This window comes from Leptopilina heterotoma, unplaced genomic scaffold (genome assembly GCF_015476425.1).
Source record: "Leptopilina heterotoma isolate Lh14 unplaced genomic scaffold, ASM1547642v1 Lhet_228, whole genome shotgun sequence".
Lineage (NCBI taxonomy): Eukaryota > Metazoa > Arthropoda > Insecta > Hymenoptera > Figitidae > Leptopilina > Leptopilina heterotoma.
The window spans coordinates 4,079,201-4,151,289 of NW_025110946.1; the positions used below are offsets into that span (position 1 = coordinate 4,079,201).

A 72,089-nucleotide genomic window follows, 5' to 3' on the forward strand; every position below is an offset into this window, starting at 1 on the left:
TTACATTCTCCAAAAAATCTATTTCTGTCAGAAATAAAAAATAAATAAATTTTTTAAAGTTTTTGTCCGAACTACAGAATTTTAAACTAAATGAATTGTTTTCGGAGGGTTATAGAAAAATTCAAGAAAAGCGTTAAAGCCTAATACTTGAAGGACGTATACGTAATATATACAGTTTAGGGACATGAAAATTAAATTACCGGATAAGACCTTAAAGAATTATTTGTTTAGTAAATAATTTTTTCAATTTATGAACTATAATGCCCAAAACACCATTATGTCAATTAAGATCTTTCTTGCATCAAACATCAAAATTAATGATAAAATTAAAGCCAAAATCTAAAATTACCTTCTCCAAAAAATCCATTTCTGCCAGAAATAAAAATTATAAATTTTAAAAAGTTTTGGTCCGAACTGCAAAATTTTAAACTAAATAAATTGTTTTCAGCAGGGTTATATAAAAATTCAAGAAAAGCGTTAGAGCCTAACACTTATGCACTTGAAGGACGTATACGTGATATATAGTTTGGGGACATGAAACTTAAATTACCGGATTAGAGCTTAAAAAATTATTCGTTTAGTAAACAATTTTTTCAATTTATAAACTCTAATGCCCAAAACACCACTATGTCAATTAACCCATTAATGCCCATGGGCACAGAAACGCAGATATCGAAAAAACAACAAGTGGGATCCTGGCATGGGGTCTAACAATAAATTTTGACGTTAAAAATTTTGTTTAAAAAAATTTTTTTAAACAATTTGTTATAAACAAATTAAGAAAAATTGATTTTCATAAAAAACTGATAGCGCCATTCGATTCTACGCGAAAAACTACTACAAGAACATAAGTTGCAAAATTTTTTAAAAAAGACCTATTGTTATAAAAATGTTATAAACAATTAGCCTGCATATATACTCGTTCCAGCCCATGGGCACAGAAACGCAGATATCGAAAAAACAACAAGTGTGATCCTTGCATGGGGTCTAATAATAATTTCTGACGGTAAAAATTTTGTTTAAAAAAGTTTGTTAAAACAATTTGTTATAAACAAATTAAAAAAATGATTTTCTTAAAAAACTGATAGCGTCATTCGATTCTTCGCGAAAAACTACTACGAGAACATAGGTTGCAAAATTTTTTGAAAATGACCTATTGTTATAAAAATGTTATAAACAATTAGCCTGCATATAATTATACTCGTTCCAGCCCATGGGCACAGAAATGCAGATATAAAAAGAACAACAAATGGGATCCTGGCATGGGGTCTAGTAATAATTTTTGACGTTAAAAATTTTGTATAATAAAAAAATTTTTTTAAACAATTTGTTACAAAAAATTTATGAAAATTTTGATTTTCCTAAAAAACTGATAGCGTCATTCGATTCTACGCGAAAAACTACTACGAGAACATATGTTGCAAAATTTTTTGAAAATGACCTATTGTTATAAAAATGTTATAAACAACACAGGTTAACAAATTAAAAACTTTTTTTTGCCAATCGAACAAAACAATTTTTTTTCGAATAGTAGGTGTTTTTTGAGTAAGAAAATCATAGTTTTAATTTTTTTTCCTCGTGCTGTTTTTCTGTAGCTTCAAATTTTGCATTTTCGAGGCTAAATGCCACTTAAACTTACCTGTAGGAAAATTAGCTTGTAAAAATATAATAAATGAGGTATCATTGGAAAGGTTATTAAATTACCTTTCGATCCATAGGTCACAGAATAAAATTCAACAAAAATTGAGAGAGTTACAGTCGATTAAAGATGAAATTTCATGACAATTTTGATGATTTTTAGACATTTGAGTAACTTCTACTATTTTTTTCTACATCAAACAGGAAAGAATGTTTAGGTTTTAATTTTTTTATTGATAGACTATATCATTACACAAATTTTGAGCCCTTGTGGACCTCGATTGGATTAAAAATGACAATTCTACACTAAATTTAGTGAACGAAACTACATTCTTCATTTTTAGTATCCCTTAAACATTTGCAGCAAAAATTGAAGTAATAAAATTTAGTTAAGCTCTAAAGTTACTAAAATCACTAATAAAGGATTTCTGAAATCGTAGATTTCGAATCCAATGTTAGTTTTCTAAATTTCAAAATGGCGGATCCAATATGGCGGACAAGTTTTTAAAAATCGATTAAATTCGTCTTAAATTCGTTACTCGGGGGTTTTCGGGGTCGCTGATTACGAATCTGATGTTAGATTTCAAAAATTAAAAATGGCGGATTCATAATGGTGGAAGAGTTTTTTTAAATCCATCGAATTCGCACCTATTGGATCCGCCATTTTTAATTTTTGAAATCTAACATCAGATTCGTAATCAGCGACCCCGAAAACCCCCGAGTAACGAATTTAAGACGAATTTAATCGATTTTTAAAAACTTGTCCGCCATATAGGATCTGCCATTTTGAAATTTAGAAAACTAACATTGGATTCGAAATCTACGATTTCAGAAATCCTTTATTAGTGATTTTAGTAACTTAAGAGCTTAACTAAATTTTATAACTTCAATTTTGCTGCAAATGTTTAAGGGATACTAAAAATGAAGAATGTATTTTCGTTCACTAAATTTAGTGTAGAATTGTCATTTTTAATCCAATCGAGGTCCACAAGGGCTCAAAATTTGCGTAATGATATAGTCTATCAATAAAAAAATTAAAACCTAAACATTCTTTCCTGTTTGATGTAGAAAAAAATAGTAGAAGTTACTCAAATGTCTAAAAATCATCAAAATTGTCATGAAATTTCATCTTTAATCGACTGTAACTCTCTCAATTTTTGTTCAATTTTATTCTGTGACCTATGGATCGAAAGGTAATTTAATAACCTTTCTAATGATACCTCATTTATTATATTTTGACAAGCTAATTTTCCTACAGGTAAGTTTAAGTGGCGTCGCACCTCGAAAATGCAAAATTTGAAGCTACAGAAAAACTGCACGAGGGAAAAAAATTAAAACTATGATTTTCTTACTCAACAAACACCTACTATTCGAAAAAAAATTGTGTTGTTCGATTGACAATTTCACTGTAAACCAGTGAATTAGCCTGCATATATGGCTCATTTCATTTAAAATGTAAAATCTATGTCCCTTGGTCAAAAAAAAGTTTTTAGCTAGCAAATGAATATTGTTTGGTTTATTTGATTAATATCTACACGGAAAAAAAAAGTTCCCAGATATTTCAGGAATTATTTCCTAACTCTTGGATACGTGGTAACAGCTCTGAACTAGCGACGAACATTCAATGGTAATCAATGAATGTTTGAAAGAAATTCGGGAACTGTATTAGAAAAAGCTGTAAAATAGTCCAATAGACTTTTTTTCATTACTTTCTCATGTAAAGTTCATGGCACTAGCCGCAACTGTTTCTGAAATTTTCGGGAACTGGTCAAGGAATCTTGGTGCGCAGAAACTGTGCGCACCAGTCTCAACAAGTCTCACCGTCAGTAAGACTTGCGTGCCTTATATATTTATTTTATGCTGAGGTATTTAACGTTCCTGTTTAGCTCAGATGGATAAGACGCCGGACTTCTATTCCTCGGGTACACGAGTTCTGTTCCAGCCGCCGTCGATTTTTCTCTCATATGGTTTTTTCTATTTCAGAAACTTAATAAAAAATAAAAATTGTATGTGACCTTCAAGGATAAATGTGTGTGTGTGTGTGTGCGGACGTGTCAAGGAGGGGAAGTGGGAGGGGGGAAGCAGAATCCATTTTTTCTTGCATTCGCCTAACTTTTCGATTTTCTTGAACAGTTCCCGACTTTTTCAAGAACAGTTTGCCAAGAAGTGGTGAAATAGTTATAATTTGTAGAGAAATAGTAAATTACATATTTAAACGAGGCAACCTTTAGTTCTCTGTGAACTACCCGCCGTATCCAAGAGTTAAGAACGAAGTTCCCGAATAATCTTCGAACTTTTTTTTCCGTGTAACATACTCTAATTTTTTATTAACTAATAGAAGAACTTTGAGGTGCTTTAAAACGAAATGACAGACTAAAAAGCAGACTAAATGTCCCCTACTGTCCCTGTCCTCGAGGCACTTGCACTACATTGCCTGTAATGATTAATATATACATTCTTTTGTATTAGATTTAAACAAAAATTCTTTATAATCTCTAAATCTCATATTTTAAAATTCATTAATTTACTTCATATAAAATTCAAGAATATCATTTTAAGAAATGATTAAAAACATGTCACTTATTTTTATATTTTATATTCTGCCACAATGAATTCATTTTTACACACTCACTACGAATAGGTTACGCGCTTACACTCACTGTTTTACCGATGCTACAATAATAAATGAATAACCTTAAAACATCAAAGCAATTAGAATGTGCTGGTCTCTATCCTACAAATTATATAGTGGAGCAGAAAAATAATTGATTAACGGTTGTAACATAGTTGTCCACTACTGTCCCGTCTGTAAAATGGTAACTAAATACATTATATCTCTTATAAGTCAATTATTAGCAAAAAGTTTCCATTCTTTAAGAAATCTGACAACTTCCATTGCTTTCTAAATAACATACTTATGTTGTGAATCAAGAAAAGAGCAAAATGTCCCCTACTGTCCCCGTGTATTAAATGTCCCGTATAATAGCTTTATTCTTATTATGTGGGTAAGAGTTTTTAAATTCAATGTATAAAAAACAGGAACTTGGTTTTATATGATAAGAAGTTATTTATATGAATATAATATAGATATTCTTAATATAATATTTGTTCTTTTTTATATTCTGCTTCTTTTTTAAATGTCCCCTACTGTCCCGAAGTACCGTAACCAATCTTCTCTCATTTTTTGTATAAAAACAAAAAAAGTTTGTTGTCCACGCAATAGAATTAATATTTATTTATATAAACGCATCTTAACATTTACACAAAAAAAGAAAAAAGTTCATTTATTTAAAGAAATAAAGTTGAATGAAAACCAAACAATATATTCATATTCTGCTAAAAAGCTGTCTGCCATTAAAAAAAATTAAGTCTTATATTCAAACGCCAAATTTTATCTCTAATTTATAATGACAAAAAATTAAGAATTACAATAAAATTTTTCGTTATTTATTCATTTAGTTCATTATGAACGTATTAGTCACTGTGAAAAATTGAATAACTTTTCATCTGTTATTTTTTATTTTGACTTTCGTCAAAATTAAGATAATTTAACTAACAGAATTAAAACATAGATGCCAAAATGATGTTATTAATAAATTATTATATTAATCATAAATATATTTTAATATTAATTGTCTTACACAAATAAATAATTATAATGAGTAATAAACATGAATAATAAAATTATTCATGTTTTGCACATATTAATATAGAAAACAAATGAAGAAAGAAATACACATTTTTAATTGTATTTTCTGAAAAAACTCATATTTTCGCTTTTTCTTTTTATTTCGCATGGCATTAAATTAAAATGAATCACGAAAGAAGATAATAATTGTTCCAAAATAAATTTTGAAAAAAATGAACCGTAAATGAGAGGTGTGCTTTCAATTTAAGAATTTTCATTTTTATAAGTGAATGTCGACCAACTCTGTGGATTTGCTCATATTTTTTAAATATAGTGAACAATAGTGAACAACAATAGTGAATTTTCTAATTAATTAATCGACTTGTGTGTATTATTAGTTATTTTGACGATTGTTAATTTCTCGGAATTACATTTAATTATAAGTGTGAGTTATAATTAATCTAATATAATATTTATGCTATTTTAACAATTTTTATATTATTCCTCACAATTGTTTATTATGGTTTGTGAAAAAATATTTTGTAAAACAGTTTTGTAATAAAAAATATTATCTGGAATAAAAAGAATCTCTATGCAGTACAATTATTTTTTTAAATCTTGGAAAAATTTATTCTTAATTGTAAAATTTATAAAAAGGAAAAATTTTCAAATTATTAGGAAAATTTTCATTGGGACATACTTTCCCAAAAATTTCGGGGAAATTTCAACCAATGATTGAAAAAAAATTTTTCCTTAGAGTTTGGGGAATATTTAGGAAATTTTTGGAAAAAAGTTTTACTAAAAATATGGAGAATATTCACAAAAATTTTATGAAAAAATTCTTCCCAAAAAGTCTTAGGTAATTTTCACCAAAAAATCTTAGGAAATATTCAACAATTTATTAGGGAAATTTTTTCCCCAAAACTTGTGGGGAATATTCACAAAAAGTATAGTGTCGATTCCCTCAACAGACTTTTTGGGAATTTTCCCCAAAAAATTTTTTACAGTGGGTCTTCCGGTTTAACGCATACTTTGTGGACATGGCCTTTGTAATTTTGTAAAAGAAAAGTATTTTTCTGTACTCAAATTATGCACATTCTATATAAATATTGTGTTTTATATATCACTTTTTACGATTATATGAAGGATTTTTGTGCCCAACATATATTTGAGGTCTTATCCTTTGTAGTTATGTAATTAAAAATTTACTTGTTTCGTCTTCAAATTATGTACTTTGTTGCAGAACATAAAGTAACTTTGCGACTTGACTTTTGTAATTTTGAAAAAAGAAATTATTTTTCTCTATTCAAATTTTGCTCACCGTACATGAGAGAAAAAACCAATAGATGGCATACTTTGAGAACATGAGCTACATAGCATATTTTAGGGACGTCCCCAAACTATGCTATAGATCTATTAATTTTACGATTGTCTGGTCTTCAAACTATGCCTTCTATATATGAACAGCGTAAATGTCTAACGCATACACCGAAAAAAAACTCGATGGTATTATTAACTATGACTCTATAGTTAATCTTAATCTAGTAAAAGCAATAAGGATTCCTAATCATTATGGTTGGGATCGCTAGGTTGATTCAACAAATTCAAGCCTGGCAAAAACAACCCTGCAAATCCTTGTCAAATTGACTAGGATTTTAGTAATTTTGCCTATTTCCATAATGCGCACGCGTCTGCTTCTGTTCTGACAGTGTTTACCTCTATATCTTTCGCGTCATTTATCGTGATTTCGTAAAACGATTTTTTATCATTACTCGCGTCTATTCTTTGTACATAAAATGGAGTTCTTACATACATCAAAATTGATGGTTTCTCGGAACCTCGGGAAATATAGATAGTCCATGTTTTAGAAAGTAAACTATTTAATTATATTAGTCAATTCTTTCAGACTTTTTTGGTTAGGTTTCAATATAAATCGTCGAAATTTTTACGCGCGTGGTGACAACATTTTTACTATTTTAATCGCGCAGTGTGTTTGAAAATTTACCTTTGCAATAATTTGTGTATTTAAATTTATTTTGATTTGAATGTCATAAATAATTAAAAATAAACAGTTTTTGACAAGTGTATAAAATTGTGTACTCGTAATGTATAAAACATCATCTGATTAAGTATTGTATTTTGACTCGAAAATCTAGTGTCCATTAAAAAATTAAAATACCAAGTCGTGTTTAGTGTAGTGGTTATCGTTCCGGGTTTCAAAGTGCGTATTCGTTAGGTTCAGGTGTTCGGGTCCCCCCTGCGTCAAATATCTATTTCATAAGTTTAAATTAATTCTAAGGTATATAAATACAAAGTCAAATATAAATATGTTCAAATACAATAATTAATTTTTTTCTTTTTTCTTTTAATTAGTTTTTCTCTTTTATTTGATAATAAGAATTTGATTAGCAATTTCAAATAATTATGATACACAGTGTAAATCTAATATTATTCTCCTAATCAATTTGACTATTTTTTCCTGATTACATCGACTAATTTTCCTGGTCACTTTAACTATGCTTGAATCTTATTACTTTGACCAGGATTCTATAGTTGGCTCCTCTCGTAACTAGGAAACCTAGTCAATTCCTGGTATACGGGTCCTAGGCATTTTTTTCGGTGTAGTTTGAAGACCAGACCGTCGTAAACTTTTTACTAGATCTATAGCATAGTTTAGGGACGTCCTTAAAGTATGCTATGTGACTCATGTCCTCAAAGTATGTGGTCTTATGGTTTTTCCCTCTAAATTGTTTATTTATAAATATCTATCAAAAAAAACTTTATGGGGGTGCTACTGGAGACTCTACGAAGCCATAGACGCTAAAAAATTCGGGTGTCCCAAACTATGCGTTGTATCTTTAAAAAATTAATCATTAATTTTGTTCTTTTGTTTTCTTTTTTTTAATTTTAGATCGTCAAAATCTCAGGAGGAGTTGTAGTCAAGGCGAATCCTCGGTACGTGCGTCCAAATGAAAATGTTTTGGGCATCGAAATTTCAATTCAACCCCATACCACTCTTACAATTGTTGGGGATATGCCATCCGTTTCTCCTGTGTCGACTATAACTTATGAACCCGTGGAACTCCGAAATGCCGGTTTAAATGTAGGGAAAAATGTAAGTAAGATCTTAAATATTAATTAATTTTTTTTAATGTAATAAAATAGATAGCTAAAATATTTTTAATTTTGTTAAATAAAATTTATTTTTTATTGTAAAAATTTTTAAATATTTTTGGTTATAGTGTTCTTGATTTTTTAAAATTTTTATTCAATTTTTGTTATTCTTATAAATTTGAAATATCTTAAAACGTTTTTAAGATCATGTTATACAGTGGTCACGTGCCCTATAGTAAAGTATATGGGGCACGTGACCACTGAATAACATGACCTTAGGTAATAGAATAGCTAAAATGTTTTTCTTTTCTTTAAAACTTCATTTCTTTTTTTATTTAAAAATTAAAAAAAACTAAAATTTTTTATTTGCAAAAATTAAAAGAGAAATCTGTCTTTCTTTTCTTTTAAAATAAAAAAATGTCTTTTACTTTTTCATTCAGTAAAACTGTTTATTCTCAATTAGTTTTAAATTATTTAACTAATTAAATATAATTTAAATTATTACATTATTAAAATTAAAAAAAACAATTATAATTAAATAATAATAATAAAATTTTATTAAAAATAAATAAATTATGAATTAATAATAATAAAGTTAAATTAATTAATTATTATAATAAAAAATAATTAATAAATTAAAGTTAAATTTAATTAATTAAATTAAATTATTTAATTATTATTTTTTTTGTTTATTTTATTTTGAAATATGGATATTTTAAAAAATATTTTTTTAGGTGTAATTATTAAAATTGTGAATGGAAACTCTACGTACGGTAGTGGAGCGTTGACAGACCTCTGATACCGCCTTCCAGTGAACATCACAATTATGGAGAAAAACTGTAATTTAAAAAGAGGAGCTCATTTCGAAGCAAAAGGCCGACTTCGTGAAAACGACCATTCTACAATAATTCTTCAAATTCCTGATATGAGCCACTTGATCCAAATTGACGATCAAATTGTAACAAACAAAGAAATGAAAAAAGGATTTCTACCCCTTAAAAAAGGAGTTGCTGATGAACCAGAGCCAAACAGCCTTGAAAATTTAAGCCAGAAACGTAGATCAGTGGAAGAGGTTTTAATCGATGACAACCGAGAAGAAAGAAAGAGCAGTAGACGGTCCTTGGATTCACAGTTCGATAATTCTCCGCCGTCGAAGGTAATTTCTTTTTTTTATTAAAAATTCATTAAAGTAGTAGAGCTAGGAGACTTCTGGACCACTTACCTACAGTCGGTAAGGTAGATTTCTTAATTTCGCACTTTCAAGTGGCTTAGAGGGGGTGTTCTACCTTACCGACGGAGTTTTTAGTACCGGCTGCCACCGCTAGATGGCGCCACTGAATTTTTGCTCAACTTAAAAGCCGTTGGTGGGGTATTAAATTTTTTTTTCAAAGTTTCAAGTGGCTTAGAAGGGGTGCTCTACTTTACCGACCGAGTTTTTAGTACCGGCTGCCACCGCTCAATTGAAACTCCCTTGGTAGGGTATTTAAATTTTATTTTTCAAATTTTCAAGTGGCTTGGTGGGCGTGTTATTTTAAAAATTGGCGCCTAAAATTACCAACCGATTTTAGTTCAGGTTGACACTGAGAGATGGCGCCATTTTATTTGTAGTCCAATTCAAACCCCCTTGTTGGGGCATTTGAATTTTTATTTTCAAATTGAAAGTCTCTTGATTGTGGTGTTATTTTAAAATTTCGCGCTTAAAATTACCGACCGAGTTTTAGTACCGGCTGCCACCTCTATATGGAGCCATTTTATTTTTGAAGCATTGAAACCCCCTTGGTGGGGTATTTTTTATTTTTCAAGTGCGTTAGAAGGGGCAATTTTGAATTTAACACCTAAATCACAAAAAATATTTTAGGTAACCTCCTATAGATGGTGGCACTATTGAATTTTAATTTTTGTTTCTTTATTTATAATCTCTTGGTGTGTGAAATATTTTTTTTTAATCTTTATGCAAAGTTGTTTTTTTTAGTACTTTTAAATTGTACGTTAATATTGGTATATATTCCCTGTGGTATAAATGAAATTAATTTTTATACTAATTAAAAAGGAGAAACGTTTGATGAGGCTGCAACTATTTTTGTTTTTTCTTCCAATTTACCAACGGTTTTCAATATTGGCAACACATATGTTGTCACTAGGCAAACTTTAATGTCGCACTCACAGCTCTATGCAGGCAGCAATTAGAGTAAGAGAGAAAGTCAATTAGAGTGAAAGAGACAGTAAATTCAAATTTGTATGCTGCCTGCACAGAGCTGTGAGTGTGACATTAAAGTTTTCTATTAACGAACACTGATTGGTCAACCAAAGTGTTTCTACTAGCAACTGCCAATCAGACTGCACTGTTGATTTACCTAACCTTGTTGTTTCTCTACCTTGGCGTTGCTATACCTGCGCCTCTTATATACGAACTTTGGAGAAGGAGACGCCATCTTTCACAACGGTTGATCAGTAGAGAAACGACAGCTACTGTATTATTAGAACAATAACCGAACAACAAAAAAAGAAAAACAACAATGGATAAAGTGAGTGGAAACAGTGTGTACTGTAAATGCATTCATTGCAGGAAGGAATTTCTTAATCATCTGAGAATTCAACAAGTGAGTGAAATAGTGTGTTTATTATTGACAATGAGATACTTCACATAGGTAAGAAAAATATAAATGTATAATGTTTTTTTTCAGCAGCTGCAACCTCAGGTTGAGGAGTATGTACCAAAAAATGTTACATATCGCTGGACTCGATGGGACGTACCAAGGTTCATCGAAGTGTTAAACACACAAGCAGAAGTTTATCAGCCAACTCCTAGGGAACTTCTAAGACAGACTGCAAATCCAAATAGTTCTTCAAATAATTCTACATCGGAAGTAGTGAACCAACCAGTGGACGATTTCCGATATGAAGAACTTTTAGGACAGTCTGCAAATCCAAATAGTTCTTCAAATAATTCTACATCGGAAGTAGTGAACCAACCAGTGGACGATTTCCGATATGAAGAACTTTTAGGACAGTCTGCAAATCCAAATAGTTCTTCAAATAATTCTACATCGGAAGTAGTGAGCCAACCAGTGGACGATTTCCGATATGATGAACTGTTTGAAGAACTATTTGGACAAGAAGATTTAGAAACTGCAGGAGATTTGTTAGCTCTTGAAGAGGCAGTCACAATAGACGAAATTTTTAATATGTCTGAAGAAATTATCCAGGAGTATGAATTTCCCGTTGTGGCAAATTTAGCACAAGAAAATAAGGAAGATGTAATAGAAATGCCATCAAAACCACTCCCGTAAAAACAAAAATGTTACAAAGAAAAATATAGTTTTGGTTTTAAGTGTATTTTTAGTGTAAGCTATAGAGCTTTTTTGTTTAAAGGAACATTGTTTATACTACTCCCTAGCAAAAAAAAAAGAGTTTAGTTTTTCTTAATAATATTCATTTTAGGTAAATAGTACCAAAGAAAAGTTTTGTTTACGTTTTATATTTTTTAAAGGAACTTTGTTTATGCTAGAGAGAGTAGCAAAAAATGGAAAACTATATAATTGTTTAAGCAATACAGCAGTGAAAAAAAAAGGATTTTATTATGTGGGTTTTAAGTGTATTTTTAGTGTATTTTTAGTGTAAGCTATAGAGCTTTTTTTGTTTAAAGGAACATTGTTTATACTACTCCCTAGCAAAAAAAAGAGTTTAGTTTTTCTTAATAATATTCATTTTAGGTAAATAGTACCAAAGAAAAGTTTTGTTTACGTTTTATATTTTTTAAAGGAACTTTGTTTATGCTAGAGAGAGTAGCAAAAAAAAAAAAAGTTTATTTTTTCTTAATAATAATATTTTTTTATATGTAAAGAGTAACAAAAAAAAAAAGTTTAGTTAATGTTTCTTTTTTTTAAAAAGTAATTCGGTCCTAACTATGTATTAGCAAAATGAGTTCAGTTTTTTTTATTTTTGTATACAATTCAACAATATTATTTATGTTATTTTTAAATTTATTATTGAACACCCTTTTATTTACGCTTTTGTTTCTGCATGAAATAATTATAATAATAAATTTTGTTTGCTTGTTTGTTTGTGCATGTTTTCAAGAATGGTACATATGTGTTTTTATTTCTTCATAAAAAACACATTTCAGTAAATGTTTGCTAGCTAATGTTTAAAAATTAATGTTTAAAAACCATTCATTATGTAAATAATATTCTTTTTCATTTGCATAATAATAATAATATTTATATTTTTAATTTGTTTCTCTTCATTTGTAGTTTTGTTTGTACCACCTTTTTTCAACGTTTTTTGACTCATTTTTCTTTATAATATGTTTTTTGCTCAATTATAATTTTTTTTAATTTTTGTAATGCTTTTAAAGGTTTAGTTAAATATTTAGATTCTCTTATTTGATTATTTGTTTTCTAAAATCCGTCATTTAGTCACCTTTTTAATATTTTGCTTTCTCATAATTGTATTTAATATAAATGCATATAAAATCATTTTAGAGTGATTTCAATTATATTACATAGAGATTTAAATAAAGGGAGGATACAAGTGTGGAGAGAAAGAAAATAGGCGGGGTTCGAGCAAGTAGATGAAAGTGAGTTCTTGCGAAGAGGGAGAAAGTAGGCCGGACTCGAATTAGAAGTCAGCTCACACGGAGAAAGAGGAGAGAGAGAAGAGCTGTGATTCAGAAGTAAACTTGCACTCAAGCAGAGTGGAAACAGGATTAGCTCTGATATTTTCAACTTTTCTCACTTTTGTCTTCATTCAAAGTACAGTATTCACTTGAGTTTTTTTAATTATATTATATTTAATTCTTTTATTGTATTTGTAGTGAAGTTTAATTGATTAAAGTCTTTAATTTAATTTAATTTTTAAAAATTTGTTTAGAAAATGGATGACGAATCCGACCACGAAATGCCTGCAGAATTATTGCAAATAACAGTATACGATGAGGAATATTACGACAGCCAGGCGTCTACCGTTATCCTCAGTAGCGATTCTGAATCTGATGTGGAATCAGATTCAGATCATGACATCCTCATCATTGATATAAGCGACGAAGAGGTATTTTTTCCGTTTTCTACAATACCACTTAAATTTTTATTTATTAATTTAATTATTTATCATTATTTAATTTTTTTAGGTTACTGAATTAATGGAGATCATTCCTGATTTCCATGAAGAAGAAGTAAATCCATCTCCACTTCAACCAGAAACTCCACCACTAACATTATCATCAGAATCATCGCCTGAATCAGAATCAGAATCGGATGCAGATTTTTTCCCAAATATTGGGTGTAGTTTAAACAGAATTGACAGATTTAAAAGGTCAAAGAATATTCCACCTGAAGAGTAATTAAAACTTAAAAAACTAACCAAATTTAAAATCTCTTACTTTTTATTTATTTATTTATTTATTAGCTTACATTTTAACAAAGTAGATTTGAAAAAAAAATGAGAGTTATGAAAATTGTAGGTGGTGTCTAAGATAGGGGACTTGCGTGCGCATATGGTAAGTGGAGGAACGACACATGCTTGAAGCAGTGTGGAAGAACAGTTCATACCAGTCTTAGAGGTGTTAAAAAAGCAGTAAGTAATTCCTTTTTTCAGTATTTTACAGGTTGTTGTTTTTTTATGTTTGTATTTCAGATTGTTTCTGCGTTTAGATATCTTCAAAATTCCTTTTTTTCAGTATTATACAGGTTGTTGTTTTTTATGTTTGTATTTCAGATTGTTTCTGCGTTTAGATATCTTCAAAATTCCTTTTTTCAGTATTTTACAGGTTTTTGTTTTTTTATGTTTGTATTTCAGATTGTTTCTGCGTTTAGATATCTTCAAAATTCCTTTTTTTTCAGTATTTTACAGGTTGTTTTTTTATGTTTGTATTTTAGACTTGTTTCTGCGTTTAGATATTATCAGTATTTTACAGGTTGTTTTTTTATGTTTGTATTTTAGACTTGTTTCTGCGTTTAGATATTATCAGTATTTTACAGGTTTTTTTTTAATGTTTGTATTTTAGACTTGTTTCTGCGTTTAGATATTATCAGTATTTTACAGGTTATTTTTTTTTTATGTTTGTATTTTAGACTTGTTTCTTTGTTTAGATATTATCAGTATTTTACAGGTTGTTTTTTTTATGTTTGTATTTAAGACTTGTTTCTGCGTTTAGATATTATCAGTATTTTACAGGTTGTTTTTTTTTTATGTTTGTATTTTAGACTTGTTTCTTTGTTTAGATATTATCAGTATTTTACAGGTTGTTTTTTTTGTATGTTTGTATTTTAGACTTGTTTCTGCGTTTAGATATTATCAGTATTTTACAGGTTGTTTTTTTTTATGTTTGTATTTTAGACTTGTTTCTGCGTTTAGATATCTTCGAAATTCCTTTTGTCAGTATTTTACAGGTTGTTTTTTTTATGTTTGTATTTTAGACTTGTTTCTTTGTTTAGATATTATCAGTATTTTACAGGTTGTTTTTTTTATGTTTGTATTTTAGACTTGTTTCTTTGTTTAGATATTATCAGTATTTTACAGGTTGTTTTTTTTATGTTTGTATTTTAGACTTGTTTCTGTGTTTAGATATTATCAGTATTTTACAGGTTGTTTTTTTTGTATGTTTGTATTTTAGACTTGTTTCTGCGTTTAGATATTATCAGTATTTTATTTATTATTTTCAGAATTCGATTATTTTCAATAGTTTTTTTTTGTTATTATTACTGTATTACTTTTTTCTTCCAAAATTTCAGTTAATTAATTACAGGTTTTTGTCATATTATTAAACATTTTTTTTTGCCAAAGTTTATTTTACAGATATTTTATTTTCAACTAGTTGTTTGCAAACATTTTTATTATTATTATTATTTTCATATTTTTTAATATTGAATTTCAAGAATTTTTGTATTTTAAGTAATTTTTTAAAAATTATTTCAGTATTTATTTTCCAGGTTTTATAACTATTGTATTTCCAAACATCTTTTAGTTTATTTTTTTTCTTTTTATATTTTTCGAAATTTTCATATATTTTTCCATTTTATCTTCTCATGTGATCTATTATTGTCTATTTTATTTTAGAAAAATTTAATCAAAAAGTCATGTTTTTTCAGATAGAATAGAAAAATCTTATTCCTATTCATCTTATGACGATGACGATGACAATAATGATGGGGCAGAAAGAACATTTTTTTTTTATTTTGAAAGTGAAGATGAATTTGATGAGAACTCTGATAATCAAGAGTATGATAGTGAGGGCTCTGATGACGACGACAATGATGACTCAGATGATGACTCAGATGACTCAGATGATGACGAGGACAATGAAGTTAATCTTATTGTTAGTCTGATTATTGTTATTACACAGGTTAATAATTTTTTATAATAATATTAATAATTAATAATTAATAATCTTTTCAATCATTAATAATAATAATAATTTTATTTTTCAGGTGGTGATAATAACACCAAATGTATCTTCACTTAATGACAATGAGAAAAAATAAAGTCATACAAATAATTATTTTGCCTAAAATTATTTTTAATATTAGCGTTGAATAACAGGACCTAATAATATAAATTTTAAAAATGGTGTGTTTATATTAGCAAGATAGAAACTGTGTGCGCATTTTAGCGATAATGATAGAGAGAGAGAAGTTCGCATACTCATTGCAGTGGTGGGGTGAAAGTAGTGGGGGTTCTGTGGATATAAGGCAACTCATGGACTACGAGCGTCATTTCCTGTCGTTCAGATCCCCAGGTAACAGTAAGTATGAGCTTTTAGCATCACTTTTAGTTCCAGATTTTGTTTTTTTTATTTTCTAAGATTTTTTTCAGGTTTCCTTATAGATTATATTTTCATTTTTTTCAGGTTTCCTTATAGATAGTATTTTTAATTTTTTTTATTTCCAAGATTTATTTTCAGGTTTCCTTATAGATTATATTTTCAATTTTTTTTATTTTCCAACATTTATTTTCAGGTTTCCTTACAGATTTTATTTTCATTTTTTTTATTTTCCAACATTTATTTTCAGGTTTCCTTACAGATTTTATTTTTAATTTTTTTATTTCCAAGATTTATTTTAAGGTTTCCTTATAGATTTTATTTTCATTTTTTTTTATTTTCCAACATTTATTTTCAGGTTTCCTTACAGATTTTATTTTCATTTTTTTTATTTTCCAACATTTATTTTCAGGTTTCCTTACAGATTTTATTTTTAATTTTTTTATTTCCAAGATTTATTTTAAGGTCTCCTTATAGATTTTATTTGCATTTTTTTTTATTTTCCAACATTTATTTTCAGGTTTCCTTACAGATTTTATTTTCATTTTTTTTTTATTTTCCAACATTTATTTTCAGGTTTCCTTATAGATTTTATTTTCAATTTTTTTTATTTTCCAACATTTATTTTCAGGTTTCCTTACAGATTTTATTTTAGAATTAAATTATGTTATGAAGAATCTTTTTTTAATTTGTATTTTCTCTGTCATTTCTGTTTTAGATTTGTCTACTTAACCAAAAGAAAATAAAATGGATTTAGAAAAAGTTAATGCTGTTGGACGCATGGAAGCTACCCTTCCAACAAAGCCTCTTTCCGAATTGCTCCAAAGGGTCGCTACATGATCAACAAACTTACAAAAGTGCAGACACGATTTGGATCCAGGATTATGACAGAAGTGGATAACGAGTTTATCACTTTTTTACCTGCAAGATTCGTGAAACTGTTTGATGAAGAGCCAAATACCCTGGAGATGATGCAAGAAGCTGCCAGTTCAAACAAGTTGTACATGAAGTACTTGGGTGGAACGTACAACGCTTTGGAATTTAAATTTCATTAAATTATTGTGGATTTTTTTAAATATTGATATTTATAAAATATAAAATTTTCACATTAATAATAAAAATATATATTTATCTATAAATTGGTTTTAAAATTATTTTCTTCCTATTCATGTTAATTTTCAGGAATTAGTTTTAAGTTTTATTTTCAGAAATAGTAAAAATTTAAAAAAAAACTCAAGGAAAAGGTTTTTAAAATAATGCAAGAGACAGTTGTATTATTATTATTATTTTAAATTGTTCATGTTTATTTTTAAACTATTCTTGTTTTACAAAAAAGTTTCACAATTTTCATAGAATGATTGTAAAGTAGTAAATGTAGAATCAACTTCATCAATTCTTTTTACAGCAGCACTTATATAGCGGTTTGAAGGCTCTAGGAACCATTCTTGAAGAATTTTTACATTTTTCGCAGCACAATTGTCACAGTGAATTGTATGATGTTTACAAATGGTTGACAATTTAGTGTCAAGTTTTTTCAAAGATGGACAGTTAAAATCTTCTAAATTTTCTACATTCAACAAATATTTCTCCAACCAAGTCTTTTTTTCTAAACCTTTAACATAGATAGCACTAGCACCACGTAGTATTCCTTGTAGAAGTGAAGGAAGTTCATCATATGGAACATCTCCAGCTGGCCAATCAATTCCATGGTAATTATGCGTTAACCAACGATTTTCACTTTTGTAGCGTCCAGGCAATGTATTCCAGGCACAAGGAGGTTCAAACAGGAAGACGAGTGGTTGAGCATCTAACTGTAGAGGAAGTATCGCCAACTCTTTGAAGACAAATTCGTTATTGGGTTTTTTGAAACTTTGTACATCTACAATAAACTCCATTATGAAATAAAACTGAAATTCTGACTGAAAGCAGCTGTTTTTATACCCAATCACCCCCCCTTACATTATCCCCACTACAACAGTTTCTTGACAACACCGCTGATTGGTTTATATTGTATGACGCGGTCATGGATGATTAAGCAATAGGCAGTAGTTTTAGCCGGCATGTTGATTCCTGCTTCAAATTCTAAACGCACATCAACTGACGCTTGTTTTAGAAACTCATTTTGTTTAGAACAATCAATAACAATTAGAGGAAACAGACTTTTAAAAATATCTTTTGTTAAAATAGGTTTTGAATCTTTACCATAATAGGATGATTGAAAATTAGCGTACATTTCATAAAGTAGAGAGTACTGATTTTGATCAAAATTTAGATTTAAATTTCCATATGGATAATATTGTGAATTTAAAAAGAGTTTAACGTTTGTAATATTACAATGATCAAAATGACAAGCATATTTTTTACGTTTATCTTTTCTCGCTGTTTGAAATCCAACAATAACATAGCGTGGTTTCTCTAATTGTGTTGATGTTTTAATTTGCCACAAAACTTTTGAACTTGTAGGAATTAGAGGATATTCATACATTTCCCAAGATCTGAAGCTTATTGAAATTAATGGATCTTTTTCAATAAATTTTAATAGTTTTATTTTATTATTATCTGCAGGTAGAACGTATGGAACCATCCATTCAAGTTTATTGATGAAAATTTTAAATTCTTCATCACCTCCTTGTCCTGTTTGAATTACGGCATTCACGTCAGAACGTGCTCTTGTTAAGATAAGTTCATGTTTAGCGTTCATAATGATTTTTTTATAATCTTCGGCAAAACCAAAAATCATGCTGAGTGGTATAGTGACATCAAAATAGCCATTTTCCAATACAAGTCTTGCATCAGCTGCCATTCTTGAATACCCAGCATTTTCAATAAAATTTAACTGTGTAGGAGTTTGCGAGACATAATTTTTCATAATTGTAGTATGTCCAACGTTTTTGCATCGATCTATTTCAATTCCATTTAGTTCATAGCGAATTTCATCAAACAAAAAACATACAGCATTATTACTTAAATGCACGTTTTCCGTAAGAGTATTTCCATCATTTTTAGCTAATCTGCCAAAAATATGTAATGAACTTTTACTAGGTAAAATGCACAAGTCTTGATGTTGTACTGCGATTCGAATTTCATCACTATTGTTAAAAGATGAAGAAGCATACGGTTGATGAGCATGAATTTCATAATGAGCTATAGACTCATCAAAATTCACTGCTGCTGGAATATTGAGAAGTTCGTCCATTTTTGTTGCAACAGCACCCACAAAATATGTAGATTAATTGTCTTGTTTTCGTTTTTTCTTTCCTTGAAATTTCAGGCCTAGTTCTTGAAGAAAGAGACGATTCTGTGGTGTTAACACCTTGTAAGATGACTTTAGACTGATTTGACTCTTGCATGTTGGCTGACTTTTATAGTTTCCACCAACAACAGCTCTTTGATTATAAACAATTCCCATTACAAAGACTTTATATGCAATCGAATAGTTATAGTTTCTCCTCTAAAATTTATTAAATCACCATCCTGGTCGACAATTCGCAGCTGTATATTTTGTATTGTCTTGGTGGAAATCGGAAGATAAATGACGTGTGCAGGCACTTCCACAATCTTATATCCTGGTGGGACGCTTGGAAAAAATTCATGGATAGTGTGGACTTTTTGATTATTTATGTATGCTCCAGATGTTATATTACACTCAATTCTAACTGAATTGACCTTTAGAATAGCTACAGGTAAATCAGAAGTATGTGCTCTATGAGGTGCTAGATGCTGCGATGTAAATCCCAACAATTTACCAATCGAGTCAATAGGTTTAAAATCAATTGGCAAATTTGATTTAACTACACTGCGCAATGTATTATTATTCGGTTTTATACTAATAACAGTTCCGATTTCTACAGAATTTTGTATATAAGATTCAATGTCTTTAATTTCATAACTTCCAGTTGCAATATGAATTATTTGATTTCCAATGTAAAACTTATTATTTCCTCTATCGATATTAGGAATTGAATTAAAAGTCAACAATTCAACAAGACCAAGTACATAACTTTTATTTGAATTTAGTTCTATTGGGGGGAAATATTCAGCTTCAAGAACTGAAGAATTTCCCGTTAACGTTAAAGTAAATGAATCACTCATCTTGCTATCAGATTTTATACTGAAAGCTTACAATAGTTACACACTTTTATATAGGTTAAAGCTACTCTTAATATTTAGTTGATTACATAAAAATTTAAGACACAAGTGCCCACACACAAATGTTGTCATAATTTTGAAATCTTTCATGATTATATTTTATTAAGCTACCATCACCTAGATAAATGACAAGATCTGTTGGAGGAGCAAGGTTACCAAAACTATCAAAATACATTGTTTCATTTCTAAATTTTTTATATGCTACCCAATGTGTTCCAGCACCTTCTTTATTATCAAGATTAATTATTCCTGATTCACACTTGTGAGGACCACTAATAGGTAGTTCATTTCGCATAAAAACACCACGAAAATATGGCATTTTTATAGTTTTGGCATACCTCAACAAATCAAAGTCAGTTAATGGACGATGAGGTAGCTTCAAAACAAGTTTTTTTCCTTCTTGTTATTCTCTTCTTCCTTGATGCTCGTTTTTTCTTTCTCGGTGCTCGTTTCTTTCGTTTTCCAATTCCTTTTCCTTGAGTGTAAGGTTTAAGATGGAGACCAAGTCCTTGCCGATAAGGTTTAAGGTGTAATCCTTTTCCAAGCGATATAGCTTCCATTGCTTTATTATGACGCTGAGCTTCTGAAAGCTGTTCACTAGCTGTTTTAGCCTTATTAACAGCCCTTGCTATTCCTGAAGCTCCTCCAGCAAGAGCTCCTAAAGCACTAAGTCCAGCAAAAATTGGAACAAGCGGTAGAATTCCACCTACTTTAGTAGGTACAGGAAGAATTCGAGGTGATAAAATTTTAGATTTACCACCAACACTTTTTATTGCTTTTCGTGCACCAATCATAGCTGCTCGAATTGATTCTTCAGCATTATTACTAGGAACCATACTTTTTCGCGCAGCATCGACAATTTTCCTTAGTGCTGTTCTTTTCTTCTTACATATTGTTCTTCTTTTTTTCTTTCTTATGGATGATTTTCTCCTTCTTTTCATCCCCATACCTAATTTAGATTTAGTTTTCATGGTTCCGGAAATAGCTAAAGCAGCTGCTCGTTCACTCACACTAGAATTTTTAGCTGTAACACGTTCCCACGCTTTCTTAGCTAATATTTTATCTGCTTCGTTTCTAGCTTGAATATTTTCTCGATTTTCCGAATAAGCAATGTCGTGTTGCTTACAAGCAGCGTCTAATGGATTAATTCCTTGATCACCTCGAGACAAACGCTTTGCTAACTTTGTACCAGGCCCACAGAATTGGTAACCTGGCAAATGTAACTCGAACGGTAAACTATTGATTATACGATTGATTAAACCTTTTCCTTGATAGCGTTCTTTTTTCACATCCTTATGCAGAATCATTCTTCACTCTACAATGGTTGTCGTGAAACTGACAAAATTACTATATAAGCTAGGTATTTATACATTTTAGGGTAGTTACTGTCAAGATGCAGTTCACGAAACAACCTGTCATGCTGCCAATAACTAGTATAGATATAGAAACAAACGAAAAAAAGATTAAACGTCATGGTAGTCTGTTTTCAGACAGCATTCGAGCTGTTTTCTGTGGTCCCTCAAATTGTGGTAAAACAAATGCTCTTCTTTCCCTAATAATACATCCAAATGGTCTGAGTTTTGAAAATATTTACCTCTACTCTAAATCTCTACAGCAGCCAAAATATAAATTTTTGGAAAATGTCATCGGTAACGTGAATGGTGTTGAGTATTTTCCATTTAGTGAACATGAAGAAGTAGTATCTCCAAAAGACGCTAAACCAAATTCAATATTCATTTTTGATGACATTGCTTGTGAAAAGCAAGATAATGTTAGAGCTTTCTTTTGTATGGGTAGACATGTAAACGTTGACAGTTTCTATTTGTGTCAAACGTACGCTCGTATTCCAAAACATCTAGTTCGAGATAATGTAAATTTATTGGTTCTATTCAGACAAGATGAAAAGAATCTGAAACATGTTTATGAAGATCATGTTAATACTGATATGAGTTATACTCAATTTCGCGATTTATGTTCAGAATGTTGGAAATCTGATAAATATGGATTTGTTGTTATTGATAAGGACAGTAATTTTAATGAGGGAAGATATAGAAGAGGATTTGATTGCTTCATTACACTATAAATACTAGAAGTTTACTGAATTTTTAATTAGTATAGTTCATCTTGTTACAAAGAAAACATGTATAGAAAAGAGCAAGAAACACTTCGTCAAATAGCAAAAGCAAGTGATGCTATTAGGCGAAAACATCGTTTCCTTAAAATGGGTAAAGAGGCTGCAGAAACAGTTTTAAAAGAAACTCTTCAACCTATAGTAACACCTCTTGAAAAGTTAGTTAAAGTCACTGACATACCTTTCAAAAATGTTAAGAAAGAAAAAGTAAAAAAAGAGGAAAATGATTTTTCTTTCTCTACTGCAGTTGATGAGGAGGAGGAATGTGATAAAACACTACTCAATGACACTCTATTTGATAAGAGTACTAATGTTGAAAAAGCATCAGATGAAGATCTTAATTATGAAAATTTGACAAATAAATTTATTACATTATTGAATAAAAACAGAAAAACTTTTTTAGACATGGTTTATGGAGTACGTAAGCTGCCTAATGGTACTTTTATGATTGGAGATACACCAGTTGATTTAGAAGGTCCTCATATTCGACTTGCTGGAAAGAAAAAATATTTAAAAACTACTGGGTTGATTGAACTCTTATTTAAACAAAGAGCTAAACAAGAATTAATAAGTCCAGATGATTTAGAAAATTATAAAGAAATTCTTGTAGCTACAAATGCACATCGGAAAAATTATAGTTCCAGTGAACCTGTCAACATAAACAGGAGTTCTAAATACATTGATATAATTGCAAAACTTTTTAAGAGTACACCAAAAAAGGGTAGAGGTATTTTTAAAGGGAAGAAGAAGAAGAAGCTTGGAAATAAATTACCTCAATTTATGATTACAAAGAAACAATTTAACCCAGACTACATTTATTGGGATGATCCTAATGAACTAGTTGACCGATTACGTCTGCTTGTAGCATCACAGCAAGCTGGAAATCCGAGTCACAATAATGAAATTATGTCAATTATTGAAGAACTACGTGAAGCTCGCATTATATATTAGAAGAGTTCAAGCAAATAAAGCTTAGTATTAAAATGAGCATTGATGTGTTTGGACATCCTTTGTCACGGCCTACTGCAAGTCGTGGACAACCTGGACCTTCTGGAATTGGTTTTAAAATTACTCCAAATGGACAATACGATATTGATAACAAAAGACTTTGCAACGTGCAAGACGCTGAAGAGCAACACGACGCAGTAAATTTAAGACAAGTAAAACAAATTGTTAAAAACGAAATAAAAACTGTCTTTGCAGTTACATCATCTTCAAGATCAGCTATTGATGACTTGAATATTCTTATACAATCTATCGAGGAAAGAATTAACGAAAAACTTAAGCAGATTGAAACTGATTTACAACTTGAATTACCTTTTCAAAACGCTAAATACATCGCTAAATTAGATTCACGTTTAACAAACCTTGAAAATGGACAATGAAAAGTTAACTGTTGTTAAAGAGTTGCATAGACAGGCTAGAAAAAATTATCCTCGTCGAAAAGTTTAAATGCGTGGCATCGATGAAACCTGGCAAGCAGATTTGGTTGAAATGATACCTTATTCTTATTCTAATAAAGGTTTCAAATACATGCTCACAGTTATAGACATATTTTCCAAATATGCCTGGGCTATAGCTGTAAAGAGTAAGAATGGAAAGGACATTTCTCTAGCCATGAAAACTATTCTAAAACAAGGCAGAATTCCAAAAAATTTGCACACTGATAGAGGCAAAGAATTTTACAATTCTGAATTTAAGAGTTTAATGCAAGAATTTAACATTAATCTCTATTCTACCTATAGTAATTTAAAAGCCTCAATTGTTGAAAGATTTAACCGCACTCTGAAAAATATGATGTGGCCTGAATTTAGCTTACAAGGCAATTACAAATGGATAAATCTTTTACCTACGCTCATATCAAAGTACAATAATAAAAAGCATCGTACTATTGGTATGAAACCCAAAGATGTTACCGTAGAAGATACAAGAGAACTGCTGAGACGTATCCGTAAACTACGAAAAATTCCGCTGAAAAAATCAAAATTCAAAAGAGGAGATAGAGTTCGAGTCAGCAAATTTAAAAATATTTTCGAAAAAGGATATACCCCCAACTGGACAACGGAAATATTCACTGTGGACTAAGTCAAATCAACAAAACCAGTTACATACAAGCTGAAAGATTACCAAAATCAACCCATCGAAGGTGGTTTCTATGAGGAAGAACTGCTGAAAGTCCAGTATCCAGATGTTTATCTTGTTGAGAAAGTCCTGAAAACTCGTGGTAATGATGTCTATGTAAAATGGCTTGGATTTGATAGCTCACACAATAGTTGGATAAAAAATCTGATATGTAATATAGTTAAATTAACGTTAAAATAAAGTTAAAGTAACGTTAAAGAAAAGTTAAAGTATAGTTAAAATAAGTTAAAGTAATGTTAAGAAAAGTTAAAATAAGTTAAAGTAATGTTAAGATAAGTTTAAAAAGTTAAAATAAATCCATGTAACTAGATTAAGGTTTATTTAAAATAAAGAAGACATAAAATAAAATGAACATCTTTTATTCAAACAATCAATTCCTTTCTCTCTTTTTTTTACAATGCTTCATCAACTTCCATAATTTCTGCAATTTTACAATGCCCCCATGCTAGGGTGTCGGTGCTGTTGGCTAACAAAAATCTTTTATCATCGAAAGGACTCAGAGCAATTTTTGTTTGTTTTAAAGTATGAACATTGTGAAGGTTTGATCTGATACAATATTGTGTTCTAGATTGAATTTTTACATTTTTTAAACAATACACATAATCATCAAAGTCTATGTCCTTCTTAACAACTACAGCTTTCACACCTTTAGCTTTTTTTATAAGATCTTTGTTTTCAACTCGCACACTGTACATCTTGCTCCGCAAGCCAACAAATTCGGTCACGATTTTTCCACTGCACTCATCTTTCATCAATCCTAAAACTTTTTTGTTGGCTTGCGGAATACCGTACACGTTATTAACCGGATAATCTGACGTATCGAATTTATCAATATCTGCTTTCATGTCTGCATAAATGTCGGAGCATCTGATTTCGTAGATGAGGCTATCAGTGTCGGTGTACAATAGTTTTAAATTTTTCGCGTCATATTTTTTTAACATGTAATCATAATGGAAATCATAGATCAACGTTTTTGAAACATCCAAGACAGTTAAACCCACATAAAGTGGCTTGTTTAATAATACCTCCATTTTTCTAAGTTCCACGGCAACCAAATTCGGATTAAAAATGGTTCTGCTGTGGAAGTTAGGTTTCGCGATTAAAGCTTCAGCTCCATATCTACCCTCCCACTTTGTAACGAGTTTAATATCGACATGTTTTCGCACGTTCTCCATTGTCTTACCAAATACCGCGTTGTTCATTAATTTAAATAAATTCTTTTCAAATTCATTGCTTGCACTTGTTCTTCGAGTCGTATTAAAATCAATATATGATTTTAACCACGTGGATTGTTTAAATTTCAATACACGATGAATTTTTACTAATACAAGACCATTCGCCAAAGCTTGTTTTAACGCGCGATAATGGAAAACGTGCTTTCTCTTTGGTAGGAGGGTAGTTAGGAGCTTTTCCACTTTAGATCCAGGTGGCTTCGAGCGTTCAGGGCAAAAAGGAAAATCACTATGCTTATCATGCAAATCATCAGGGTAATCCAAATCAACTTCTAAAATATAGCCAATCGCATCGTCATCAGAGACGTTGAAATCAAAGCTATTGTCAAAATTTTCTATCCACTCGAAGCCACCATAGGGAAGTGACTGGATCATTGCCCAACCGTAGAGGTTATTTGCATCAAAGTATACGATATAAGATGTCCCCTCACTTTCATTATATTCCTTCATATAATGATTATTAGCTTTAGCATACCGATTGGTGCATTGACTTACTCCACCTCTAATTCCGCGTTCGACAAACATTACCATATCGATGTCAGTGAGGAGCTCTAATCTTATATTCGTATACTTTAACATGGCATCCCATGTCAATCCCGGTGTCGTATAGTAATGAGCTGGATCGAGACCGTACGCGATTAAACATTGATTTCTAAAATTTTCAAAAATGTCCGCGAGTAACAAAATATCGGTTTGCATATACAGGTACACATAATCACCCAAATTTTGACAATCAAACTCAGTCCACACATTTTTCGCATGTGCATAATCCTCATCAGAGACATTTGAGTCGTTTAAAGTGCTATAAAATTTTTCTTTTGGTGGTAACTCAATTTCATCAAGTTTTTCCTTTGAGTCAATATACTCGTAAGGAAAAACTCCTTTTCGCGTTAACAATTTGATTTTATCAGCACTGTAATTAGAAAAAACTGTGTTTACAATTTCATATTCGTCGAGGTAGGATGCTAACTTGTCCAATGATGATGCCATGAATTTAAAAGAATCGATAAAGCGGAACTTGATGTAACTACCTTTCACATATTTGGTGAAACCGATATACTTTTCTTTGTTAATAGGAAGCAAACAAACATCACCCTCAAATTCTGTAGCAATAGCTTCGATAATAAAATGTGCGTCATACCCGCTAAGGTTATGAAAAACGACAGGTATTATTTGCGATTCATGATAATTAATATTGCAATCTTGATGCGCGGGTCCTCGATACTTCCCTGTTAGATGACAGTGGTCTCGTACTTTTACATCCCCAGGCTTGATTTTATTCCTACAAATATGACATTTACTGGCATATCTAAAATCATCTAGTTGCTGTCGACTTAACACTTCCATTGGTACAGGATTCTTAAATAAATTGTCAAGATTGTCAGCCACATTCTTTAATTCAGTTGAAAACCATTTAGCCGGATTTTCTTCATCTCTTGGAGATGCTTTATATATGGACAAGGAGTTGTCAAAACCACACTTTAAATAATAGCCAATACTGAGAGTTTTGTGATTTTGAAAAATCTCAGTATTACTAGGTTGCTGTGGTGCTTCCGCAGGAATCAGGATACTTTCACAGTCTGCATAAATGATGAATGGCACACGTTCCTTGTTTTGGTAATTTTTAAATTCAACGAAATTTTTCCCTGGTTCAGGAAGCTTAATACTCGTAACGTTCATCTTTTGACAGATCTCTTCATGGTAAGTTAGTTTAAGTTCTTCTCTAAAATAATGCAGGCAACGATCACAGATGTGCTTTTTACCCCTATGACCTGACAATTGAGTGCTGACAAGTCTGGATAAATCTTTAATGTACACATAATGGTAGTTGAAAGAGATGATTTTTTGATCGTCCTCCTCCTCTTCCTCCTCACTCTTAAAACTTTCATCAATGTAGTGGTCTTCAACTCGAAGAAGATTTACATGAATAACCTTCTTTTGCAATGACAAATGTAATGGAGCAACCGTAAACTTTTCATCTCTCTTGATGAGTCCATACACATTCACTGAAATGTTGTTCTGTACCTCAAATTTTGAAACATCTTTGAGAGCAACAGGAAACTGAATTCCAGTGAAATTAAGCTCATCTTCATAACACTTATATTTTGAAACTCGGTCTGCATGATTTTCAACTGGATGTAAAGCTGACAAAATTGACCATTTAAAGCATTGCTGATCAGCATTCTGAACATTAATGCAAGAGTGTTTTGTTTTAATGGAAGGTGGTAAATCGATATATGAACCAGCATGCATGGGATTATAACTGTTAATGTTAACCTCTAATCTTTGAATAGAATGAAGTCTCCAATTCGATTCTTTCTGTTGGAATTCTTCCATTCTTCTCAAAGTTATTTGTTTAACATTAACATTGTACCACTCATCTAAGTGGGTTGTTACAAATATTTCACCCGTTTTCGCGATAAATGTCTTAAGATCAGACATTTCTTCCTTTCCGTTTATCGACTCTTTTATAAACTTCGCGCCCAACACAGTATACACTTTTAGCGGCCCATATTTTTCTAAAGCTTTTCGTATGTTAAATTCAAACAAAACAAAGGCATCATCAAGAAACTCGTTAACGTCAATGTAGTCAATATTTAAAATAGCACTAGTCTGTAAACGACCATCAAATGCCTTATCAAAATCAACCCACTTCATTCTTTCATTCTCCATTTGTACACCTGCACCACGTTTCATTAAAGCATTAAAATTGCATAACAAGTATTCCAACTTTTGAGTTAGGTTTAAACATCTTGATTTCTGATAAGGCAAAGAATCAGAATTTCTTAAAAATGATTGCAAAATATTTTTGTTATGTTGACACTTGTTATGCCATTCGAATGCACTAATAAGTTTATCCTCACCTGTCATTCCCATTGTGGTGATGAGTTGACGTTCAGCGATGTTGATTAAGTTGTCTGACTCACGACACAATTCGTTGTACTCATCCACACTCATTCGATGTCGCGATTTTTTTTTCACTGTTTTGATCTTCGACATGTTGAACCTAAGCCTAAAAACCTAAGTATAAAAAAAGGAATAAAACTAAAATAAAAATAAAAAAAACCTAAAGCTAAAAGAATAAATGGGATAAAACAAAAATAAAAAAAAACCTAAAGCTAAAAGAATAAAAGGAATAAAACAAAAATAAAAAAACCCTGTAAAAGAAAATCCACCACCAAAAAAAACCAAAAAAAAAGCACCTAAAAACCTGAAATTGATAAAAAATAAAAAATAATTATGAAAAGCACTCTGGAAACACTAAAAAGCACTCTGGAAACACTGAAAACGACTCTAAACTGTAAACTGCTGTTGCTGTTGCTCCTGAAAAGAAGCCACTGATGCTCCTGGCTCGCGCTCCGTAACTTATACACCAGTCCCCACTATACTGAGCGCCCCACTCCGGTAGACCCCCACTACTCCATAGTCGCGCGCAACTCTCCTACCACAATATTGCAAACGCCAACTACTGGGATAACTTGAAGTTATCATAATCAAATAAGACCAACTGTCGGTAATGCAGAACCCTGACGTACCGACTGGACCAAAATTTATGTAAGAAATCTGCATTACCGACTGATAGTAATGTTTACCATCGGTTGATAACTTATCTACAGTCGATAATTTATCGACATTTTTATACCAGTATTATCATCAAGGTCGGTAATGCAGAACACCCCTTCTAAGCCACTTGAAACTTTGAAAAAAAAATTTAATACCCCACCAACGGCTTTTAAGTTGAGCAAAAATTCAGTGGCGCCATCTAGCGGTGGCAGCCGGTACTAAAACTCGGTCGGTAAGGTAGATCACCCCCTCTAAGCCACTTGAAAGTATGAAATTAAGAAATCTACCTTACCGACTGTAGGTAAGTGGTCCAGAAGTCTCCTAGCTCTACTACTCATTAATTTATCTAATTTCTTAAAAGTTTTATTAATAATTATTTATTAATTATTTTTAAAAAATAATATTAAAATATTTTTTAAAAATTTCGCCTCTTATTATTAAAAAAAAATTAATTATTTTTTATTTTTTTATTTTAGATTTCAGATGCCAAAAGACTCCGATTAAGTGGACTTAATAAAACAGTATGGATCAGTATTATTATTTTTATTTTTCAAAACATTTTTTATTTTTATAAAGAAAAAACTATTTTTTGTACGCACAACATTAAGTGCTTCTTAGTTTTTATTTTTTTTTGATTTTTAAAGAAACAACTATTTTAAATGCACAGCTTTAAGTGCTTCTTAGTTTTAATTCTTTTATTTACAAAGAAAACTACTATTTTGAACGCACAACTTTAAGTGCTTCTTAGTTTTATTTTAAGGACATGTTAAATGTTTTATAATTATATAGGTAATATAATAATATTATTATCAAAGAAATTCATTCTATATTCAAATTTAAATTCATTATCATTATTATTGTAAACACGAAATTTATTTTCTTTAAAAAAAAACAAAATAAATATGTCTACTCTGGAGTCATCGTTTTGTTATCAATCATGAAAGAAATAATAAACATCTTCTTTAAAGAAATTTAAATAAGCTTTTCATGTATTATTATTGTTATTACATTTTTAAAAAACCAATTTTCCTAGTAATTATTTTTTTACAATAAAAAATATAATAATGAAGTTAATTTGAAAAATTCATAAAACAGTTTTAATAATTTTAATTTTTTTAAAATTAATATTAGGGAAGAGTGGGGCAAAGCAGACCGGTGGGTAAACCGGACCCCTCTCAATATTTCCGAAATGGCGAAATTGTCAAAAGTATTGTTTACAAAGGCCATAGCAGTATAAGCATGTAAAAAGTGCCCCCTCTTGGATTGGGTCCATATTTAGGGAATAATTTTGACCTATTATGAGACGTATTTTCACCAAGTTTTAACTCGAAAAAAATTTTTGTTTTTGAGTTATACAATTTTTTTGAAAAATTCAAAAAAATTCAAAAATTTTTTTTTCCTTCAAAATGGTTGAACCGATTTTCATGAAAAAATTTTTTTTTGTACAATACAATATGAACAGTTAATAAAAAAAAATTTTCGACCAAATTCTAACAAAAAAAGTCAGTAAAAAGTCAGTAAAAAAAATTTTTTTTAAATTTTTTTTTATTGAAATTTTTTTTGCACCACCGCCATTTTTTTTCTATAAAATAATAGTCATTTCAAGAGTAACATATATTTTTTGCAAGATGATTGAAAGGGTACTTCATACTTTAAAAAATAAAAAACCGATTTTTGGCCCCTAAATAGTACAGTTTTCTATATAAACGAGGGGCCAACATTTTTTAAAATTACATTAAAAATTAATTAATACTTAAATTAAATTTCTAAAAAAGTTAATAATATATGCCTGTTTGTTGTAAATATTGATTTTTAGTCAACTTTTCAAAAAAATTTGCAAAAAAAAAATTTTTTTTGAAGTTTTTTCAACTTTGGCATATTTTTTAATAATTGTAGAAAAAATTTGAAATTTACATAGGTTTAAGTTTTATCTTTAACTTAAGACCAAAGAGTTTAAAAATCTTAATCGGTTCGTGAGATCCAAATATATATAGAAAATATCTACTGCTTTGATTCAAAAATAATATTTGTTTGAATAATTGTGTTTAATTCAAATATATTTTCTGTTTTGGTTTAAACAAAGAATATGTTTAAAAATGTTATGTTTGATCCGAACTTAAATGTTGATTAGAAACAATTTAAAATCAACCATAAATTTTGTTTGAATTGAATATATTATTTCTATAAATGAACCAAAAATTATGTTTGAATTATTTGAAATTTGTTTGACTGTATAGCAAAGATATTTTAAGTTTGATTTAAACAAAATTTGTTTGAATCAAATAAATCGTTTTCTCAGTGATTGACATGTTTTTGGGCCGTGCGCGTGCAGCCGTACCGGTAATTCCCGACGGTAGTGTACGTCCATTTACTTTTTTAATAAACCTTGTACATACTAAAAAATCAATATTTACAATAAACAGGCATATATTATTAACTTTTTTAGAAATTTAATTTAAGTATTAATTAATTTTTAATTTAATTTTTAAAAATGTTGGCCCCTCGTTTATATAGGAAACTGTACTATTTAGGGGCCAAAAATCGGTTTTTTATTTTTTAAAGTATGAAGTACCCTTTCAATCATCTTGCAAAAAATATATGTTACTCTTGAAATGACTATTATTTTATAGAAAAAAAATGGCGGTGGTGCAAAAAAAATTTAAAAAAAATTTTTTTTTACTGACTTTTTACTGACTTTTTTTGTTAGAATTTGGTCGAAAATTTTTTTTTATTAACTGTTCATATTGTATTGTACAAAAAAAAATTTTTTCATGAAAATCGGTTCAACCATTTTGGAGGGAAAAAAATTTTTTGAATTTTTTTGAATTTTTCAAAAAAATTGTATAACTCAAAAACAAAAATTCTTTTCGAGTTAAAACTTGGTGAAAATAAGTCTCATAATAGGTCAAAATTATTCCCTAAATATGGACCCAATCCAAGAGGGGGCACTTTTTACATGCTTATACTGCTACGGCCTTTAAAACAACCATGTTTAGTATCCTACCTTATTTTTTCAATCTGACAGTTTTAGCTTGCGTTTGTGCGACGATGGAAAAAAAAGTTTTTTTTTAGTTTTTTCTACACTTTTACGAATTTGTTCTTAAGGAAATTCTGAGGAAATCGTGTAATGTTTCCAAATATTAGGTCTTAGGTTTTGAAGGTACACACCTCAGGAATATTTACCACCAAAAACTTTGATGAATTTGCAAAGCGTTTCTTTTTGACAAACATTTATTCTTAAAATGGGTCTGTGGGGCAAAGCGGACCGTTTTCGGTGGGGAAAACCGGCCATAGGATATTTCCATTTAATTAAAGTTTTATAAAAATTATTTTTAAATAAAATGTTTCTTTCATTAAAATATTTACTTACAATGAAAAATAATTGTCTTCTAATGAGAATTGGACCCTTTAATATTGTTTCTCTGATAATGACGAACATTTTTATTTTTTTATTAAAAAAAATATTTATTTAATTAAAATTTAATCCCGTATTATTATTTTCATTACTACAACCATTGTTTACATGACTCTTTATGTTTTTTTTTATTGTAGATTATGTAAATGCAATATTATAAATAAAAAACCAAACGGTCCGGTTTACCCCAGGGGGTGGGGCAGACCGGACCGTTTGCAAAATTTTTTAAAGTTAACACAGCAACTAAACAATAAAAGATAAAGTATAGGTGTCTTTAAGAAATAGTTGCGCAATTAAATGATCTTTTAAACAAGCCATCAAAAAATGAAATCGGTTGATTCGTTTAGTCACAAGAGTCAAAAAACCGTTAGGAGGTCCGGTTTGCCCCACTGTCCCCTTTTAATTAAAATTACTTTTCAAATAAAAAAAAATTTCTTTTAAATAAAATCAAAAAAATGTTCATACTTTTAAAATATAAATTTTAATTTTATCAAAAAAAAATTTTTTAATAATTAAAAATAAAGTTTTTATCAAAATTTTATAATTTAGATTAGATAATAAATCTTTCATAAAAAAAATTGTTATACTTACCAGAAAGGCTTTTATCCTATTGTTAAAGAATTTTATCATTAAAAATTTCTTTACTTTTTTAATCCAAAAAAACTCCGTAAAATAAAATATATCCAACTCCGTGATAAATATATGATGGTAAATAAATGATTTTTTATACAAACTTTCCTTCCTTAAATTAAAAATAAAAATATATGTAATGTAATAATTTTAATATTACCGACAGATTGGCTCAGTCGGATAGATGCCTGGCGTTGGTGGTCGTTTAAGGACCAAGGGTATAAGTACCCTTGGTTCGCGCCCACTTGGCTTGGTATTTTTCCGGCACGTAAGACAATCTGAGCGGGAGGTTTGACGTCGAGGTATAATGATGTGCACCGTCGATTATTGTCCGGTACACACCATTAGAACTCGACTGTCGATAAACCGGTTGTACTCAGAGAGGTTTTCTACAGTTTCCCTCTTCTCTGGCGAGAAAACCCATTGACGGGTGGTCCAGGCGTAATGCGAGTACTCCTAATAAAGTCGGCTGTAGACGCAAAATTAGGTTAATATATAGAAAATTTCTAAAGTAGAATGGTTATGCTTAATCCAAAAAAAGTATTTCTCGGGGACTCTTGTCGAAGTGCGTAAGGCCAATAGGGCAGGAGTATAAAAAAAAAAAAAAAAAAAAATTTAATATTTTACGTTCAATATATTATAATTGTTTAAATTGTTTTTAATAATTAATAAAAAAGAAAAGAAATTGAATTATTGAAAAATGTAATAAATATTGAGTTTTTTTCTATAAAAATATGTTTTACTTTTTTAATCAACAATCCAATTTTCTTTAAAAAATATGTTATGAATAATTAAATCAATATAAATTTTAATAGAAAAATGAAAATTTTTTATAGGTCCTTTCGTTTTACTTTACGATAAATAAAATTCCTTGTATCTTTTTTAAAAAAAAAAGTTTTTTTTATTTTATAAATATATATTATTCTTTCAAATTTGAAAAATGTTTCCTATTTTAAATATCATATCATAATAAAATTCATATTTTTATCATTTTTGCCTGTATTTTTTTTAGTAAATAAAATATTATTAATATTATTATTAAAAATTAAAAATACTAATTTTAAAATAAATAAAAATAGGTACTAAATTTAAAATAAGATTAAAAATTAAATTAGAAATAATTAAAATAAAAAATGATTTATTATTATTACTATTTATTATTAATTAAAAATATAAAAAGTAGAAGCTTGAATTCAAATATGGGTGCACATTACAGATGATACTGCAGCTCCACCTATGTTAATTTCGTTAATTCTATATCCTATATTCGAAAAAGTGAGTGTACCCTTCTATGTTTCATTTTCACTACTATAACTGCGAGAACACATTCGATTGTTTTCGATTTTAATTCGAAATTTCTCACTCATGTCTTTTTTAAGATAGGAGATATGTGCAGGATCGTAATGCAAATTAATACTAAAATTAATTTTTAGCAATAAGAGTATTTTGTAGTGTTGTTATAATTTTTTGTGTACAGAAAATAGGTATTGAGGACCACTGGCCAATATTTGAAATATTATATTGTAACTGAGTCAAAATACGTAAAGTGTACTCGAAATTATCAATTTGCCTATATATATTTAACAATGATTGGAATTGACACATAATTATATGTTATTTAACAAGTTTAAACGATTTTTTAAAAAATTAAATTTCTTTTAATTATAAACAATTTAAGTTTTTTGCAATCTTTAATTAAAAAATTCATATCATCTTTAACCTTTAAAGTGCTAAGTGTTGAAAAATCACGCTCAGTGCTAACCCCGGTCTGTCAGACCGCTATTCCCTTTTGACAGTTTTTTAGTCATTTATAATTTTTAAAGACAACTATTATAAATATTTTTTACTTTTTAACAAAAAAAGTCATTTCTGTATTATGCATTTATTTATTTTATTTATTTTATAAATGCAGTCTATGAGAACTTTCAGTAGGACTAGCTGCGCGTCAAGTTGCGCAGACGTTACTCATGGGAATATACTGGAATATACATTCACTTAAAGCTAACCCCGGTCTCACAGACCGCTATACTTCAAATATTTATTTATATTACAAAATTTAACGAATAAAATTTTTTTAAAAATTTGTCTCCTAACAGATTTTCATAAAATATGAAGCTACTAAAAAGTTGAAGTTCTTATTATACTTTGAAAAAAAGTTTCAAGCAAAGAAAATTTTAATAGCGGTCTGTCAGACCGGCATAGCACTTTAAAGGTTAAGATTATTTGTGTACTTTTTTGTTTTGTTTATTAACACATTAATTAATTATTAAAACGTAAATTAGGTTAAGTAATTTATTTAATTAAATTTAAATAATTAATTCAATTAATTAAATATATCTTGTGATACGTTGAAAATTTACGAAAAGTATATAAGCTAAAAATAAATTATAATTTCGTTCAAGAATAAAGTTTATTAAAATTTAGTAAAAATAAGATAATATATCTTCCTCACTACAATCTATTTTACAATGATGTGTTTTTGAGGAAGTGTATCAGCAGAAAAAAATTTACAATAAAGACTTTTTTCATCTTTAACAGAAAAACAATTATATTGGCGAGTTTGTTTTATCGTCACAGCCTTTTGAAACCTATTTAAAAAAAAAAATTTTCATCTTCGTGGTCTTTCTTGATGCAAAAATCTAAATCAATTTTTTTGAAAAATGCTTTTGCCTAATCGAATAGAATTTTTGGGTTTGTGATTTGATCACCGTGTGGTCTTTGCAAGCTGGTCTTGTGTGCAGTTCTTTTTACGGTATCCCCAATACCGTCGCATGCACCCTTACCGTTGGATGTTGCGAAAAAATGCCATTCTGCGATAATATTAAAATCTTCTTCGTGAAAAAGTAAATTAACAAAATTACTTTTGTTTTTATATTGGGAGGCAGCACCGTCCGAAAAGTTAATAATTTTTTTTAACAAATCCTCCCCATGCTTTTTTGCAAATAAGTTATTAATCTCTTGTTAAAAAGATGTACAGCTGTTGCATTATGTTTCTCATATTCTGAAATGATTACGAAGCTGTGATTGCGAAGAATGTTATTTGTCTTGTAGTATACTACATATGGATGCAATGTTACTTGTGTACTTGCCCAATGATATGCTTGCTTCTATGCAATCATTCTGCTGTTAAATCTCACATCTAAAGAACATCAAGTAACATTAAAAAAATAATTTCAAACATTTCACGATTTAAACATTATTATGTTTTAAGACGATAATATGGTTGTAGGTAATTCCTTGACCTAAATCTGAAAAAATAAAAATATGACAATTTTTGTTGTTGTTAGAAAGTAAATACACTTAGAAAACATTATACTTAATTCAAATAGAAAAATAATTTTAAGTGATTTTGTTTAATTGAAATTATTTAATAAAACATTGAATTTAACGATTTATTAAATATTTAAAACAACCATGTCATAAAATCATATAATATTTTAATTGAAATTAGTTTGTAAGCTTAATCCCAATATATAGAAAATATCTACTGCTTTGACGCGAAAGTATTATTTGTTTAAATAATTATATTTAGTTCAAACATATTTTTTGGTTTGGTTTAAACAAAAAATATGTTTAAAAATTTTATGTTTGATTCAAACTTAAAAGTCGATTATGAATAGTTTAAAATCAACCATAATTTGTGTTTGAATTAAATACATTATTCTTTTAAATGAACCAAAAAATATGTTTAAATTAAACTTAAATATGTTTGACTGTATAGCAAAGATATTTTAAGTTTGATTTAAACAAAATTTGTTTTGATCAAATAAATCGTTTTCTCAGTCATGAAATCGTATTGGTGCTTTTTAAATTCAGATTTCAGACCTTGAAATTTCAACTTTACATTTTGGTGAATCTTGCAGACACACACGTTATGACAACCATTTTTGTTCGCCAAAATACACTGTTTAGATCTCAATTTTGTAAACATTGACAAACTAATTTTGTCATTTGGATATTTAGTTATAAAAATGGAATGGTGGTCTTTTAAATTGTTCAGTAATATTTGTTTTTGTACGTTTATACGCCCTGTTTCTGTTGGTATTGAAATACAGTCATTTTTTCCCGGCATTATTCGGCTAGCTTCTTCTGACAAACAAAAACATGTTGCTTTTTCCACGATTTCAGGATTCATTTTATTTCCTTTTCTCTTCTTCGGGCGAGATTTGTATCCATCTGTTTTACGCAATTTTTTCGCTCGAGATGCCATACGACAGGAAACATTAAAATATGTACGCATTTGACGAATACTTAACTCTGTCGGAAGAGTTGTTAGTATTTCTATCTTTTCTCCATAATTTATAGCTCTCAATAATGCATCATTAACATCAGAAACTAATTGTTCGTTAATTATCGTTGCGTTGGTATTTTTCGTATTCTCCGCCGAGACATCAGTCACTATTGCTTCATTAATGGTGTTTTCAAAGGATTTTCTCTGACGTTTTGCGATTCTTTCCAGTGTAGAATTTTCCCGACTTTTTAATTTAACATTTTCCTGAGATGAAAATTTGAGTGCTTGTTTAAGCTGCTCATCTCAAAAAGTACATGATCAAGTTATTGAATCAATAATTAACCCTAAAAGGATTACGTGAATTTACTCACCCTCTAAGGAGTAACTGAGATATTCCGACACCCCACTAACCCTTACAAGCATACATTTTTTATCTCAGCTAAAAACTTACAGACCTAGTTACTCGAGGGTTTTTGGGGTCGCTGATTACGAATCTGAAGTCCGTTTTGAAAAATTCAAAATGGCGGATCCAATATGGCGGACGACTTTTACCACAAGTTCTCAATTTTAGTTGAAATTTGTTACTCGGGGGTTTTTGGGGTCGCTAATTACGAATCTGAAGTCCGTTTTGAAAAATCCAAAATGGCGGATCCAATATGGCGGACGACTTTTACCACAAGTTCTCAATTTTAGTTGAAATTTGTTACTCGGGGGTTTTTGGGGTCGCTGATTACGAATCTGAAGTCCGTTTTGAAAAATTAAAAATGGCGGATCCAATATGGCGGACGACTTTTACCACAAGTTCTCAATTTTAGTTGAAATTTGTTACTCGGGGGGTTTTGGGGTCGCTGATTACGAATCTGAAGTCCGTTTTGAAAAATTCAAAATGGCGGATCCAATATGGCGGACGACTTTTACCACAAGTTTTCAATTTTAGTTGAAATTTGTTACTCGGGGGTTTTTGGGGTCGCTGATTACGAATCTGAAGTCCGTTTTGAAAAATTCAAAATGGCGGATCCAATATGGCGGACGACTTTTACCACAAGTTCTCAATTTTAGTTGAAATTTGTTACTTGGGGGTTTTTGGGGTCGCTGATTACGAATCTGAAGTCCGTTTTGAAAAATCCAAAATAGCGGATCCAATATGGCGGACGATTTTTGAAAAGCGTTTAGTTTTACCTGAAACTTGTCACTCGGGGGTTTTTGGGGTCGCTGATTACGAATCTGAAGTCTGTTTTGAAAAATTCAAAATGGTGGATCCAATATGGCGGACGACTTTTACTAAAAGTTCTCAATTTTAGTTGAAATTTGTTACTTGGTGGTTTTAGGGGTCGCTGATATTGCCGATGAGGTACTAAGTGATATATCCCTTCGTGGAAGAAAAGAATACAACAATTCTATAACAGATAGTAACAATGCCTTTTGTTCGCTGTGATTGCTAAAAAAAATATTTAATACTGGAAGTGCTTTTTTTTACTTTAACGCAGAGGAATGATGGAAAATTTGTAATTGTTTTGCCTCCCTCATTTCAGTGAACCTAATTGATTAGTAATACGGAAAATTTACATAATTTTTTAAAGTTGCTCTTTTGACATTATACTTCTGCGTTTGTCTGCAAGGCGGTAAAAATACAGATGAAATAGTTCCTCTCACTAGGTAGGCATTTCACGTAAAATTTACATAGTTGACTTTTGAGGCAGATATATTACGAATTTTTCGTGCCCTTTCTCAGGTAAGTATCATTTTTTTACTAGATGAACGTATGAATTAGTTCCATTTAGACCTTTTTTTTCTTTTCTTTTTTCTCTTTTTAGTTACATTTTCTTCCTTTTTCAGTGATCTCTTGTTCTAACAATCAATTTGTTTTTAAAATTTTTTGTTTCTTTTTAGCTATTTTGAATTCGATTTTTATGTCTATCTCAATACAGATTGTTAGAACTTTCTAAAGTACAGGGAAAATCACACGTTTTTTAGATGCTAGGTAAGTACTAGAAATATGGAGGACGAAGTATATTTAGTAGATATTCCGAGTGATGCAGAATCTATTGATAGCCTGCGTGATTCAGAAGACGAAAATGATCAATTGACCCGAAAGGCGAAAGATGCTCCAGATCATCCATTTCTTTTGAATACTGATGTATTACACGAATCAGAGAGTGAAGAAGAAGAAGTAGAGCAGGTAGAAGAAGATGGAACATGGAGTAGACGGAGTGTACCAAGAACAGATATTCCATTCATTAAAAACTTCGGTCCAAATATCCCGACAAGTGCAAAAACTCCATTAGATATTTTCTTTTGCTTATTTCCACATACCCTTGTGGATACAATAGTGGAACAGACAAATTTGTATGCACAACAAAAGAACAGTAAGCAGGAACCAGCGAAAAAAGAAGAACTCCTTGTCTTTTTAGGGATTAACATTCTAATGGGTATAAAAAATTACCATCTTATCGGGATTATTGGTCATCTAATACGCAATTACAGGACTCATACATATCTTCGCTCATGACAGTTAATCGTTTTGGTTTCTATCTAAGTCATTTACATATAAATGACAACAAAAATGAACCCAAGAAAGGAGAAACAAATTATGACAAACTGTTCAAATTGAGACCTCTAATTGATACGCTTGGTCAAACGTTCAAAAACTGTTGGAATCCTGGAAAATACCAGGCCATTGACGAATCAATGATAAAATTCAAAGGGCGCAACAGTATGAAACAATTCATGCCTGCTAAGCCAATAAAACGTGGCTATAAGATGTGGACAAGAGCAGATGAATCTGGTTTTGTAAGCGAATTTCAAATGTACACTGGGAAAGCTGAATCAGCAGAGAAACAATTAGGTGCTCGAGTAGTAAAAGATCTTACTCGTGAACTTGTTGGCGGAAACCACCATGTTTACTTTGACAACTTTTTCACGGGCGTTGATCTTTTAGCTTCTTTGAAAAGGGATAACATTTTTGCATGCGGTACAGTAAGGGCAAATCGAGCAAAATTACCAAAGAATCAACAGTCGAACAAAAAATTCGAAAAAGGTGAGTATGAATTTCAGACTTCAACCACAGGCCTTCAGTGAATCAAATGGATGGATAAAAAACTAGTTTATTTTTTATCCAATTACCACGATCCATCTGAAACTACCGTAGTAAATCGCAGGCAAAAAGATGGATCCTTGCTTCCTATCAATTGCCCAGTCGTATCTGCTGATTACAATAAGCACATGGGCTACGTTGATTATTCTGATCGACTGCTAGCAACTTACAAAATTGATCGAAAGTCAAAAAGATGGTGGTTGAGATTATTTTGGCACTTTTTAGACCTAGTGGTAGTGAATTCATTCATTATTTACAAAAATCAAAATACTCAGCCTACTTTGACTTTGAAACAATTTCGATTGCAGCTAGTAGAACAATTAGTTGATCGCAAACTGAGAACATCGAAAGGTCGAAAACGCAAGCAGCCAGAAGTAAATACTCACAAACCAAAAGTCTCTCTCACGAAAAGGCACACAGAATCAGCTCATATGCCTGAGCACTCGACTGACTTTAGGCGTTGTGCCCATTGGAGTACTCGAGAAGCATCCAAAAGAACTGCTTGGGTTTGTAGTACTTGTAATGTTCCTCTGTGCTTATCTTCAACAAGAAACTGTTTTAAACAGTTTCACAAATAGATAAAAAAACAGAGTAAAAACTTTATGCATAATAAACGAAACCAAAAACTTAAAAAAAAAATTTAAAAACCAAAAAAAAATTTTAAAAAAAAATTTTAATTTAAAAAAAAATTTTAAAAAAAAATTAAAAAATTAAAAAAAAAAAAAGAGGAACTAGAAACTCGTCACGTCCACGTCGTTAGTTCTGGGTAAAGCAAAGAACGAGTGACAGAATTAGCTAAAATTAGGCACTTTTGGCCATTTTGGATTTTTCAAAACGGACTTCAGATTCGTAATCAGCGACCCCAAAAACCCCCGAGTAACAAATTTCAACTAAAATTGAGAACTTTTAGTAAAAGTCGTCCGCCATATTGGATCCGCCATTTTGAATTTTTCAAAACGGACTTCAGATTCGTAATCAGCGACCCCAAAAACCCTCGAGTGACAAGTTTCAGGTAAAACTAAACGATTTTTAAAAATCGTCCGCCATATTGAATCCGCCATTTTGGATTTTTCAAAACGAACTTCAGATTCGTAATCAGAGGCCCCAAAAACCCCCGAGTAACAAATTTCAACTAAAATTGAGAACTTTTGGTAAAAGTCGTCCGCCATATTGGATCCGCCATTTTGGATTTTTCAAAACGGACTTCAAATTCGTAATCAGCGACCTCAAAAACCCCCGAGTAACAAATTTTAACTAAAATTGAGCACTTTTGGTAAAAGTCGTCCGCCATATTGGATCCGCCATTTTGCATTTTGAAAATTTTGACAATCTGACCTCATATTCGTAATCAGCAATCTTAGAAACCCTGAAAACTACCATACGCTCCTTTTTTTGGGAATTCTTGACTGATTTCGAATTTTTTTATCTGAAGTGTGCGATGTTTTTGTCATGACATTGTTTATAACAAATATTTGTTACTAATATTGTACATTGTACGTCATGCGTTTGTTTTTTACGAATGCTAGTACCGTACAGAGCAAGAATTATTTGTAACAGACAAAAAATATCATTTCTTTTATCGAAAATACAAAAAAAGAATATGTGGTCAGTAGTGCTGACCACCGTGCATCTAAGGGTTAAACATATTTAAACATATTCATATTTTGATAAATTAAAATAATTTTGAAAAAAAACTGCAAAAACAAAACACCAAAAAATTAAAAAATTGACTTTTTCACAAAAAACGCTGTAGTTTCTTAAAAATTTGACTAATTTAAAAACTATTTTAGGTTTTTAAAGTTATATAGATACACTTTTAGTGGATTAAATTAGTTTTTGTATTACTTAAAAAACCATTATTTGAACATCTGAAATGAAAGAAATTAAAGACAATTGGCGAATAGTGAAAATCATAAAAATGAACTATAAAATGGACTTTAACAATTAATATTTACTAAAAATGGTGTTATAAATTTAAAATTTCACTAACTTAATGTATCTGAATATATTAACATTAACATTTATAATTAATATTTAATCGTCAAAGTTTTAATTAAAAATTTTAAATACCTCTAATATATGTTGAAATATTATTAACAATATATGGAACGGCTAAACTGCATAATACGCCATCTGTTGGCAAACTATTCTCCCCTCCAATTTTCTTTCTTTCTCTCTCTTCAATTAACAGGTTAGAAAGAGTGGAAAAAACAAAATGGAGGGACACAATAGGTCAAAGTCACTAGATTGATACTAGACCACCGTTCCCTATGGAATTTATAATTTAAATTTGACTGTCATTTATCACATTTTTTTGTATTAGAATTTAATCTCTGACTTTATATAGTCTATAGAGAGAGCACAGAAATTTCTAATAAATCTTAACTCAAATTTCATAAGTTGTTACAAATACAGAATGTTTATTTTTCATAAAAGTAGAATTTTTGTATAAAAATGTTTCTTTTTTATATAAAATACAATTTTTTCATGCATAACCTATCAATTTATACTTTATCAGATAATTTTAATTTTTAACTGATTTAAAACGATTTTGTATAAGAATTTGAATAGGCAAATCCACGAAACTGTTAACTTTTATGATACTCGAATCGAACACTTAAAAGTCCGTATTATTTTAAATTAAAACCTATTGTTTAATCATATTTTCCTAAATTATATACTAAGCATCATTTATGTACAGTATTAGAACAAAATATTAATTTAACAATTAATTTTATGAGTTTAAAATTAAAAAAACGATTAAATTTCATTTGAAACTCTCAGAAAAGTATACATTTTTAACGTTTTTATTTTTGCGGCGTGTGAAATATTAATTCAGCTACAGGGAAAATAGCTAAAAGACGTATGTTTTCAAACTTTTTTCACTATCCCATTAGTGTGCTACGACTGTAAGAAAATATATAAAGGTTTGATTGAATGATGACACTTTTTAAGAAAGTTTAATTAAACGTCTTCTTATGAAAATACCTAGTGCGGCGTAAAATAAAAATAAAAGTTCAATAAGTTTCTAAATAGACAATAAAAAATCGAACATTTTAACCCGTTGACTGTCACTGACGCATATATGCGCAAAACTAAACTGGCCAAAAGTGGTTCATGACGCATATATGCGCAACTTAAAAAAAGTGATTAAAAACTTCTTAAATGTTCCTGAAACCGGTTACTCAGAGGTTTTCGAGGTCGCTGATTACGAATATGACATTCGTTTTCCAAAATTTAAAATGGCGGATCCAATATGGCGGACAACAAAATAAAAAATTAATCAGATTGACTTGAAACGTAGTACTCGGGGGTTTTTGGGGTCGCTGATTAAGAATCTGACATCAGTTTTTCCAAATTCAAAATTGCGGATCAAAGATGGCGGAAAAATTTTCAAAATTCGTCGAATTTGCTTGAAACTTGTTACTCGGGGGTTTTAAGGGTCGCTGATTACGAATCTAACATTAGTTTTCCAAAATTCAAAATGGCAGATCCAATATGGCAGACAACGAAATAAAAAATTGATCAAATTGGCTTGAAACTGAATACTCGGGGGTTTTTAGGGTCGCTGATTACGAATCTGACATTAGTTTTTTAGGGTATTTATCGAAATTTGATTTCACCAAAAATTATCATACTGATGTCAGATTAACCAGTTTCAAACAAATTTAATAAATTAAAAAAAAATTTCCGCCATATTGAACCCCATATTAAACCCCTGAGTAACAAGTTTCAAGCAAATTCGACGAATTTTGAATTTCGAAAAACTGATGTCAGATTCGTAATCAGCGACCCCAGAAACTTTAGGGTACGAAGTTTCATAAAAATCCATTAAAAATTTTTTCAACACACTTTTGGCCCAAACAGTGGAAATCTCGTTGACAGCCAAGAGGTTAAGACCTTTTTCATTAGTGTGCCTATATTTGTATTCCTGTAAAAACAATTTAAAGATGTTAATACAAATCGTGATTTTATTTAAATTTATACATTTTTGAAAGGCACAACTACAATTTTACTTTAAACAAGTCCATGTATAGTGTGATCGAAGCATTGCCTTACAGATATTCAAAAAAAAAGTATGCCGCTCAAGGATTTTAAAAACTATCAATTTTATTAAGTTAAGAATATGCTTAAAATTTCAGAAGTTGAATTCTTAAAAATCAAAAAGTTCAATTAATCATTTTAAATTTAAATTTAAACTTTATATTCGTAATCAGCGACCCCAATGACACCCGAGTAACGAGTTTCAATCAAATCCAACTATTTAAATTTGTCATCCGTCATAATGGAGCCGCCATTTTGAATTTTGAAAAACCGACTTCAGATTGTCCAGCGGCGACCCTAAAAACCTCCGAGTAAAAAGTTTCAACTGATTTAATTGATGGGAAGGTCTTACACATTTTTTTTCACTTTATAATATTTCAGTTCCGGAAGGGGTTAATAATAAGTGTTAAACATTGGGGCATGGGTTAAAAATGAATCACGCATACGAATTTGTGGTGCTAGAACATTCTTGAACACGTATGCAAAGTGACATCTATGTGCATACAAATTAATAAAAAAAAAATTTTTCTTAAAAGTCAAAAGTTTTATGGATTTATATACTTACCTTGATAATTTTTCTAACGTTAGGGAGTAACTAGGGTGTTCAGACAAAAAAAGAAAAAAACTTTTGGCGGCACTACAGGTGTAAACAGACAGAGGTTCAAACTAAATTATCAACGGGTTTTAAGCGTAAAAAATTATTAGCTAAGCCAGGGGAATACCTTGAATTTTGCTTAGGGTGTCCAGACACCCCAGTTACTCTTTCTAGGGTTAAGACAAAACGAATAATCAGGATACAGTTAGAAAAACGTCAACATTGCTTTGGAGATATATTGCTTTGAAGGTGACTACCTCAAAAACGAAAATCTGAAAATTGGTGGGGCTAAACCGGACACCCCATGGGGCTAAATCGGACACGGCTAATTAATTAAAAATGAGAGAGACACAAATTTTCATTTTTTTGTAGAAAAGTCAAATGAATTCTTTTTTTTATTTATTTGTAGGTAATTATATGCAAAGAATATAATATAAAATGTAAAATATGTAATTAATATAATATAAAATGAATGATAGTTTTCAGACTTGTTTGTTTTCAGCAGCTCGCTTGCTAATTCGTGTTTTAAAATAAATTCTTTATTTATTTATTAATAAAGTGGTTCTATGCAAAGATTTTAATATAAAGTAGGCCATTAATATAAAATAAATTAGAGTATTCGCAAATTTGATCTAATAATTAACCTGCAATTTAAATTTTTTCTTCTTAACGTTTTTTATTGAACTTTTTTTCTACTAAACTGAGTACACCTTCAGCTAATAAAAAAGTGCCATATGATATGTGCACCTAAATTATGACGATAAAAATCCAAAAAAATGAAAAAAATTTTTACTTTTACTGCGAAAAACGACATTTTTATATGTATATTAACGACAACTACACAGCCCCACCAAAAAAGAAAAGTACCCTGTCCACAGTACTATACCCCTATGTATTTTGATGCGCTGAACACGAATCCGAAGTCAGATTTGCTCCATCACGTCAGGATTTTTTTCTAACCTTAAAAAACATGTCAGATTTTATGTAACTTATGTAAAATACAAAATTTTTTAAAAATTGATTAGATTTGTCTCAAACTTGGTTTATAGGGGTTTTCGGGGTCGCTGATTACAAATTTGCAGTCAGATTTAAAAAATTTAATATGGCGGATCCAATATAGCGGTTATTTTTTTGAAAATTGATTTATTTTGCTTTAAAATGGGTACTCAGTGGTTTTTCGGATCGCTGATCACAAATTTCAAATCAGACTTTAAAAATTTCTAACAACTGGTCCAATATGACTTGATATGCAAGCATTTTGGGAGTCGGTGAATTTAAAAGTTTCAAAAAGTTCGTTGGAAAACATTTATGCAGCAGGAAATGCAGATTTTTGGTAACCTGAATGCCTCAATTAAAATGTATTTATCGAGACGACATCTAGGAACATTTCTAGAGAATTAGGCATAATTTCTGGATAAAGTTCAATTCAACAATTGCAGAATACTTTTCTCTTAGACGCAGGCCTACTAGGACATAATACAGTATTGTATTTCCGTTGTGCTTTAGCACAATATTAATCCTGCTGCTTCGATAGATGTAGTAGGCGATGACAACTGCCCCGAAAGGGGATGTGTAGAATGATTTGCTTCCTGTCTATCGAAGTAACGAACCCAGCGAAGGCCCGCTGCCTTGCAGGGGGACGTTAGGGTGTGAGGATGATACCGTAGTGTGTCCGACGACGAGTTGACAATGTCCTCGTCAAAGTCGGAAAGCTCTCATACTTAGTCCTATGGAGGTATGAAAGTTATCACACCTAGGACGGTGGACTCGCCTGCGACCGGATGAGGATCCCTAGCGTGCGGGCATTTTCCTAAATATCATGGCTTTTAAAAATCAAAACAATAAAAAAACTTCAAACGCTTTAAAAGTTCTTTTTGGAGTGTCAACCTCACAACATACATGTGACAGCAATGCAGATGTATTTTGTTACGTATGCGGACAATTTGATATCCCGAAAAATAGCAAATTAATTAATGAAAACATTAAACAAATTTACAAAGATTGTTTTGATTTTGAGATAGTCAATCGGAATGAAAAATGGGTTCCACATACAATCTGCAGTTCCTGCTACACAATGTTAACTCGTTGGAATGATACGAAAGAGGATAAACACCTGAAGTTTAAAAAACCAACATTGTGGAAAAAACCATTCAATCGAGAAGATTGCTACTTTTGCATGATCAATGTAAAGGGCTATAATAAAAATAATAAAAGGAATATAATTTACGCATGTGTAGTATCTGTGGCAAAACCCGAAATTTTAAGTCATTTAACTCTTTCGTCTACAAATATGGAAATCGACAGTTTACCATTAGAGTATGTACTTTCCGATATAAGTGATGAGATTAGTAATATTGTAGAAGACAATGATGATATTTATATTCCAGATGGTTATCAAGAAGAAAAGGTTAAAGAAGGCTTTACGCAAGAAGAGCTTAGCAACCTCATCAGAGAAATATTTTACAAAAGACGATGATATTTCATTAGTATATTGTTCTGACATTGAAGGACTAGTAAATGAATTGAAACCAAACGTATATGAAGATCAACATTGGAGGTTATTCATTGAATCTTCTAAAATAAGTCTAAAGGCAGTGCTAATTCATAACACTAATGTTTTTGCTTCAATTCCCGTAGCCCATTCCACTGAACTTAAAGAAGATTATGAAACTGTCAAATTAGTTTTGGAGAAAATTAAATATAAAGAACACAATTGGCAAATTTGTGGAGATTTTAAAATTATAAGTATCATGTTGGGCCAACAAGCAGGTTTTACGAAAACACCTTGCTTTTTATGTTTGTGGGACAGTAGAGATCGAAAAAAAACATTACGTACAAAAAGAATGGCCCAAAAGAACATCCTTTACACCAGGTTCCAAAAATTTTATAAAAAAACCTCTAGTTGAACCTACAAAGATAATTCCATCACCTTTACATATTAAACTAGGGGTAATGAAACAGTTTGTAAAGTCTTTAGATAAAGAAGGGAAATGTTTCAAGTACCTGGAACAAAAATTTCCAGAGATATCTGATGCTAAATTAAAGGAAGGAATTTTTGTTGGGCCTCAAATTCGCAAACTAGTAAAAGATAAAAAATTTATTACAGTAATGAGTAAAAAGGAGAAAGCTGCATTGCTTAGTTTTAAGGGAGTTATTGAAAACTGTATTGGCAACCATAAGAGCGAGAATTGGGAACTAATAGTGAATGGTATGATCAAAAACTTTTAAAAATTGAAATGCTTTATGAGTTTGAAGCTCCATTTCCTACATTCACATCTAAGTTACTTTCCCAAAAATTTAGGAGACTACAGCAAAGAACAGGGAGAACGGTTTCATCAAGATATTAATGAAATGGAAAGCAGATATCAAGGCACATGGGACGTAAATATGATGACTGACTATTGTTGGATGCTAAAAAGGGATATTGTTCCAGGAAGAGTAAACTTAAAAAGAAAACCACTGCACAGGTCTTTTTGAAGACAAACGAGTCCGTTACTATAAACAGACATAAATAAAAATTACATTATTTTCAAACGGACATATTGATTTTTCAAAATCTAATTGAAGATTTGTTATCAGTGATCCGAAAAACCACTGAGTACCCATTTTAAAGCAAAATAAATCAATTTTCAAAAAAATGACCGCCATATTGGATTTGCCATATTGAATTTTTAAAATCTGACTGCAAGTTTGTAATCAGCGACCCGAAAACCCCTATATACCAAGTAAAGTGAAAATCCAACAAATTTTTTTAATTTGTCCGCCATTTTGAATTTTTAAAAACTGATTGCAGATTCGTAATCAGCGCTCTTAAAAACCCCCGAGAAACAAGTTTGAGACAAATCTAATCAATTTTTAAAAAATTTTGTATTTTACATAAATTACATGAAATCTGACATGTTTTTTGAGGTTAGAAAAAAATCCTGACGTTATGGAGCAAATCTGACTTCGGATTCGTATTCAGCGCATCAAAATACATGGGGGTATGGTACTGCGGACTTTCGCGCAGGGTACTTTTCTGTTTTTGTGTGGCTGTGCTATTATTACAAGAAAAATGACATGTCCCTAAAACCTCATGCAATATATGCTTCACGAAATAGCGCATTCGCAGCTTATTAACATTATTTGAAATTCTTCATTTTTTCGGAAATATTTGACTTGTCCGGTTTAGCCCCAGTCTCCCCTACGGCAAATAAAGTTTCAAACTATGCAAAAACTGTAATTTACTGTACAGTTCTAACTGCTTTTATTAAGCATGTGAAGAAAGAACAAGTGTCTGAAATGCATTTGAAAAAGGGTATTGACGGAGGAGGGGGATTTTTGAAGACATGTTTGTCGGTCCAATCACTGGATAATGAACAAGCTATAACTAGACGTTCTGCGTACAAGGATGGCATTGAAGCCAAACGTTTTAAAGACTCTGGTTTTAAAAAATCTCCATGTTATGCATGGGCATAACATTCTTGCCCATGTACAATGTACGTTTTCACTTTTTGTCTTACCTTCGCAAAATAACAGTACTTTGAACTGTCTGCTGTCTCTTACGAGAATCTTTTTTTCATGCTGTTATTGGATGGTTCCTGTGATAATTCCATGTCGACATGACGTTTATGGAACTTCCAACATATAGAGATTGTTGAAAAACCGATTTGCCGCCTATGGGATCTTCCTGATTTATATCTGCTTAATTACATATCTGATTTTGTAAGTCTCCGAACAACATTTTTTTACGACAGATTTTTAAAAAACGATTTTGTCGAAAACATTTTTTTTACAAATTTTTTTTTATTTTAACCCAATATTTTTTATTTATTTTTTTTAAAGAATTTTTTTAACCCATTGCCTGTTTTAGACCCAACGTTGGGTCGTGAAAACAGATGGCTCAGACTGTTTCCGACCAACGTTGGGTCGTGAAAGTTTTAGCAAAAAAAAATATTGTTATTTAAATTATAAAATAAATTCTTTTATATCATTATTCACATACTATAGATATCAATGATACTAGAAAAAGTATTAAATAGAAAATTGTTTATTATTTTTAAGTAAGATAACAATTTAAAAGATTTTGATGGACATTTTGGGGCACTAAAATGAATATTTTTCCAAACAGCGAAGGGGTTAAGTTTAAGATGAAAAAACTTTCGATTTGTTATCAGTCAGAATAATTTTTTTTGTGTTTCTTTTTTTATACACGTCGACGAAACAATAATATCAATTCATTTCTTTGAAGAAAAATTTCTAAATTTACGCGAGTGTATAATTATTTATCAGTCAATAATAGAAAAATTTATTATCATTAAAACTTTTGAATTTATGAAATCATTAATTTCTAAAAAGATCTTATTAAGATTTTGAAAATATTTTATAATTCAATTTAAAAATTGATATAAATTTTACATTTTTAAAAATGAGGATAGTTTTATCAATTCTGGATTTCGTCGTTTATTTTCTGATTATTGGATTAATTTCTTGACTGGGAATTTTTAACTACAAATACGGACATTCAAGTGATTATTTTGAATTTTAACTCATTTTTAAAAATTTTATAATATTCATAAATTAGTTTTCTCGGAGCGATTAAGTAAATAAATAAATATTCTTTTTTAAAAAAACTTTCAATGACAGACCATCTGCATAATAAGTCGTCATATACTTCGCCGGGGGGTACTTTCGGGGGAAATAATGTTTTTCAATTTGGAAATCTACCTTTGGTCGGTGGTGCTGCTATGCGACTTATTAGCCCAGTAAAAAAAAAGTATTCAGAATAGAGAAAAAGTATTGGTGGAGACGTTCGGTGAATGCGTTTTCGCGACAAAACCGTATTGGTGGGTTACGGTGAATACATTTTGCTTACCGTGAATACATTTTTTTTAAACTCTCGATTTAAAGATTCATAAGCAAAGTTGAGAATATTTATAAAGAGCGTAAGTGACCTGAAGTATAAAAATGACGATTGCGAGAAGGAAATAAGAAATTTTGAGAAAAAATGAAAAATTAAATGTGACAAACCTACAACGTATGATGATGAAAAGGAACATTGACGATACCGACAGAAACTTGAGAAATCCAAGTAAATGTATGTGAAACAGTAAGTTCCGCCGGTAACGTCAAAGTTTCTTTTAATCATCGTACGTTGTATGCACAGAAAAGCATATGGTAATTGATCAACATTTGACAATCTGTTTGTCACATTTAATTTTTCGTTTTTTCTTAAAATTTCTCATTTCCTTCTCGCAATAGTCATTTTTATACTTCAGGTCACTTACGCTCTTTATAAATATTCTCAACTTTGCTTAGGAATCTTTAAATCGAAAGTTTTAAAAAAAAAGTATTCACGGTAAGCAAAATGTATTCATCGTAACCCACCAATACGGTTTTGTCGCGAAAACGCATTCACCGAACGTCTCCACCAATACTTTTTTTCTATTCTGAATACTTTTTTTTACTGGGAGACTAGTACCTGTCAAAGAACATGATAAAAGAAAAATTTTCGTGCACGTAAATTTATAATCATATGTTTGCATGATTTCCTAAAAGCACCTTTTATCAAAAAATCGCTTCGGTACTTCTATTCCGGTCGACATAAAGTTGTGAATCGCACATCTGAAAAAGTTTTCGACATTGAGGTAAATGGTGTGACGGAAAGGAATCAAAAAGAAAATAATAATTATATGTTTCATTACCGTAAATACCGAAAATGTTTTTGTTTTATTCGTTGTACTGAATGTAGTAAGTGCGTGTGTACTCCCCGAGACTCGCCGCAGACCAATCGCGAGCGTGAAAGTCTCCCCATCGAGATCTTCTCCTTCCACCGCGTACCGAACCGAGGGCCTCAAACGCACGCTCCGAGAATGTCATTATTAAAAATTGTACAAGGACATATTCATACGTTTTTGGGGCATGGTCAAAATTTCCGAAAAGTGACGTTTAACGCTTATTTTTAAAAAAATACTCAAAAAATACAAGATTTTGGAAAGTAATTTTTTTCAGATCCAATTTTAGTTGTCATATCGATTTTTCCAAGTCATCTATGGTACTAAAAACGTGTTCCTGATAGTTTAAGTTTGAAAATATGCTTTGCGTTTTAAGATTTTTGGTAATTTTTTATTCAAAATGGCGCCTGAAAATAAACGATTTTCCAAAATTTAACACAGGATGCATACAATTTTCAAAAGCTCATAAAATCGTTTGAAATTTGTTACTCGGGAGTTTTCGGGGTCGGTGATGTTTACGAATCTAAAGTCAAATTTAAAAAATTCAAAATGGCGGATCCAATATGGCGGACAAAAATATTAAAAATTCATCGTATTGGCTTCAAATTTGTTCCTCAGGAGTTTTTGGGGCGAATACGATCAATTTTTAATATTTTCGTCCGCCATATTGGATCCGACATTTTAAATTTTGTAAATTTGACTTTAGATTCGTAATCATCAGCGACCCCGAAAACCCCCGAGAAACAAATTTCAAGCGATTTCATGAACTTTTGAAAATTGTATCCATCCTGTGTTAAATTTTGGAAAATTGTTTATTTTCAGGCGCCATTTTGAATAAAAAATTACCAAAAATCTTAAAACGTAAAGCATATTTTCAAACTTAAACTATCAGGAACACGTTTTTAGTACCATAGATGACTTGGAAAAATCGATATGACCACTGAATTGGATGTGAAAAAAAATTACTTTCCAAAATCTTGTATTTTTTTAGTATTTTTTAAAAAAATAAGGGTAAAACGTCACTTTTTGGAAATTTTGACCATGCCATCCGAAAGAGCGACCCTAAAAACGTATGAATTGTCCTTGTACAATTTTTAATAATTTTTTTCTTTTAATATTATGAGCTTGAAACCGAAATTAAAAATTAGCACATTTGGGCTATTTAAGGGGTTAATATTCGCGATAATTAGACTTTTATCGCATCATTTGTCGATTTCCGTTTATGCGTGTTTTAATCACGCATTACATATGGGGCATTTCCGTGAAATTTTCAATTACAATTTTTACATTCTTATCATATGAGAAGGTATAAGTTTTGTGCGAATTTTGACTTTTGCTGATCTTATGAAATCTTCACGTTTTAAGGTCCCCTGAACCTAAAAACATGGTTTGGCGATGGTGTCTGTCTGTCTGTCTGTAGACGCAAAATGTTGTTCACATGATAACTTTCGAAAAACTTATCGGATCGTTTTTAAATTTAACACACTTAAAGTTGTTGTAGAAATGAAGACTAAGTTTTTTTTTATTTGATTAAAATTACGGAAGTAATAATTTTTTAAAATTTAACGTCTTCAAATGCAGAAGACTTTTGAAACAGCTTTTTCTCTTTTAGACCAAATGATAAAAAATAATATATTATACTACTGTCCACAAGAATCAGGACGATTACACGCGACTCTATGAAAAAACATGCGATCACTTTTTCAATCATATCTCGGAAATAAAAAAAGATACAAAAAAAACTTAAATACGGTTTGAAAGCTTATTAAATTTTGCTAAAATAAGCCTTCTTTAAAGTTATTTCGTTAACTATTTTTTGAGTTGTAGAGTGAGAAAGAAAAAAAAATTATCAAGTTTTCTCATTTTTGTCCCTTGACTTCAACTTTCTCAAAAATCTAGAAAAATTTAGATAAAATTTGTTTAAAAACACAAAAATCTTTGTTAGAATTTCAGCTTTAAAATAGGCCTTCGAAATTTAAAAAATCCTAATCCATCATCGATTTACCATTAAAAATGTGAAGCCGTGTTGCGACCGATTGATGCATTGAAATTCAACTGTCACGACTCGATTCTGGCCTAGCGCGGCTGAGAATGGGAGAGAATACAGGGACGAATTTATGCGGGGGAATAATAAATAGTGACTTCTCACCAAGAATATAAAGAATCTCGAAATTTCATCGTTCCCCCGCATAAATTCGTCCCTGCTTTCTCTTCTATTCGCAGCCGCGCGAAGCCGGAATCGAGTCGTGACAGTTGAATTTCAATGCACCAATCGGTCGCAACACAGCTTCACATTTTTAATGATATATCGAAGACGGATTAGCCCTTTTTAATTTTCAAAGGCTTATTTTAATGCTAAAATTCTAACGAAGATTTCTGTGTTTTTAAAAACATTTTATCTAAATTTTTTTAGATTTTTGAGAAAGTTGAATTCAAGAGATAAAAATGAGAAAATTTGATAATTTTTTTTATTTCTTTCACACTCTGCAACTCAAAAAATAGTTAACGAAATAACTTCAAAGACGACCTATTTTCGCAGAATTTAATAAGCTTTCTAACCGTATTTAATTTTTTTGTATCTCCTTTTAGTTCCGAGATATGATTAAAAAAGTGATGGCATGTTTTTTCATAGAGTCGCTTGTAATCGTCCTGATACTCGTGGACGGTAGTGTATATGGAAAGAATTTATTTTTTCTTAAATATTTCAAATGTGTTCATTAGGCTTCAAATGATATATAAAGTTATGTCAGTCGTTGCTCAGAGTTTAATTCGACTCTTACACTTAAAAAAAAAAACTGAAATAACTAAAAATAAAAAAAAATAAATTTAATAACTTAAATTAACCTATAATAAATTTAATAACTTAAATTAACCTTTAATTACAAAACAGAACAAATGCCTTATTAATAAAATGAACCTTTGAAGTGGTTTAATTTCTTAATTTCCTTCTCTAAACTCTGTGCAACGACTGACATAATTTTTAATATTATTTGAACCGTGATGAACAATACACGGAGAGAGATTCTGTTTTAATATTTCGTATTATTATATTAGTATTTAGTAAAACCGATTGCAATTTGGGGAAATCATGTACATTTATGAATTAATATTACCATTTTTAAGAAAGTTTATAATCAAATTATTACTTTGTATTATTCTGAAGTAATAGAAATTGAAATAGTCAATAAGAAGTTGTAATATTATAAGTAAGAAAGTATGCAATAGTAAAAAGTATTACCAGATGCTTATACTAAATACTATCGAAGAATTACATAAGTTGTTAATTTAGTTATGAATAGTATTATCGACTATAATAAAAATTATGACCAGCCTAGTAGCAGGCCATAGCAGGCTATGGGCTGACGTAGAGCGGTTACGAAGCTGTCCGAGATTAGCCGAATATTTCAGTCGAGCAGTTCCGAAATTATCCGAGTCAAACCTCGTGGCAACATGTGCACGTTGTGTTTACCCCAAAATATTTTAATTTGATGTGTCAAAATTTGTCGGAATTGGGTGAACAATTTTATTTTGTTCATTCAATAATTTTAATCGACAATGAAGATTTCCTAATTGTAGTAAAAGGCATAGTCCATTGTCTTTTAAATGAGCATTTGAGAGCATTCAAAATTTACACGGAAAAAAATTAATCTCTAAATTAGAGATTTAATATGAGATTTAGGCATAAACTATCACTGGAATCGGATGTGTGATTTGAACAGATCCCTAAAACTGAAATTTAGAGTTATATCTAATCCGCATATATTATCAGTGTGAAGAATCCGTATTTTTATGCCTGAAAATGATATTAGAAATCTCAAATTTTATGATTTATCACAATTTAGAGTGAGAATTATTCAAAGAATGTATATTTTTCTTTTAGTATGAACTTATAAACAAATCCATTAACAATCATAAAAAATTGGACATTTTTTGAAGATAATATGAATTTTTTATTATTTCATTTCTTTATTTGAATCAAATTATCTCAACATCACACAATATAAACATTCTTGGAGTTGCGATTAGTCTCTCGAGCTAAACAGACGTGTTTACGTACCGCTCTGTAATTTCGTTTCATTTTAATATAATATTTCTCGTTTTTATTCACTTATTAAATTATTTCACTTCAATCAAAACAAAAATGACGTCGAACGAAGACATTATGAAAAAACTAAATGATATTCAAAGTGATACAAGTTCTCTTCGTGTCAAATTTGATAAAGTGGAAAAAAAGTTAAAAGTTTTATCGAAAGAAAACTCGTGTCTTAAAAGACTTTTGATTTTAAATAGTGAAAAAGTGAATGACCTGGAATTAAAGAACGATCTACTCGAAAACAAATTAATTTCCAATGAAATGAAAATGGAACTTTTTATTAACCCTTTAACGACGAGATGTGCTACTTTTCAACATGAAATTCAATCTCTTACAATTAGTAGAAAAAAGCCATAAAAGTTTTTAAAAGTCCATACCCTACTATTTTTGGGGTCGCTCTTTCGAATGGTGTGGTCAAAATTTTCAAAAAATGATATTTAACCCTTCTTTTTTCAAAAATACTAAAAAAAGTCAAGTTTTTTTAATGTAATTTTTTTCAAAAGAATTTTTTTCTGTGTCTTAACGCTTTTCAAATAGAACAAAAAGTATCAAAAACGTGTTCCCGATAGTTGTATATGAAAAATATTCATTTCTAAATTTTATTTTTTTTTATTTTGAATTTAAAATGGCGCTTGAATGACAAAAATTTTTTCTTATTTTACGTAAGATGACAAACTTTTTCAAAATTGCTCAAATCTGATTGAAATTTGTTACTCAGGGGTTTTCGTGGTCGCTGATTACGAATCTGATGTCCATTTGCCAAAATTCAAAATGGCGGATCCAATATGGCGGATGACTTTTTTAAAAAATTGATCGAATTCGCTTGAAACTCGTTACTCGGGGGTTATCGGGGTCGCTGGTTACGAATCCGATGTCAGTTTTTCAAAATTCAAAATGGCGGATCTAATATGGCGGACGAAATACAAAAATTGTTTAGATTTGCTTGAATCTTGTTACTCGGGGGTTTTTGGGGTAGCTGATTACGAATTTGATATCAGATTTTCAAAATTCAAAATGGCGGATCCAATATGACAGATGACTTTTTTAAGAATTAATCGGATTCGCTTGAAATTTGTTACTCTGCGGTTTTTGGTAATAACGAATCTGACGTTAGATTAAAAAAATTCAATATGCTGGATCCAGAATGGCGGACGAATTTTTCAAAATATCTCAAACCTGATTGAAACACGTTACTCGTGGATTTTTGGAGTTGCTGGTTGCGAATCCGATGTTAGTTTTTCAAAATTCAAAATGGTGGAATCGATAAGGCAGACGAGGTGTAAAAAAATATCCTTACCAATTCTTATAGCTATTTTATACCAAGCATTTTGAATTTTTAAAAACGAACATCGGATTCGCAATCAGTGGACCCGAAAACCCTAGATTAACAAAATTCAAGTGAATCCGACTAATTTTTTAATTTCGTCTGCCATATTCGTTCCGACATTTTAAATTTTGAAAAACTAACATCGATTTTCTCGTACCATAGATCACTTTTGAATTTTCCTGTCACATATTGTGAAATATAGATAAGTTGATACTGGTAGAGTCAGGGCAAAAAGAGTATAATAATTCCGCCATTTTGAATTTTTGGAATGTGACTTCATATACGTAATCAGCCACCCTAAAAATACCACACTAACAAATTTCAAGCAAACCTGAGTAAATTAAAAAAATTAGTCTTTCATTATACTTTGGCCACTTTGAATTTGTTGAATCTAACGTCAGATTCGTCATAAGTGACGCGAAAAACCGCAGAGTAACAAATTTCAAGCGAATCCAATCAATTTTTAAAAAATTCATCTGTCGTATTGGATCCGCCATTTTGAATTTTGAAAATCTGATATCAAATTCGTAATCAGCTACCCCAAAAACCCCCGAGTAACAAGATTCAAGCAAATCTGAACAATTTTTGTATTTCGTCCGCCATATTGGATCCGCCATTTTGAATTTTTAAAAACTGACATCGGATTCGTAATCAGCGACCCCGAAAACCCCCGAGTAACGAGTTTCAAGCGAATCCGATCAATTTTTTAAAAAGTCATCCGCCATATTGGATCCGCCATTTTGAATTTTTGAAATCAGACTTCAAATTCGTAATCAGCGACCACGAAAACCCCTGAGTAACAAATTTCAATCAGATTTAAGCAATTTTAAAAAAGTTTGTCATCTTACGTAATATAAGAAAAATTTTTTGTCCTTCAAGCGCCATTTTAAATTCAAAATCGAAAAAAATAAAATTTAGAAATGAATATTTTTCAAGTACAACTATCGGGAACACGTTTTTGATACTTTTTGTTCTATTTGAAAAGCGTTATGACACAGAAAAAAATTCTTTTGAAAAAAATTACATTAAAAAAACTTGACTTTTTTTAGTATTTTTGAAAAAAGAAGGGTTAAATATCATTTTTTGAAAATTTTGACCACACCATTTGAAAGAGCGACCCCAAAAATAGTAGGGTATGGACTTTTAAAAACTTTTATGGCTTTTTTCTACTAATTGTAAGAGATTGAATTTCATGTTGAAAAGTAGCACATCTCGTCGTTAAAGGGTTAATAAGGACAAAAAGAACAATATTATTTTATTTAAAGTGCCGGATTTACCTGACGAAAATGAGAATTTACTCGAAACAGTGAATCAAATATTTTGTAAAGCTGAAGTGACGTGTGATATTGTCAATATAATAGCTGTCAAAAGATTAGGTAATACTGTGGGCTCAAGGCCAATTCTTTTAACTCTCAATAGTTATGATATAAAAACTGATATCTTTCGTAAAATAAAGAATTTTGGCAAAATGAATATCGGGGTGTCTAATGATTTTTCGAAAACGTTTCGTGAAAAAAGGAAAGAACAATTTAGTAAACTTTTAAATTGTAAACACCTGCTAGATGATCAAGGAAAATCAGTACAAATCAGAGGCGATTTCATTATCATGGATAATGAAAAGTATGATTTGAATATGATTACGAAATATTTGTCCACCTCTCAACGTCTTATCTCCGCGTTAGATGACGAGTCTTCAGATGAGGAAAATGACGACTCTGCTGGCTCAATCATTTCAATGGATAGTAGGAAAAGAACAAGATCATCTGGTTCAAAAATTACTACCGGGAGTAAGAAAATTAAAAGCAGGAAAGTAGAAGTGAACAATGGGACACTAAATAAATATTTCCGTACTTCCAATTCCAAAGACGACAACAAACTCAGCAATAAGGCATAACTAGATATAATTCATCCAAGGATTCTAATGTGGAATGCAAGAGGACTACGAAATATAGTCGCTATCTTGCCTGAAGTGAATAATTGTGATGTAATTTGTGTTAATGAGACCTGGTCAATAGATGATCCGTCTCTCTTTGTTTCTAACTATTTCAACGACTGCGGCGTTATTCATAGCAAGGCAACGAAAACAGCAACAAGGGGAAGAGCGAAGGGAGGACTTCTGGTGATATACAATAAAAGTAATTATTCGGCTGAAAGTCTGTTTACGAATGATGAATGTATTTTTATTAAGTTTACGAATGAAAATTTTAAATTTATAATTGGTTTTGTATATACTTCGCCTAATTCAAATTTTGATAATTTTATATCCATTTTAGATTTTCAAATTAACAAGATTTCATTTAAATTTCCTAATATACCAATGTATATAGGTGGGGACTTTAATGCTAGAGTGGGGAATTTGAATCAGCTGTCAAATGAAATAGTTTTAAGCAATTGGTTTATTTTTGATGAGAGAGATAGTCTGGATGTAAAGAGTGATAAGAGGGGTGAAGAGTTGCTATTTATGATTGAGAATAATGGTTTTATTTTGATTAATGGCAGATGTAGAAGTGATTGGCCCGGGAATTATACTTTTTTCAACAAAAATGGTAAATCTGTTGTTGACTTGTTTTGGTCTAACTTAGAGGGAGCGGAGTATATTTGGGATTTTAGGGTGGATTGCATGGTAACTGCCTCGGATCATTTTCCTATTATAGTAACGCTAAATAATTTAATTTATTCTAAAAAAACTACTCCAGGTTTAAAATGGTCCCCTAATAAAAAAAACGAGTACATTGATCTTATGCAGTCATGCAATCTTCCTGAAGATGATAATATTTCTGTTGATGAATTGGAGAATAAACTACTAGGAAGGATAAGAGAAAATGCTAGAACCGCGGGAATCGGTTAAAATAATACATAATAAATGTGGGAGCTCAAAGCCTTGGTTTGACGGAGAGTGTGTCAAATTAAAGAAATTGTTAAAGAATTGTCTGAGAATTTGTAAATACAATAGATTTGAGGATAAAAATTTGATAATAAATTATAATGAGAAGAGAAACGAATATAAAAGATTATTGGCAATTAAAAAGGATCAATATAATGAGTCATTGTTAAGCAAATTGTCAGTAGTCAGAGACTCTATTTCTTTTTGGAAAATTGTAAATGGATTTAGATACCATTCTCCGAATATTAATGTTGTGAGTTTAAAGGAATGGCATAATTATTTTAACGCGGTTTTTGCCCCAATTTCTGATAGTTTTCCTGGTTGTGAACGATTCTTTATTGATGATATAAGTAATCCGTTTTTAGATTTACCTATAACTGCAAGTGATACCGTGCTTAGCCTCCGGAAATGCAAAAATAATAAGGCCCCGGGTTTGGATAATATTACCTTTGAATTTCTTAAGAGCCTTCCTGAAAATGGAGTAGAATGTTTAACCCTTTTATTCAACAAAATTTGGACTTCAGGAAAGGTTCCGAGCACTTGGTCTAATATTGCTTTAAGAATGTTGTATAAAAAAGGAGAAGTAAATAATCCATCTAATTATCGCCCTATCGCGTTGGTAAACTGTATTACTAAGGTATTTACACAAATTCTAACGCATAGGCTGAATGATTGGGTCGAATTAAATAATATACTACCAGAGCATCAGGCAGGTTTTAGGAGAAATCGAAGTTGCGCGGACCACATATTTACTTTAAATTCAATTATCCAAACCCGGTTAAGCCTTAATAAAGGTAAATTATTTGTACTTTTCGTGGATTTTCGTAGTGCCTTCCCTTCCGTGTCTCATGGCTTACTTTGGGAAAAACTTTATAAACTGGGTACGGGTACTAGAATTATTAAATTTTTAAATAATCTCTATAGTAATGCTACTGTTGTAGTTAAAGGAATTAATGATGTTTCGAGGGCCACTAAAGTAACAAAGGGAGTTTTACAGGGCGAAGTAATGAGCCCTATTTTGTTTTGTATTTTTATGGCAGATTTTGAAGAATTTCTTAAGGCTGAAGGTATCAGGGGTGTCTCGATCGACTATCTAACAGAGATAATACTCTTGGCATTTGCTGATGATATCGCGCTTTTCGCAGATTCGAAGTCAGCCATGAGAAGGATTTTGAAGGCCCTTTATAAATATTGTTCGTTGAACAAATTGAATATTAACTCGGACAAAACCAAGATCGTAGTATTTAGAAAAGGGGGACATTCACATGATAAGAATTTAGGATTATTTTTATATGGAGAAAATGAAAGAATTGAAGTTGTTTCTAATTATACTTATCTGGGAATTCCCTTTTCTAATTCGGCAGTTTTTATAAAAGCGACAAATACAGCGATGTCCAAAGCTAACCTTGCACAATATAGCACAATCTCTCTAATTGATAGAATGAAGCTTGAATCGTGGTCATCGACTGAAAGATTGTTTAAAAGCTTGGCCCTGAGTGTTTTATTTTATAATGCGCAGACCTGGAGCCTGAGATATGAGGATGAAATCGAGAAATTTCAAACTCAGTTCTATAAAAAATTGTTAAACTTGCCTCGAAATACGCCTGGCTATGCGGTTAGACTTGAAACCGGAAACCGTAAACTCATTGCGACTAGTTTTAAACTCGCCCTTAATTTTGTTGAAAAGGTGTTATCTATGAATAATGACCGATACCCACTTATATGTTTTAATAAGTTAAAAACACTATCAGAAAATGATAACACCTCGCCTAAATATAATTGGTGTACACAGTTGAGTCACTTCTTTAAATTAATTGATAGATTTCCAGAATGGGAAAATCTTACATTAGTATCTTTGCAATTAAATAAAGCTCGTTGGGTATCAGAACATGAAAACTTCTTGTTTAAGGAAGATATGTCCCGACTGCGGGCATCGCGATCACTGCAACTTCTCCCGCATCTCTCAGTTAATGTAGACTCTCAACCATATTTTAAGCTTTTTTTACCATTAAAATACCTTAGAATTTTTGCTCAAGTAAGACTTCTTAACATTTTTCAGCCTATAGTCAGAATTAACAATAATATTTGCAAGTGGAGATGTGAGGATTTTTGCGGTGGTTGCGGTTTACTGTCAGCCGTTAATTTTGAATACCATATTTTGGTCGAATGTCGTTTTCATGATGATGAAAGGAAAAAATTTATTTGTTCTGCGGATGATGAACCTTCAAAAACTGTAGCTATTATGAATATTCTTAAAAATCCACAGAGGGACTCAATTAAAAAATTTTACCAATTTATTGAAGCAATAGCAATCAAAAGAGAACATTTGTAAATCAGCTTATAATATTCAGTATGGTGTGTCGTTTTAAAGGAGATTCCTGTAATTGTATGTTTGGTTATGTTGTACTTTAATTTTGTGTATGGTATGAGTTTATTATTTTTGAAAGAGATGTTATAATTTTCGCAACTTCTTTGTATGGACTATATGTCTTTAACAAATAAACATATTATTATTATAAACATTCTTTTTCTATTTCTTAATAAAAAACATGTTTTGGTACAACTTTCAATATAGGTTAGGTTTTCAAGTGTCAAACGAAAGTTTAACCTGAAAATACTAATAAATAAAAATATGTCCCACACGTGATAACGCGAAAAACATTCGTAAAATATGGAAAGTGAAAACTGGGAATGAAACTGCATTTAAAATATAAAATTAATACTTAAATAATTAAAATGGTTTAAATATTCTTTGACAATGATGAACTTAAAACGCAATGTAATTCACATCAGATAAGTTGTGAAATTAACAAATCTCTAAATCAGAGATGTGAATTTAATTGTGACTATAATGTCTATTTTAGACATACTTACATTCCATTGGATTTCAAATTAATATTATTTCAAGTTTAGATATTAATTTTTTTCCGTGTACGAAAATGAATTAGGACATTGGAAGGTATTTAAAAAAAATGATTTAAGATATGCTGCATTTTCTTATGCCAATAAATTAAATGATGGGTTTTTTTATATAACGAAAAATTGGATATAATTTCAATAGAAATCATTTTCCAGAAACAAACAATTTTAAAAACAGTATTATGATAAACATTTCTGAATAAAATTTTGACCCAGCATACAAAAGTATGTATTTATAATGTAAAATAAATTAAGAACTTTTTTAAACAAAATATGGAGAAAATATCACTTTCTCACAAGTTCAGAAAATTTCTCGAGTTTAGTATATAAGGAAGTTGAGAACTGTATCTCACAGCGTGCGTGCGTTATTGCGTTTATTTGTATTTAAGTTAAGTTTATATGTATGCGTTTATAGGTTTTAACATAGATCTCCGAAATTGTATATAGTTTGTGTTTGTATAGTATGATGTATAGTATGATGCTTGCGTTAGCTCATTGGTGTGTGTGCGAAATACTTTCGAAACGATAATTCTATCCTCCTCCTTCCTACGTCTTTTTATTTCCTGTCCTTTTCGACTCACTCATAATTTTTAGTATTGACTATATTAAAGATTGAAATATGTATTTTATTCTAAAATTTAAAAGAACTATTTCAATTTTTCTTATTCTTTCGATACTTTCACGGACTGCGATTTTAATATAGTCATTTTTAAAAATTATAATTCTTTTATTAAATTGTATTACAATTGAGCCTCCCAATTCAAGAACTCGCCCGACGCTCGGATGAACACTCTAACGCCAGTCAAACGTTAAGAAAAGTCACAAAAATTAAAATTTGAAATTTTGATTTTTTAGAAGCACTACCTTGTAGGAAATTGAATAGCGCATCTTTTTTTCCTTTGAATTTTTTTCGTAGGATGAATTATGTCGGAAATAATGACGAAAAATGGTAAAATTTTGTTTTTCAAATTTCATTGCTTTTTAAAACATAAATCATCGTATCTTCGACAATTATTGTCGAATTGACTTCAAATTTGGTATGCAAGTCTATTTGGGTTCTGGGAAGACGATAAAATGATCAGAATGTAAAAATTTCCTAATTGTTCACTAATTTGTTAATGTAAATAAAGGCTTGTCAATTTTAGGTTAACTTACCTTCGTCTACAAAAAGTCTGCGGTGAACTTTCGAATTGAAAAAACTTCCAGTGAGACATTTGTTTATTAGTATATAAGGAAGTTTTTTGGAAAATATTAGATTGATTTAGTAAAAAATGTGGAAAATATTAAGGTTTAAAGACAGCGCGGAGAGCGCGACATCGAGTCGCGGCGTGCAAATATCACTAAACACCAACTTTATAGGACGTCAGTTGTTGAATTTGTTCTTATTACCTCGGTTATTACTCAGTACTTTAAAAAAAGCATTAAATAAATTATTGGGATATAATTATAACGCTATGTTTAACATTATAACAAACATAAAAATTCTATAAATAATAAAGAACTAGCAACAATTCGCGCGGCTAACTTTTTACTACATTTTATAAATAAAATTAGCAATTTTAAAAATAATAGAATTTGAAAACTTTCTAATTTAAATTTTTGTTGAAAACACTAAAAAAATTCAATTTTGGAGAAATTACAAATAATTGCAGAAATTCAATTATTTTCAAAAATTATTAGAAAAATTTTTGAAAATAATTGAAATTAGGACAAGAATTTCTTTGACATTTAGGAAAATAATTAAACTTTGGAAAAGAATTTTGTTATTTATAAAGATAATCGGGATTTTTACAAAATTTTTTTTCAAATTTTGTACATAGTTGAATTTTATAAGAAGAATTTTATTATTTTTTTTTTTTTTTGAAAATAGTTGAATTTCTGCAATTATTTGTAATTTCTCCAAAATTGAATTTTTTTAATGTTTTCAACAAAAATTTAAATTAGAAAGTTTTCAAATTCTATTATTTTTAAAATTGCTAATTTTATTTATAAAATGTAGTAAAAAGTTAGCCGCGCGAATTGTTGCTAGTTCTTTATTATTTATAGAATTTTTATGTTTGTTATAATGTTAAACATAGCGTTATAATTATATCCCAATAATTTATTTAATGCTTTTTTTAAAGTACTGAGTAATAACCGAGGTAATAAGAACAAATTCAACAACTGACGTCCTATAAAGTTGGTGTTTAGTGATATTTGCACGCCGCGACTCGATGTCGCGCTCTCCGCGCTGTCTTTAAACCTTAATATTTTCCACATTTTTTACTAAATCAATCTAATATTTTCCAAAAAACTTCCTTATATACTAATAAACAAATGTCTCACTGGAAGTTTTTTCAATTCGAAAGTTCACCGCAGACTTTTTGTAGACGAAGGTAAGTTAACCTAAAATTGACAAGCCTTTATTTACATTAACAAATTAGTGAACAATTAGGAAATTTTTACATTCTGATCATTTTATCGTCTTCCCAGAACCCAAATAGACTTGCATACTAAATTTGAAGTCAATTCGACAATAATTGTCGAAGATACGATGATTTATGTTTTAAAAAGCAATGAAATTTGAAAAACAAAATTTTACCATTTTTCGTCATTATTTCCGACAATATTCATCCTACGAAAAAAATTCAAAGGAAAAAAAGATGCGCTATTCAATTTCCTACAAGGTAGTGCTTCTAAAAAATCAAAATTTCAAATTTTAGTTTTTGTGACTTTTCTTAACGTTTGTCTGGCGTTAGAGTGTTCATCCGAGCGTCGGGCGAGTTCTTGAATTGGGAGGCTCAATTTTATTAATTTTTGTAAAATATATCAAGGGCTGCCTACTAATATGCACAATATTAATTTTTAATATAAAACACGATTTCCCTAAATTGAAAAAGAATATATTAAATTCTATTGCCAATTTTAACAAATATTAATACAAAATCTCTCTCCGTGTACTTTAGCATAAGTGGGGAAAATTTCTATTTATTTTATGTTTCCGATTTAGTAACGTTATTTTTTTATAACATATTTAAAATATTCAATAGAAAACAAATAATTTTTATGTAGTATATTTTTTTCTCTTTTGGTAGAACAGAGAAAATAGTGTTTCAAAAGACCTCTGCTTCTGAAGACGTTAAATTTTAAAAAATCAGAACTTTCGTAATTTTGATCAAATAAAAAAAATAACAAAAACTGGTATTTTTTTTTACATATAGAATTAGAAAAAATCCCCTTTTGCTCTCCTAATTCATGACCAAACGACAGCGGAGAGGAACACGAAGTTTTCTCTCTGACTTAATATAGGTATAAGTCTAGACACGGTTCACGCTGTTAGAACTGAATGTACGTATGTGTGTACGTGTAGAGTAATGTATGTATGAGTGTAGTCTAGCGGTGAACGCTTGAACTAAACTTGATCGATAAAACAGAACGTCCTTTCTAACAGACTTTAGCTTAGTGGCCAAAAGGCTAAATTGCCATTTTGCTAAACCACGCACAGCAAAACTGTTTTACCGACTGAGTGTTTCGAACCTAACCTCTTACTGTGTAAAATTTTAATTTAGCGAAATGGCAATTTAGTCTTTTGGCCACCAAGCTTTAATTTGTACCACTTATGATAATGTAGGAATCTACATTACTGACATCAGTCGGTAACTGGGCCAGAGCCTTCCTACACGGAGAGAAATCTGTTGCTATTGTTGCTTGCAGAATCTTTACAAATTTTATTAGTCACTGCTGAATAGAATTTTAGCTTGAGGTTATAATAATTTATATACGAAATCATCTATTTAATGTAATGGAGAGTTCGATGCAATAAAAACAAAAAGCAGCTGCTAATTTTGCACGAAATCTTTATTATAAATATAAAGAGAACGTGCTATAAAAGTAATAGATTCTTCTTATAAGAATCGCTCGAACTCCGACTAATTTTCAGGCGGACTTTATACAACACAATCTTACCTGCGTATACGCACATATAACTCACACACACATATATTTTTCTGGATGATTTCGAGGAACGGAACGCGTACAACGCGGTGACGTTTGCAATAACATAACCTAACAATTTTCACATGTTGCTTATGCGTTTAAACACGAATAAAAATGCAATAATTTTTAACTAATATACTTACTATTAAATAAATATATATTATATTTTTAAAACAGCAACAAGTATAATATAAGTGTACATATAATATATAATGTTTTACAGGACGACAAAACTGTCCAGAGAAATATATGTGTGTGAGTTATATGTGCGTATACACAGGTAAGATTGTGTTGTATAAAGTCCGCCTGAAAATCAGTCGGAGTTCGAGCGATTCTTATAAGAAGAATCTAATACTTTTATAGCACGTTCTCTTTGTATTTATAATAAAGATTTCGTGCAAAATTAGCTACTGTCTCTTATGCTTATTGCATTGAAAGTATTTTTACAATAAGTATATGAATCCATGCTAAAAATATAAGAGAAACGTTAAGCAATTTAATTAATGTGCTCTTTCGAGTAATATTAGCAGCAGATTTCTCTCCGTGTAGCTTAACTACTGGAAACAAATTGGCAATTTATGAAAAAATCTGAGATTCAAAGTTCTTGACTGTTTTCTCTTGCACGGTCTTAAGTTCCTCTACTTACCAACTGGTTATCACCTTATTAAATAACAACACGGAAAAAAATTTTTACTGTAGGGAACAGCTAATTTCAAAAACAAATAACATAAAGAATCTATTCAACTAATTCAGTGAATGATTTCCAATGCAGTAGTCAAACTGTTTCTCTGATATAGAGAAAATGAATTTCACTGGTCAGCCATATTGGAAATATTTGACAGTTTACCATTCTTATAGAAATTTCTCGAAAATCACATATCCGTGAAATTAGCACCACAACTTTAATAAAATCAATTTTTTTTTCTTAAAACGTTTGTTGGTCGTTTGATAGTGATTGACAGTTGATAATTAACGTTTGATAGAAATAATTAGATAAAATAAACAAAAATTAAATATTAGTGTGCCATTTTCACAATGCACCCCAATTTAAAAAAAACCTTATTTTTCATTTGTAAACGTTTGTTGGTTGTTTGATAGTAAATGATAGTCACTTCTAAACGTTTGATAGTTGACACAATTGAAAATATTAACATTATTAAAAACATCAAACAATCTCACAATCTCCTTATGCGCATGCGCAAAACAATCTTTAGCGGCATATTCAAATAACCGAAACATATCTTTCTATCTAATTCTGAAAACAAAATATAATTTTAAATATTCATTCACATATTAAACAATAACATTACCTCCTTTAAAAATTATTAACACACACGGAAAAAAATTAATCTCTAAATTAGAGATTAAATCTGAGATTTAGGCATAAACTATCACTGGAATCGGACGTAAGATGTAAGCAGATCACTAAAACTGAAATTTGGTATTATATCTAATCCGAATATTAGTATTGTGAAGAGCACGTATTTCTTATGCCTTAAAATGATATTAGGAATCTTAAATTTTATAATATGGAACATATGTTCTAAACTATCAACTTACTTGAATAAATTCAAATCTAATATATTATTTGAATAAACAATATTAAAAATTTTAGTCGTATATTTATATAATTCGTATTTTTGTAATAACTCGATGTAATAAGAATTTATAATTTATCACAATTTAGAGTGAGAATTATTCACAAAATATTTATATTGTTTTCCCTGTATAAACTATACATTGACAAGTATAAAAAACCCAGTAAAAAAAGAAGTATTGAGTGGAGCGTTTAGGAATTGAGTGAAGCTCTGAGCCAATACGGATTTCAGTAAAAACCGTATTGGGACGTTTGACTCAATCTTTTTTTTATCCTCCGAATACTGTCTTATTTTAGCATTAAAATTAAAATCACATGACCAGAGTACACATTATAAATTGAAAGCACAATTGTCCTGGAATGTAAAAATGCCGATTTCGATAAGAAACAGTGAATATTTGTTAAAAATTGGTAAAAGCAAAGTTTGATAAGCGCGACTGAATTTACCATGTGAATAAATGAAGTGGTAAGTTTAAATGGACGAAATGGACTGAAAGAAATCTACTGTTACCGACAGAAAGTTCCTAGAGAATTATGGTAAATTCAACAAAACAATGAAATTTCATTGTTTAACAATTCTCTAGGAACTTTCTGTCGGTAACAGTAGATTTCTTTTCGTCCATTTAAACTTACAAATTCATTTATTCACATGGTAAATTTAGTCGCGCTTGTCAAACTTTGCTTTTACCAATTTTTAACAAATATTCACTGTTTCTTATCGAAATCGGCATTTTTACATTCCAGGACAATTGTGCTTTCAATTTATAATGTGTACTCTGGTCATGTGATTTTAATTTTAATGCTAAAATAAGACAGTATTCGGCGGATAAAAAAAAAAATTGAGTCAAACGTCCCAATACGGTTTTTACTCGAATCCGTATTGGCTCAGAGCTTCACTCAATTCCTAAGCGCTCCACTCAATACTTCTTTTTTTACTGGGAAGTACATAGTTGGATATTTTTAAAACACAATACGAATTTTATATTTTTATTTCATTTTTTTGTTTTAATCAAATCATATATTTATTATAAGTTTAACAAATACAGGGAAGTACTCTATTAAATTCCACATCAGCCATTGAGATACATTACGGCGTTGGAAGGTCTGTAAAATTTGTAGGTTACAATTATCGCCCGACAAAATACGGCACTGACTGATTTAAATGATGTGAAATAGGTAAATAAACATATTTCAACCACTTTTTCTCTAAACACAGACACTTTTTACAAAATAGGCAAACATACAACGAGTAGGAATCTTCTTAATTACCTAAATTCAAAAGATTGTTTAAATTCATGCAGAAACGCGGTTGTAAAATGTAAAATTGGAAAGTGATGTAAAGGAGAGTCCAAAATAGAGTCGAAGTCAGTATGAACGCGCTGATACAACGCGCTCGTCCTATGTATTCCATATGGACGAGCGCGTTAATATCAGCGCGTTCATACCGACTTCGACTCTATTCTGGACTCTCCTTCATGCTAAGAATATAACAGCTGCACCATTGTGCTCTCTGCATGCTTCTGCCCTCTTCTGGCGACTGGCGGTAAACCGCTTCTTGCGAAAAACATTCATAAAATACGGAAAATGAAAACTGTAATTGTATGTAACTCATATAAAAAAAGTTGTAAAATTAACAAATCTCTAAATCAGAGATGTGAATTTATGGCGTTTTCTGGTATAAAGTTTGACAGAATCAAACACAATTTATCACAGTAATTGTGACTATAATGTTTAATTTAGATACACTTATATTTCATTAGATTTGAAATTAATATTATTTCAAGTTTAGAGATTAATTCTTTTCCGTGCAGATTATCACTTACGGCTTAATTAATCACAATGTAGTGCATCAAATTAACAATTCAAATATTTTTAGTTCTTTCTTAATTGCAATCGATTGTTAGTCGTTTGATAGTGATTGATACTTGGTTTTAACGGTTTGATAGTCCACATTTTATTTAGTATTAATATTATAATTTTTAATTTCAACTGATTGCGGCAAAAATATATTAGTATTAATTTATCCTGTATTCCCTGTTTTTTTTAATAATTATTGTTAAGTAATTAAAGACAATTACTTTAACGTATTAAAAATTCCAAACCAATTAAGTTTGTGGAAATTTAATTAATTTAAAAAAGGGGTGCTATCTTCACACTGCACTACAAAGTAAAAATTTATAATTTTTTTTAATTCCAATCGATTGTTGGTCGTTTGATAGTGATTGATAGTTGGTATTAACGGTTTGATAGTCCAAATTCTATTTAGTATTAATATTATAATGGTTAATTTCAACTGATTGCGGCAAAAATATATTAGTATTTATTTATTATGTATTCCTTGTTTTTTTAAAAATAATTATTGTTAAGTAATTAAAGACAATTATTTCAACGTATTAATAATTCCCAACCAATTAAGTTTGTGTAAATTTAATTAATTTAAAAAAAGGGGTGCTATCTTCACACTGCACTACAAAGTAAAAATTTCTAACTTTTTTTCATTCTAATCGATTGTTGGTCGTTTGATAGTGATTGATAGTTGGTATTAACGGTTTGATAGTCCAAATTTTATTTAGTATTAATATTATAATGGTTAATTTCAACTGATTGCGGCAAAAATATATTAGTATTTATTTATTGTATATTCCTTGTTTTTTTTAAATAATTATTGTTAAGTAATTAAAGACAATTATTTCAACGTATTAATAATTCCCAACCAATTAAGTTTGTGGAAATTTAATTAATTTAAAAAAGGGGTGCTATCTTCACACTGCACTACAAAGTAAAAATTTCTAACTTTTTTAAATTTCAATCGATTGTTGGTCGTTTGATAGTGATTGATAGTTGGTTTTAACGGTTTGATAGTCCAAATTTTATTTAGTATTAATATTATAATTGTTAATTTCAACTGATTGCGGCAAAAATATATTAGTATTTATTTATTATGTATTCCTTGTTTTTTTAAAAATAATTATTGTTAAGAAATTAAAGACAATTATTTCAACGTATTAATAATTCCCAACCAATTAAGTTTGTGTAAATTTAATTAATTTAAAAAAAGGGGTGCTATCTTCACACTGCACTGCAAATTTAAAATTTCTAATTTTTTTAATTCCAATTGATTTGTTGGTCGTTTGATAGTGATTGACAGTTGGCTTTAAAGGTTTGATATTTCAAATTGTATTTTAGTATGAGTATTACACTGTTAAATTTAAATG

The 72,089-nt window shown here is 30.2% G+C and overlaps 4 protein-coding genes across 4 annotated transcripts; 2 read left to right on the forward strand and 2 right to left on the reverse strand.

Annotated features, from left to right (window-relative positions):
- The first annotated feature begins 10,810 nt into the window (after positions 1-10,810).
- Positions 10,811-11,670, forward strand: LOC122502390. Its single transcript, XM_043612411.1, has 2 exons — positions 10,811-10,980; positions 11,068-11,670. Exons 1-2 carry the CDS (start codon positions 10,897-10,899, stop codon positions 11,668-11,670), a joined length of 687 nt encoding a protein of 228 aa, XP_043468346.1. The 5' UTR covers positions 10,811-10,896.
- A 6,438-nt stretch (positions 11,671-18,108) lies between these two features.
- On the reverse strand, positions 18,109-19,335 carry LOC122502391. The gene is made up of 2 exons (XM_043612412.1): positions 18,504-19,335; positions 18,109-18,242 (listed from the first exon to the last, which is right to left on the reverse strand). The coding sequence occupies exons 1-2, from the start codon at positions 19,333-19,335 to the stop codon at positions 18,109-18,111; spliced, it is 966 nt and encodes a 321-aa protein (XP_043468347.1).
- A 5,618-nt stretch (positions 19,336-24,953) lies between these two features.
- LOC122502392 lies at positions 24,954-28,793 on the reverse strand. The gene has a single exon (XM_043612413.1). The coding sequence runs from the start codon at positions 28,791-28,793 to the stop codon at positions 24,954-24,956; it is 3,840 nt and encodes a 1,279-aa protein (XP_043468348.1).
- A 10,836-nt stretch (positions 28,794-39,629) lies between these two features.
- Positions 39,630-46,947, forward strand: LOC122502393 (piggyBac transposable element-derived protein 4-like). The gene is made up of 4 exons (XM_043612414.1): positions 39,630-40,062; positions 40,146-40,670; positions 40,782-41,233; positions 46,873-46,947. The coding sequence occupies exons 1-4, from the start codon at positions 39,630-39,632 to the stop codon at positions 46,945-46,947; spliced, it is 1,485 nt and encodes a 494-aa protein (XP_043468349.1).
- Positions 46,948-72,089: the final 25,142 nt, after the last annotated feature.

Excerpts from the sequence above, each read along its gene's own strand:
- LOC122502390 (XM_043612411.1), top strand. The coding sequence starts at position 10,897 with ATGGATAAAGTGAGTGGAAACAGTGTGTACTGTAAATGCATTCATTGC. Across the intron at positions 10,981-11,067 it reads ATCATCTGAGAATTCAACAA|CTGCAACCTCAGGTTGAGGA; the intron begins GTGAGTGAAATA and ends TTTTTTCAGCAG.
- LOC122502391 (XM_043612412.1), bottom strand. The coding sequence starts at position 19,335 with ATGGACGAACTTCTCAATATTCCAGCAGCAGTGAATTTTGATGAGTCT. Across the intron at positions 18,243-18,503 it reads AACAGCGAGAAAAGATAAAC|CGTCAGTTGATGTGCGTTTA; the intron begins GTAAAAAATATG and ends TTCTAAAACAAG.
- LOC122502392 (XM_043612413.1), bottom strand. The coding sequence starts at position 28,793 with ATGTCGAAGATCAAAACAGTGAAAAAAAAATCGCGACATCGAATGAGT.
- LOC122502393 (XM_043612414.1), top strand. The coding sequence starts at position 39,630 with ATGGAGGACGAAGTATATTTAGTAGATATTCCGAGTGATGCAGAATCT. Across the intron at positions 40,671-40,781 it reads GAACAAAAAATTCGAAAAAG|TAAATCGCAGGCAAAAAGAT; the intron begins GTGAGTATGAAT and ends AAACTACCGTAG. Across the intron at positions 41,234-46,872 it reads CATCCAAAAGAACTGCTTGG|CACAATATTAATCCTGCTGC; the intron begins GTTTGTAGTACT and ends GTTGTGCTTTAG.